Genomic DNA, 72,089 nt, shown 5'->3' with positions numbered 1-72,089 from the left:
GAGAGAGTGGTGCTCAACAAGAACAGAACACAAGCCCCAAAGGCAGGCCCCAATGACCCACTTCTTCCAGCCACACCCTATCTAACCACAGCCACCACACAGTTGACCCATTCAAGGGGATTAATGCACTGACTAGGTTAAGACTGGCATGACTCAATTGTTACCCCTCTGAATGTTCTCTTACCCATGAGCTTGTGGTGGACACCTCATATCCAAACCATAACATTCTGCCCCTGGCCCCCCAAAATTCTTGCCCATCTTAGGATGCAAAATATATTTAGTCTATTTTTAAGAGTCCTCATGTCCTAACAGTTTCAGCATTGCCCGAAAGTCCAAGACCAAATCTCAGCTGAGACTCAAGTCAGAACCTCAGCGTGAGCCACTGTAAAAAAAAAAAAAAATCAAAAGCAAGTTCATATATCCAACATACAAAGGCACATAGTAAACATTTCCATTTCAAAAGGAAGAAATGGGGGCATAAAAAGTGAGGATAGAACCAAAGCAAGGCTGAAATCCAACTGGGCAAACAATTCCTCTAGTTCCAATCCAGCTTCTGGGGCACACGAAATTGTGGTGTTCTCCCCCAGAAGGCTCATGTAACTCCCCTCCTGTGGATTTGCTGGTTGAAGCCCCCCATGGCCTCTCTCAGCTTGTCTCTGCTGGATTCCTGCAGCTTTCCTTGGCAGACCTTCTATAGTAAAGGCAACTCTTAATCTCTGCAGTTTGGGCTTCTTTCTCACATCTTCACACATTACCCTCAAAGGGGAAGCATAACAAGAGCCTCCAACCCTAGGGCATCTTCCTTTGAAATCTTGATGGAAGCCATAACGTCCTAACTCCAGCGTCCCAATATCCTGCCCAACCAGCCCTACATTGTTGATGCCAAGGTCTGCCACCATCTGGACCAATAGCCCATCCTCCAGGGACAAGGGCTGCAGTAACCTCAGAGTTCCTCCACAGCTTAGCAGGGTGAAACAATTCGTAGGCCCCACTGTGTAAACAGGGTTCCCCATATGTTCCCCAAAGAATTTTTAGTTTTATACCTTAAGCCTGAGATAGGTGTGGTCCTGACAATTTCTGAGATGTCCTTAAACTGTTAGTTCTATTGATTCTGAGTAAAGTATTTAGCATTTCTTTAGTGGCTATTATCCCTTTAATAACCACACTTTCCTTAGCCTCAGTTTTACTCACAGTTTTCTGGCCAAACTGCAAGATTTTCAAACCTTCCCACTTTTCTTTCTTCCCCTGATTATCACAGTAAACTTGGCTAAAAGCTGCCGAGAATAGCTATGCCACTTTTGGAAGGCTATGCTGCTATGAAATTTCCTCCACCACATTAATTAATCCAGTACCTTTAAATTCAGCCTCAAAGAAAGTTTCAGGACACGGGCAAAATATAGACAACTTCTTGCCTATAACATAACACAAATAACCTCTAGTCCAATTTCCAATAGAAATTTTCCTTTTCCTCTGAAAACTTACGAGCATAGTCTTTACTTTACTCCACGGTCCTATTAGCATTCTGGTCTTCTCAGCTCCCTCCAGAATCACCCATTAAGCTGTGTTTACAACAACCTAAAGCTTTCCAGCTTGTATCTCTAAACATCTCAAAATTCCTCCTACAAATTCCAAAAATCTCCAAAAGCTTCTGAACCACATGGTCTGATTAGTCACAGCAAAGATCCCACTTCTGATACCACTTTGTGTCTTAGCTTTTTCATCACTGTGACCTTTAAGGTGCTTTATAATGTCAACACAGTTGGCCAGTCACTGATAAACAGAGTAGAGGAACAGTTGAGGGAGCCAGTTCCATCCTCAGAGAGACCCAGGTAAATCTGGGACTCTGAAGGTCAATGTTATTTTTGTTGGACAAGTCACTGGCCCTCTCTGTGGCTTGTTTCTTAACTGTAAACCAAGCATCTTATACCTGAGAGGTTCAAAACAGGGCCCTTTGGTTCCCACCCCAATACTTGTGTTGCAGTCCTGTCCTGTAAACACATTTCCCTGTGCCCAGCTAAAATGAGTGCATAGCATTGATCTGTGATCTCCCTCCCCACATTTCCCCTGAATACCCCAACATCGCCGAGTCTGGAACTTCTTTTTCCAAAGTAAACTTCATTTCTAAATACTTTTCTCCACCTGCTTTGCCATAACCCTGGCACTGAGGGCCTCCCTGATTGTGGATCCCAACCATCTCAGTCCTTCCTAGAAATTGTCTGTAATCATCGTGTTTAAATGTTTGATAATCTTCTCACTCACTGCAAGTAACTTGTATGAGATCCAGAGACCTAGTCATCACGTTGTTGCCAGCCTGAGACACATGGAAGGCATTTGATCATTGCCTTCACCAAAGGAGTCGTGGAGGAGAGAGCCAACTAGATGGTTTGCACTTGTAGAAAGAGGATTCTCAGGGATCACTTTGACTCTACACAATTTTTCCCCAATATATTTAAAACCCAGTTTCTAAATAAGAGATAATTCCACTACAATAATTCCACTGCACAATGTCATTTAGGCTCAAGTAGAGAGCTAATGACATTAAAATATATAAAAGGCTTTTTCCCCTTTTTTCTGTACTGGGATTGAACCCAGGGATGCCCCACCACTGATCCATATCCCCAGATCTCTTTTCTTTTCTTTTTTTTTTTGAGACAGGGTCTGGCTAAGTTGCCCAGGCTTGCCTTGAACTTGTGATTCTTTCTTTAGCCTCCAGAGTAGATGAGATTACAGGAGTGCACCACCATACCTGGCTGGCACTTTTGAAAGAATAGAGCACTATGTATATTACTTTTCTATTTTGCTGGCTGGTAAATCTGCTTCCATTAAATCTGCTATATAACAGAAATCGGAATCCAGTGAGAGTCTAATGGTTCTGGAGGCACAGAACAGAAAACACATCTCAACCCAACTTAGACACAAGTCCAGTGACTTGTGTATATGAAAAGTTCTAGGGACAGGCTGAACTAACGAAGACGCAGACTCTGTTTCTCTCCGTGTCTCCACCTTCGGCTGACAGTGAGGCTGCGGTTGCCCCTCTAGACAATGCCCTTAGATAAGAGAGGCCATCCTGCCACAAGCCCCAGCCAGCAGCCTCCCTGCCTGAGTGACCAGCTCTTTTGTCCAGACTGTCCCAAGCCTGGGTGCTGACACCTGTTACTACCAAGGAGAAAGGCAGTAAATCAGATCCACCTCCTAATGGGGGACAGGCTTCCTTTCCTGAAGCATCCATTGCCAAAGGGAGTGGGGGGGTAAATACCCCGGGGAAAACCAGGAGGAAAGGAGCAAGTGCTTTCTGGGAGGAAACAAACTATCTGCATGTTGGTGAATTGAAGGCTCAGGACAGGTGGGGCACCAGACAACCCACGGGGTAAGAAAAAAAACTCAAAACCATTGACTGCTATTTTCTTGAGGATAACATTACACACAAATCTAACAATAAATAAAATTCTAGAAATGTGGACAAAGAAGAATCAAACCAAGGGAAAATAGGGTCTTATCTGAACTACTCTATAGATTTTTTTTTACTTAATATTAGGTATTACATATTTTCTAGTTGGATTCTTGACAACCCGTATATTTAAGTATTGACACCAAGACAGACACAATTAGAAATACTGAACAAGGCACTAAGTCTAAATTTAGCTTCCTCTAGGAGTTTGGAAGCTAACCCATAGCATATGTGCTGTATCAATGCACAGCACCAGCCTTCATGAATATCATCACTCAATAAGTCAAACACCGATACTTAAATGTAATGAAAATATGTAAACATAACCCATTTGTACAACAGAAGTTCTGAGCAACTGGTGAAGCGCAGCAGTATTTAAGAGATTAGTCATTAGCACCCTGAAAAATGTGGTTGGAATCCTTGCTCGGGGACCGCTAATGGGGTGACCTGGACAGTCTGCCAATCCTCCCCTAGTTCCACCTCCTCACCTGTAAAAGGTACCTATCACGCTGGGCAGTTGTTAGGGTTAAATTAAATGAGCTGATGCCCTTAGCTGTGGTCGCTGTGTCTGTGCACTACAAGCCAAGCAGTCTCCCCCTTATCCATGGGGGACATGTTCCAAACCCCCCCATCGTGGATACCTGAAAGGCAGGCCAAGCTGAGCCCTACACTACATTTCTTGCCTCATACCTATATCTATGATAAACTTTACATACTAAGCTTCTGAGAGATTAACATCAGCAATAACAAACACCATATAACAAAGATCAAAATACTCTGTGATGTTATGTGAATGCCCGCTCTGCTCGCTCTCTCTCTCTCTCTCTCTCTCTCTCTCTCTCTCTCTCTCAAAATATCTCATTGTACTTTACCCAGCCTTTGCTTGTGGTGATGTGAGATGGCAGGGTGCCTACGGGGGAGGGAGTGGGACAGTGTGAGTTTTCATTGCATTACTCAGAACCGGGCACGATATAAAATTAGCCCGTTGCTTATTTCTGGCATTTTCCAGTTCATATTTTCAGACCATAGCTGGCCATGGGTAACTGAGGTGACAGGGCACAGTGACAAGGGAGCACTGTCCTCCAGGCAGACTACTGCAAGAGTCCCCATCGTCACCACAACTTGGCACTGCATAAATCTGATCTGGGTCCTGAGGAAGTTAGGGTACAGAGGGTGGGAAAGAGAGATGTAGTCATGCCACCCTCAGGAACTCAGCAAACAAGCCAACCGGGTCGGGGAGATGGCCAGAGACGCCAGATGGCACCGGCACAGTGTCGCACACCCAGCAGCCATTATCTCCCCTCACTCCCACCCCAGCCCACCTCACATGTGTCTCCCTTTTAACAAACAGGGAGACCAGGGCTCTGGAAATCAGTACTCAGATCCTTCAGAAGTGAGAACCCTGTTCTCATTTGCTCCTGAAAATTAAGGAAAGGGTGCATGCTTAACACATTAAAGATGCCCCGTGGACAGTGCTGAAGGGGAATGGTGGAGGGAAAAATAAATGCACTAATAAAGTGACCACTGCAAGGTCACCTAGTAAACAGCAGGGATAGGACTGGAGGAGGACTCGGGTATCCTAATTCCTCATAGTTTGGGGATGTTTCCAATGGTGTCCATGTTATTTAGTGAAGGAACTGTGAACAAGAAGACGGGCAAGGAGCATCTCTGAGTCCAGCAGTCAGAAGCTCAGAGGACCCCAAAGAATTGATCCAGTGTGCCCTACAAGCTGATAGCACAGTGTGGAAGGCAGGTCTGTGTAGCCTCATTTCTCCTCCAATTTCTCTATGACTTGGGTGAGTAACTCGGCCTCCCTGGGCCTCACTGCCTGCATCTACCACAAGGGCATAAACACCATCTTCATCTCAGAGAGTCACAAAGATCAGACGCAACAGTGAACGAGGACCTGTCTCTTGGAATGCTGCCACCTTTCCTGGGAACCTGGCTCTGCTCCTCCTCTGCCAAACACCTGGATGTCTGCTTTTCCGGCTCTGGGAGCCATGCTCTCATGAGAAAGGGGCAGTGGGGATCACTGTTCTGCTGAAAACCCTGCCAGGGAGCAGCCACCTGCCACGTCCCACCATGCTGCGGACCCAGGGAAACCTCTGGGATTCCACACCCTTGAGTCTGGCACTCAGAACTGGCCTAGGTATCAACACTCATAGTTTGTAGGGTCCAGTAAAAAAGTTAAAGTCTGGGCCTTTATGCCCATGTATTAGAATTCTAAGACATTAACAACAGAGCAGTTAGCCACTGTGGAGTATGCATGTGCTGACTGTAACCCTGAAGCCATCCTGCGGATCCTTTAAGCATCCTGCTTCCCAATTTCTCATAACCCTTCAGCATGGGTCTGTGCATACCTAATACTACACACATACACACAACATAATGGGGACTACGGTGCTATAAATTTACTGCCTATATAATCATCTTTCTGCTATTTTTGCCCCAAATTCATGGCAGGAGATGTTTCTCTTCCTCTGATCTTTGCATTAAATTTGTTTCACATTCTGGAATACAGCTACCTGGATTAGAATTTCGATTTCACCCCTTTAGAGCCTGTATTGAAAATAAGCAGGATGTTTAACTTCTCTTTACCTCTATTTTCTCAACTGAAAATTGAGGATAACGATAATAGCAACATTACAGGCCTGTGGATTAAATGAGCCGATCATTTAGCAGTTTAAGAATAGCATCTCGTACAGTGGTTCTCAAACCCCGCTGCACGTTAGAATTGCCTGGGGAACTAGTAAAACTTCCACTGCCTGAGCCCCGCCATCACTAGTTGAATCAGTCTTCAGGGGTAAGGCCAGGACACAAGCAGTTTTTAAAGCTGGTCTGGGGATTCTAATGAGCCGGAGGGTTGGGGAGCACGAGCGTTGTGTACGTAAGTGTTCAACAAGTGTGGGCTGGTCACGGTAACGCAGCTTAGCCAATAAGCAGAGTAAGATGCCTGGCGTTTCTGTTCTGCCCCTAGATCTTCTTTGCATCTGGCTTCCTCCTCCCCCTCCCGTGGACTTTGATCCAGTATGTACCTGCAACCAATATGAATCAAAACCCAACATGTCTCAAGTTGCTCCCACGGAGACAAAGGTGCCTTTGAATGCAGGTCTCCTGGTTGACCCGGAGATGAGAGAGGACATGTCAACTTCTCCAGCAGGGGTCCTTCCTTTGATATCAGGCTGGAGTGTATTCCACAAGCTCTGCACCCTGCAGATTTGGGGAGCAGGAAGGATGCCAGTCAAGTCACCAGAGATCCCTAAATAATGCAAGGCAGAGAGAAGGCAGGGAGCAGGGAAATGTTAATTTCTTGAGCTTGTATTTCTCTCTCAGTGTGGATAATCATCTTTTTGCAAATGTCCTTTTGTCATATTTATGATGGTGACACATCCATTATGAATACAGGAACTCATTTGCAACCTGACCTGACAAATATTGAATGTTCTAGGCTCCATTTAATTCCACAGTAACTGAAATCTTTTGTGTTTCTTAGTAACCAGAAAGGGTTTGGATCACACAGAGCTTAAAATAGTAAAGCCTTTATGATTCGCCCTTCATAGTCAATTCTCCGACCGAGAGCTGGACTGTGTGGAGGAGCAGACAGAGGACAGTTGAGCCGATTTGGTCTCAGGGTCAAGAGTACATGACTGAGATTCGAGGATCCATTGTTGGAGGGAAGGTGAGTGAGGCAGTTAGTGACAAGTGGCTTCCTCCCTGAAGGCTCAGCCTCTTCTGAAGCTCAGGGACAGTCACAAGCCAAGACTCCTGGGACTCGAATATAGACTCTGACACGTGGGGGCTCTCAAAGCCCATGTCCAGCACCCCCCTGTTGGAGGCCCGCTGCCTGTTCTGGGACTGTGGTTTAGGACAAAGAGGAGACCTCAGAAGCCATTTACATCCCCGTGGGCATTCTAAGTCCTAAATACTGGAGAAGGGACCTCCCAGAGGATCCTACAGGATAACAGCCACAGAAGACAAAAGCAGCATCTGGTCAGGACAGAGTTGCTAACGAGCAGTGCTTCCTTTTCAGTTAGATAAATTGTTAGGATTGTTGTTTTCTACAAGTTTTATTTGATTTATTTGAGTGTGTACAAACTAAATTGAAATGTAAAATGGAATGTTTTTGCAATGGTTCGAGATCCCACCAAAAAAATGGAATTCATATTCCTAAAGACAAGAGTCTCTTTGGGGCTGAATTTACAAATTCAAGTCTCAGAGGCTACTTACAGCCCACAGCGAGGGGTCAATTGGGGGGTTTTGTTACTGTTGTTTCAATGTTCACAAAATGATACTTTGAAAAGAAATGACTTGAAGACCTGTTAAAAATCAGGAAGTTCCATATGGGATGTGGGGGCAACACTTATGATTTCAGTGGCTCAGGAGGCTGAGACAGGAGGACTGTGAGTTCAAAGCCAGATTCAGCAATTCAGTGAAACTCTGTCTCTAAAAATAAAATACAAAAGAAGGGCAGAGGATATGGCTCAGTGGTTAAGCTCCCCGGGGTTCATCCCCAGTACAAAAAAAAAAAAAAATCAGGAAGTTCCATATTTTAACAATGCACATTTTTAGCTTCTCTCCAAATAGTAGAACATTTGGAAATGATGAGTCGGCTTTCCCATGGGCCCGGATAATCTGGGCAAACTTTCTTCTGTAAAAGGAAACCGTTGGAGAGGTAAAGGAGTGGATGTGTTCCTACACCGGTCTGCCCATGGATCCCTTTTGGCATAACATGGACCTGCGAAGAGTTCTTACATGGCTGGCCAGGCCACGCGTGCACTTTCTGTTCCATCCACCTAAGTCGGCCGAGAACACTTTCCCCAGTCCTGGCTCAGACCCCGATAGCTGACTCTCCTCCAGGTCAGGCGCACCTGTGTGGACCTTCAGAATGCTTTCCTGCTCCTCTGACTGCCTCCAGGCAGCGCCCACCCCTGATTCTGCAGCATTGTGTGCCCCTCTCCCAGCCCTGGCAATGATTGCAGTTCTCTGAACTCTAAGATCTTCGTTTGTCATCCTCGGTCTCCTTCACAGACGATGGAGGTCGGGAGCTTCCGGAGCGCCGGACCCTTGTCCTACTTGTCTCTGTTTTACCACTCCATTGTCCAGGCCAGTGACATACCCGGAGCAGGCACTCGATAATTGTTTGACAAATTGAATTACAAACGACTTCAGTGTAAGGTCATTCATGATTGTTTGAAATGACAAAAAAAAAAATTGCAGACAATACAACTGTCCATCAGCCGAGTTTGAATGGATCATCACGGTACCATACAATGGGATACTCGGACACTATTAAAAATGATTCAGATCTATATTTGGTGATGCAGAAAGATGTTCAGGGCATAAAAGAGAGCAATTGTCGAAACCACAGACAAAAGATTATTCAAATATTTTAATAGATATTTCCATTATAGAACAGATCTTAAAAGATATTAATTTTACTCACTGCATAAATATTTGCTGAATGCCCACTCAGAGCCTGGCACCATTCTAAGCGCTAGATCTGTGAGATGAAGCAAAGTTTATATGAATAGGGAGTCAACATTCCAGTGGTGGGTGAAGAGGAACCACAGGTAGGACAACAGTAAGCACCAATGGGGAATGAAGCAGAAAACGGAGTGAGGAGGGACAGGGCCAGGGAGGGAGCCTGCCATATTAAATACGGTGGTCAGGAATCAACAGCACGATGAGGGTTACTTCCCCCTCGGAAGCCAAAATGAAGCCGAGGAAAGAGCAGAGGCATGTGGGGAGAGGACTTCAGGCAGCAAGATCAGGTGCAAAGGCACTGGGCTACAAGCATTCCCATGAGTAGCGGGAGAGCAGGTAAGGGTTGGAATCAGAGGCTCTGTGTGAGGTCACTTTATTTAATGCCCTCTAGGAAGCTGGATTTTTATTCTGAATAGAGAGAGAGAGGATTGGCCCTTCAGAAAACCAGTAAGAATTTGGTAACAGACCTCCATCGGAGAAACCTACCAGACCTCCCCATGGGAGGTAAACAGCTAGACACATCATCCAGCGTTCAGGAGTGAGGCCTGAGAGGCATCCAGATCTGGGGTCACACATAAGCGGTAACTAGATCCATTTCCCAGGTGGGTGGACTATTTTGTAAATGAATGGAGCAGTCAGAGAGTTCAAGAGTGAAACGTGTGACACTGTGCCTCCTGGAGTCTGGAAGAGTGGGAAAGATAGGCCAGGGAAACTGAGGAGGACCCTGTGCAAGGAGAATAAAGGGGAGAGACAGAAAAATGTACGCTGGTCTCAGAGTGCCAGCAGGGACGGGCCACCCAACTCTGTGCAGAGTCTGAGCCCTGGGGGACACTGAGCCTCATGGCATGAAAGTGACCAGGAACCTGAGGAGAAGCACTCTTGGAAGAACCCACGGACAAAAGTCGGAGCAGATTAGGCTCTCAAGAGAGCAAGAAGGCAGGCTCAGAGTGCTTCCTCAAGTCTCTCAAAACCTGTTCAGAAAGAAATGTAAGACGAGTTGAAAGCCATTCTAGAAACAGCTGGCCAGCTAGCACATCAAGATGATGATGTGTGAGATAAAGGTGTCCAAGAAGACCAGGAAGATGGGCCCACTCAGCTTCATGCTTGACTCATAATGGACCCAGGGTTCGGGGAACTGAGGGTTCAGGAAATAAGAGTCAGCACACCCACACCTGCAGGCACAAGGCATACGTGAGACACAGGCAGATCACACCCAATACAGACCAGGCACAGACTGGATCTGAGCAAGGATTTAGAAATCCTTGGCCTGACTCTTACAACCTTTCTGTACATTTGAGTTTACCTTACATTAAAATGTTTTTAAAAATATGAATAAGCGGGCTGGGGATGTGGCTCAAGCGGTAGCGCGCTCGCCTGGCATGCGTGCGGCCCGGGTTCGATCCTCAGCACCACATACCAACAAAGATGTTGTGTCCGCTGAGAACTAAAAAATAAATAAATAAATATTAAAAATTCTCTCTCTCTCTCTCTCTCTCCTCTCTCTCTCTCTCTTTAAAAAAAATATGAATAAGCATTTGTTTCTAAGTAATGAAATAAGGAATATTTTTTAACTTTCTTCTTATCTCTATTTTATTCCTTTTTTTCCCCCAAAACATACAGGGACTAATTGTGTAAAAAACGATAACCAATTTAAATGATGAAAAAAATATATACGTTAACATTTTCAATCACTCCAAAGGGAAATGATATAATGATTTGGGTAAATACTAATTTCACCAAGAATTCTTTTCAAATTGTTTTGAAATTAGAGAACAAGATTCAAAATAGATCTTTAATGGTGAGATAATACACAACATATACTTTGTGGGCCAATGTTCTTATATCAAGAAAAAGGAAATTAGTAAGTTGGGATATTGCTTTCGGTATTTTCATATTAACTGTCATGACAAAACACCAGATGAAATGTTAAGTTGAATTTCCCCTGCTTCCTGTGGCACGGCTTCCTGGAGGGCTCATTGCTCTCCCTATGTTTTATGGGTTGGCCTAACCATTACACAGAAGAGAAAACTTAGTAGTTCCCTAGGCCCTTTGTTCTCCCTGGAAATGCCTCCAGGGAATCTTGAGCAAGAAGCAGGAACCAAAGGACTCATCGAAGATCCTGTCCTCAGATTCTCCACCCAGGAAAGCCTGGCCTCACACCCTCAGCAGAACAGAGTGCCATTAGCACACTAGAGTCTTTGCAGAGCTTCAATAGCCACTTGTTGATTAACTGGCAAGAAAGGGAGGAGAGTTTATATCCGAGACCAACTTGACCTTGCAAGATGTAGCAGGGTGAGCATCAACTCTGGGATCCCAGAAGGCAGAGGATAAAGACCACACTGTTAGGAGAAGGAGTGGAATTTTTTAAATGTTAATCTATCCAACAAAAAGAGTAAGCTGACACTGCTGACCACAAGCCTCAGAGTACTCTATTAACTTAACGGCCAAATAAAAAGAAAAATGAGGCAGGGGATAAGAAGGTCAGATGACAACAGTTTTTCTACCAAGACTTGCCATTCAACTGAACCAAGTCATTTAAACTCAACCTTTAAAAATAATCAGAGGTATTTTCTGGAACTATTTTAAATACTGTGTACATATACATGTACATATATATACAAACACACACTTGTTAATACATATATCTCAATTTCAGTTCCCAGGAGCATGGCCGACTTACTAACCTAATTGACCCTCTTGACTAAAATTAAATAAAAATAAATATAAATACAGAAGCAATGTTAATATAAGTTAGTAATAAAATTTCTGCAGGGACCCAAATCAAGGGAAATTAAGAGCCTAGCATGGCAAGCAAAGCTCCACGGCTCACTCTGACTCTGAGGGTATCTTCTGAGCCCAGACCACTTGGGCAGCAGAGGGAGTGAAGAAAAGACCATCGTTCAGAGTGGCAAATCTAGTAAGAAATTCTACACACAGACCTGGGGCCAAAACATTGCACTCACAGCAGACCCACTAGAAACAAAACGGCATCTCTTAGGAGTAAGAAACAAATTTAGTATTTATACCTTATTAGTGCATAGAAATAAGGGAGAAATACTTAAGGAAAGATCCCACAATGAAAGAAAAAAACCCATTTGACAGCTGAAATACATAATTGTAAAAAGGGAATATTTGCAAAAGAGCTAACAAGTCAATCTAACCAATGATAGAAACGCCTTAATAAATGCCTTAAATGCAGCAATGACACAGGAAACTTTATAGAAAGATAAGTAAAATTTAAATAAAAGTACATATAGACAGTTATTGTACTACACATATGCTACGGATAAGAAGACTCAGTATTGAAAAGATGACACTTCTTCCCAAATTGATGTGTGTATTCTACCCACACATGTTTTACTTTAAAACTTGGCAGGAAGACTGCAATATCTAAGTAAGAGGATGAAAACCAGGAAAAGTCCAAAGAGCCCCCAAAGAGGATGTATGCAATAGGACATTGATTTGCAGGTATGATGAGAACTTACCATATCAGATATTGTAGTAAGGGCCCAGGAACAGATGAGAAAAGTAGTGGAACAGCATGCAGCACCCAGATGTGTCCACAAGCACAGGAAGCGCGACTGACATACTAGCAGGAAACATGGATGTTTTTATGGTGCTATAACAATATAATTGCCCCCTTAATTAAGTGAATATGAGTTAAAGACCTAAATACAAAAAGCATAGGTTCAGTCCTTTAGAGGCAGTGAAGAAAAACATCACTGTTCAAGTCAAGGAATTCTCCATTCTTTCTCCTGAGGTGAACTTAACCTTCTAGTGGAAAGATCTATTTTCAAAACTTAGAAGTAAAAACTATAAAGAAACAGAGCCGAATTCTACACTAAAATTAAGAGCAAGGGCTTATTTAATGGTGCCAGAGGGCAGAAACTGAGCCTTTTTAAATATGCATGTTCTTTTCATGTACTCTGTCCAGCCTCCCCAGGACTAGGCTCAGGACAAGCTGTGACTTGCACAGTGGTGATATAAGCCACTTCCTGAATCAGCATTTAAAAATACCCCCTGCAGTCCTCCAGCTCTTCTCTCCAATCTGGAGGCCATGAGTTTTCTAAGACACAGCGACTAACATCAGACTCAACCTGCTGAGATGGAGGTTTCTGTCACCCCAGCATAGCCTATCCTATGCTGATAAATAAACACTCTAGAAAAAAAAATGGCAGCCCTGTAGGACAGGAGACATTCGTGGGCAAAAAAGGATCCAATATACTTTAAAAACTCCTATGAATTAATAAGAACAAAATAAACATCCCACTAGAAAAGTGGGTCAATAAGAACATTTGAAGATATTAAAGTCTCCTTAGTACACAGGACAATGGTACCTTGTCATTCTCACGCACGCCAATATGGCAAGATGTTAGAAGGCAGGCTACGACCCAGGGTTGGCACAGCACGTGGCAGAGAGACTCCTCACCCACTGCTAATGGAAGTAGGCACACACCACACCCAGGAAGCATCCGCATTGCCCACTCACTTTACCCAGTGAGACACTGCCGGGCACCAGCCCCCTGAACGGGGGAGTATTCCGTGACCCAGGGTGCCATGTCGTGGTGTCGGCCACAAGTGGCCACTAGCCCTGAAATAGGACTGTTGTAACAAAGGTTTACTCAGCTTTTTAATTTTAGCTTATACATCCACATGTGCCAGTGGCTATGCATCGTGTCGCACAGACCTGGAAGGTTCCTTAATCGTGTGATTGTCCACAGCGTATCATTAGTAAATAGATCTTAAAAGAACTTCTGAGAAGATGGAGAAGACATGTTCATATTTACGAAGTCAAACCATGGAATAAATACAGGCATATTCACCCTGGATCACAGAAAGGAGAAGGAAAACTGGCTAGGACCCAGGGGCCTGGAAAATGGCCCCGTGGTAAGTTCCCTAGTTGTTTTTTTTGCTTTGTAGAATTCTGCAATCCCAAAATGCTAATAAAAACAAACTACAGAGGCTGGGGTTGTGGCTCCGAGGAAGAGCACTCACCTGGCATGCGTGAACTGGGTTCAATCCTCAGCACCACATAAAATAAAATAAAGGCATTGTGTCCACCTACAACTAAAAGAATAAATGTTTAAAAAAATAAAATAAAATCCATACTCCCCTCCACCAGCCCTGTTCTCTCTGCCAAAGGAGTGGAACAGGGCAGCCTAAAACTTTTATACAACATCCTTACAATACTAGGGGAAAAATGTAGCTCCAATCCACCTACACTATCAAAAGCCAGAGGGAGACCCTAGATTTCCACCCTGCAGATGCACAGGGTCTCTGGCTGCATGGTCTCAGAGAAGGTCAGGCACAGAGCCTGGACATCCCCCTCTACCCAGCCTAATGAGGGGCCTCTCCACCTCCCCACTGGGGTGACATCAGGAAGGCCTCATGGAGTCGGGATGCTGTCACCCAGCATTGACGCAGTCAAGCCCTCCACAGTATCACTGGATGCACATACAGAGTCAAAACTTCCACTCCCACCCATCAAGAATGAGGATCCTGCAGGTGCCAACTGAGGCCACATTAACAGGGCCATGCCCCCAACCTCCCCACTGGGTCGTGTTGAAGAAGCAGGCTAAAGAAGAAGGCTTAGACAACACTCAGCCATGACATGAACAAGACTGCCCAGGTTTCAGATGAAAGTCATAAGCTCACCAGCAAAACCCAGGAAGGTTTCCAACAGAAAACAGACAATAGATGCCAACGGCAGGGTGACAGAGGTGAGGATCCTGCAATCCCAACTTAAGGCCCACATTCCAGAATGCCTCCGTGAGCAGCGCAGACACGGGCAAAGCAGACGGAAAGCACTCTCAGGACCCAAAGGTGAGAAGAACTAGAAGGAAAACTGAGAACTCAAAAGCTACCATCAACCAGAAGTTCGTGGCCAGGATCGACTTCAGAACAGAGGGGACAGAGGAAAGAAACCCTGAAGTTAAAGACAAAGCCACATGAAGGACGTAGAGCAAAGTGAACCTTCCTCATGGACTTCGGGGCCTGGGACAGAAGGTCCAACCTTCATTTCATTGGGAAAAAGGAGGAGAAAAGGGTAAGAAAAAATAAACAATGGCTTCAACTTTGACAGATTTATCAAGACATGAAAACCCATAGATTCAAGAAGCTGAGCCAACCTTAAATAGGACAAAATAAAATAAAATAAAATAAAAATTAACTCCAGAACACACATAACCAAATATGTCAAAATTAAAGAAAAGTGATCTTAAATCAACTAAAGAATGCTTTCCTTAGGCAAAAACAATCAGAAGGACAGCAGATTTCTTCTCAGAAACCATGAGGAATCGACACCACACCTTTTATCTATTCAAAGGAAAAGGATCAATATATCTCCCTCAAGTAAAGGAGCAAGTAAGAATTCCTTAAATGAAGGAGAACTGAGTCTTTAGAAACGACACCTACTCTCAGAATGGCTAGAATGAAATAAATTCAGGAAACCTGGGATATCAAAGTGGAAGAGAAAATGTAATAAGAAAAATATGGATAAATGCAACAGGCTTTCAATTTCCTGCTGAATTTTCTAAATTACATTTGATGGTTGAAGAAAAAATTATAAACGTGTCTGATATAGTTTGTAATATATGAATAGGAAACATTCAGAAAATATTTATAAAGGGGTATACATGGAGGTCAGGTTTCCATATATCACTTGAACTGATAAAACGATGACATCATTGATAGATATATCCTCAAGATCTTAATCAAATGGATATTAGGGTGGTTACAGCAGTAATAATAACAATGATGATAATAACAACAACAACAACCCCTGAAGAGAAATAAAGGGACATTTTATAATGACAAGAAGTAAACCAACAAGATGGCACAGCAACCCCAAATGTGTACAAGCTATAAAACATTGGTGTAACTGAAATGAAAAATAACTAGCCACTACCTTCACTGAGGCTTCGGTATCCCTCCCTCAAACAACCGACCGAACAATGAGACAATGTATAATTGTAGAGACGAGCTCCAGGGTACACCAAGCCAGAGGACCCTCTCAGCACGGCGGCAGAACACTCATCATTTAGCAGAGCATCAACATCAGCCTGGCATTGGTCTCCCCTGCCAGAAATTCCAGCTGCAGGAGTGTTTCATCTCTATGCAGAGTCCACGGCTGGAATCCTGACTCTATGCTCAATGCTCATTCACACCTGTCTATGGAATACTGTGCATTGCCGATGGAGAAAAACAGAACACACATTCTGTTTTCATTCTGTTTCAGTGCAACGCTGAGCAAATCGGCAGGGGAAAAGCACCATCAGGAACTCTGAAAGGGTCACATTGACACTTTTGCTGACTTTGAGGAAGACCCGAGGTGAGGAAGAGAGGCTAGTTCTGGGGCCGTCAGAGGGGAGGGGAGGCATTAAGCACTTCAGGTATGCACCATCTCCACTAAGCACCCCGAAGGAGGGCAAGAAATAAATTTTGAAATTGAGGGCGTAGCTCATGTGGCAGAGTACATGTTTAGCCTGTGCAAGGTCCCGGGTTCAGTCCCCAGCATCAAATCAAACAAAACACTTTCTCTGTTTGTTCGAAAAAATGAAAAACCATTTATCTGGTAACAGGAACGTGCTAGAAGAGCGTTTCTGCGGTCCCCAAGGTGGGATTCTGAGAGCAGAGACCCAGCTGGCTGGCACTTGGCGTCATTCGGCAGAGCCTCCACCCATCAGCAGAAATAGCAGCGTGTTTCCTGCAGTGCAGATTTGCAGCTTCTCAGGGAAAATATCTTGGGTTTTGTGTATGCATATTCATAAAATGAAAATAACTTAATTCACAGGCACACTCCAGGCCTCAAAGCAAAGAACCTGGGAGAGACACGTTTCTAGGGGTACCAGAAACAAAGATCCAGAAGGTGAAAACGTGGGCCAGGTCTCCAGGAAGAGCCGCAAGGTACAGATGTTGGCAGGGCAGGCGTGTCAGGGAGGAAGGTGGCATCTCCACCAGGATCCCGCAGCACGAACTTGAAAGTGCCGTTTCCTGATCCAGATGGTGAAGCTCGCGTCAGCCAGGGCAGAGCTGAGGGGTGCCTGGCTGCTCTCTGGCTGGGACTCCAGCCAGGGAGACAGCAGTGGGGCTGGGGACAAGAAGAGGCATCTGATCTTTGCTAACAGAGGTGCCCTTCAGAGCAGAGTCCCGTCTGCTAGGCTGCAGTGGTACGTAGAAAAGTCGGGGGGCAACTGGGCTGCTCTTGGCTCCTCCAGTTCCACCTGTGACCTTTCTCTGCCTCTTGTTTTGATGGATGGGGGAGAGGCCACTGTCTCCTTCCCGGCTCCTTCCCTCCAGGCTGAGGCAGCGGTAACTGCATTCTTCTTCCAAGGCCACAGCTGTGACTGGGCGGCAGGAGCTGCTCCCTGCCAGCGCCAGCCGTGGGGTGCTTCCCGTTTCTGCAGGTTTTCTTGATGCTGCCATAGCCAGGTGACGTTCCCCTCACGGAACAACTCCCTAATTCCCTTGGAGGGCTTGGTCTGCCTCCTTCCAGAACCCCAACCTAGTGGGTTTGTACAAGCTGGTGAATTGGTTCCAGAAAGGCAATTTGGAAAGGAAGGAAAAAGCAGAACCACCATGGGAGAGAGACCTCCAAGACGCCGTGCTGCTGCGGTCCTTGGCTGTCCTCTAGGACAGCAGGGCTGCTGTCTTCGCCATCTGGCTGAGGTTGTGGTACTGCTGAAACCAAGAAGATGACATTGGGTGTCATTGGGAGCTTGGAGACGGGAGGCGGAGGGAAGTTATGGAAAGAAGACAGGCTTCGTGGGTCATTCAGCCTGGTCTCTCAGTCAGCCCCGGCGTGGCCCAGACAGAGTGGCTTTGATCTCTAAGCCTCGGTGCTTCACCCAGGCACAAAGAGCACCGTGTCCAGCTCTGGGGATTATGTGTGACGGCAGTTAGAAAGGTAACAGGTGACGGCATCCAGGTTAGGGTCCACTGCACCGAGCGTCTTCCCTATCTGCTCCCAAGCAATGGTGCACGTCACAGGAGACCAAGGCCCGGGGAAGCAGAGGTTTCTGGAGCGGAGAGGTATGCTGTGGCACGATGCCCCCACACTACTCCTCTGCCAGCCAGGGCTGAGGGTCGCCATGGAAGGTGCACTGACATCAGACCCGATTCCAGGTGAGGCCTTCTGCACAGGTGACTTCATGTCACAGCCTGGTCCTCTTGGAGCCCCGGCACCCCATGGGTACACAGAAACACTTGGGCCAGACGAGCTCCTCCTGAGGTGCTGGTCACACTTGGGAAGCGAGAGAGACTGGGAATAGTACAGGAGCACGTGGCCCTCAGCGTTGAGAAGGAAAAGCAGAAAGCGGCAGAAATGAGACGGGTGCCCTCGGCCTCCTGAAGCAGGGGTGCCAAGTGGGCCGGCCACAGATGGGCATGCTGGCAGGGGTGCTTGTTGGCCCATGCAGGGGCGTTTTAAAACCTCGCCTTAGATGACAGACTTTAACGTCGGGAGACACCATGTGAAAGTTTGGAGATGAGCTTCTTCTGAAAGTCCACCCACTCCCTCATCTACCCCGCAATTCCCACAGTGGTGGGGGCCAGAGCCGAGCAGCTGCTGCCCCCCAGAAAGCCTAAGTGCGTGGCCACGGGCTCGCTCTGCCCCCTTCACCCACCTGGGTCACACAGCAGGCTTGTGAGGACACCTGGGCTTCACATCCGCAGGTAGGAAGCGCAGGCCACATCCCTCACCCCTGCAACAGCTAAAATCTGCTCTCTGTATTTTCACTAGGTAAAAATAAAACCAAGAACCTAGAGCTCATTAGCTTACTCCAACTCACTCCAGGCAAGCAACAGGTCAGAGCACCATTTCTGCCTCTGGAATCCGACTGGGTGGTCTCTTATGTGGTGATCCCCTTCGCCAGGAGGGTAGCACTGTTTTTTCCTTTTTAATTAGTAAATGTGTGGAGGCATTCAGACGTGTACCTTCTTGTGTAAATTAAGTCTAATTATTAGCAACCAGTAGTGGATGAGGGGACGTTCCCCTTGACACCACCATTTCAGTGAATAAACCCAGGAGGCTGACAGAGTTTGGATATCATAATTGTGGAACCCGATGAAACGATGAGTCCGGTGAGCGTCAGTAGGCCTTAACCTCACAAAATCAGAAGGAGAGGCTATTATAGATTCCCAATGGGAATACTACCCGTTGCTGAGTATTCTTAGAAAAACAACACAAAACTGAAATTAACCCAATCTCTTTCTAACCACCTCTCTGTCCCCTCTAAAACATGAGAGAAAGGAATGGCTGTCACCATGACATGAGGATGCAAACATCCACACCTAGACGGAGGAACTGTTCCTTAATTTAGTAAATAGACACATGATTCAAGTCAACAAAAGCCCATTATGACCTTTATTTAGAACTTGATTCACATGAACTATTCAAGTCCAAAATAAACTCATGAGGTATGCAGGGGCTCTTGAATACCAAGCGAATATTTTATGGCCACTTGGGAATTAACTTGTATTTCTGTGTAAGAGTCGCACTAGTGCTGTTTTCATCAGCAGTATTAATAAGCTTGGTCTTAGATAAACAGCAAAGGCAAGCAGAAGTCCGAGGCCCCCCCCCACACACACACACACAAGCTCAACATCCCTACCGTACCCATCAGCACTGGAATCGACCCATCAGTCCATGGTAACCTGTGATTATCATGCAAAGTCCACAGTTTACACTAGGAATCACCTTGTGCTGTACTTTCTGTGTTTGGACACACACATAAAGATGCGCATCATCACAGTATCTTGCAGAACAGTTCTGCTGCCCTAAAAATCCTCCATTCTTCGTATGTACCCCTCCCTGTCCCCTAGCCTCTGGCAACTACTGAGTGTCCCCCTCATTCTGTCTTCCCAGAGAGTCAGAGTTGGAATCATACAGGACACAGCCTTTCAGATTGGTTCCTCTTACTTAGTCACGTGCATTCGCATTTCCTCCATGTCTTTTCATGGTTCAACAGCTTGTTTCTCTTGACTTATTTCCCTCCACCCCTGGAGAAGACATTGGTTGCTTCCAAGTTACTTCAAGAAATAGGAGCAGAGCTGCTGTAAACATCTAGGTGCGGTTATTTGAGTGGGTGTGTGCTTTTCACTCAATAAATACCAAGAAGTATGGCTTGCAGGATTGTATGGTAAGAGTGTTTGATTTTATAAGAAACTACTCTGCTGTCTTCCAAAGGAGTTACACCACGTTTCATTCCCACGATCGATGAATGAGAGTTCCAGTTGCTCCCCATACTCATCAACATATAGTGTTATCAGCATTTTAGATCTTGGGCATTCTAATAGATGTGTCATGTTACAATTCTATGTTTATAAAAAAATCTTTATTGGTGTACTATGATTATGCCACATTAGTACATACATATAATTTGATAAATCTCATGCTGGGTACCCTCCTTTTCCCTCCCTGTCACTGACTTCCTCTAATCTATTGATATCATGTCTATTGTTATGATCATCATCATCATTTTGATTATGCACTACAATTATTTATATATAAGCAGGATTCATTGTGGTATATTCATACACGGACATAACATAATTTGGTAGATTTTATTCCCCAGTACTTCTCCTTCCCTCCGAAAACCCTCCCTCTTCATCCTCTTCCTCTGTTGGCTATCCTATTTTTTTTTAAGATCTCCTTTTTTCATTCCTTTATTCTCTCCTTGTAGCACCCACACACGAGGAAAAAAAAAAGTTCAACCCTTGATTTTTGAGTCTGCCTTATTTTACTTAGCATGATGTTCTCTAGTTCTATCCATTTACCAACAACACCATAATTTCAGTCTTCTTAATGGCTGAGTAATACTCAACTGTGAATGTATACCTTTTTTTAAAATCCATTGATCTGTTGATAGGAAGCACCTGGCTGGTTCCATAACTTGGCTAATGTGATTCATGCTGCTATAAGCATTGATGGACTCATATCCCTATAGTAGGCTGGTTTCAGTTCTTTTGAATAAATACCAAGGAGTGGGATGTCTGGGTCGTATTGTGATTCCATTCATAGTCTTTTGAGGAGTCTCCACACTGCTTTTCCAGAGTGTTTGCACTAACTTGCACTCCTACGAGCAGTGTATAAATGTACCTTTCCCCACATTCTCACCAGCAGTGCAATTTGTATATTGATGATTTCCCTATTAACTGGAGTGAGATGAAATCTCAATGTAGTTCCAATTTACATTTCCCTGACTATAAGGATGTTGAGCATTTTTTAGTATATTTGTTGGCCATTTGTATTTCTTCTTTTGAGAAATGCCTGCTTAAGTCATTTCTGCATTTATTGATTGGGTGACTTGGTTTTTTGATGTTGTCTGAATTCTTTAGAAACTCTGGATATTGATCTCCTGTCAGAAGAGTAGCTGGCAAAGATTTACTCCCGTGCTGTAGGGTCTCTCATCATCTTTACTTTGCTACGCAGCAGCTGGTTAATTTGATGCCATTCCACAGGTTGACTCTTGGTTTTATTTCTTGAGCTTTACGAGTCTTGTCAAGGAAGCTGGTGCTCGCACCAACACGTGGGGATGCCTTGTGTTTTCTTCTAGCAGCTTCGTATTTCTGATCAAATTGCTGGGTTTTTCATCAACTCTGAATTGATTTTTGGGTAAGGTGAAAGGGATCTAGTTTCATTCTTCTACATATAAATATCCAGTTTTCCCAGCACCATTTGTTTACAAACTTTTCTTTTCTCCAATGTATGTTTCTGGCACTTTGGTTGACCATCAGACGACTATCTATACAGAATGGTTTCTGTGTCTTTCATTCTATTCTACGGTCTTCATGTCTCTTTTCATGCCAACACCATGCTGTTGTATTACTGTAGCTCTGTCAAATAATTTGAGATCAGGCATTATGTGCCTCCAGCATTGCTCTTATTGCTCAGTATTGCTTTGGCTATTCGGAGTCTTTCATTACTCCGTATGGATTTTAGGGCATTTGTTTTCCAGTTCTGTGAAGAATGTCATTGGTATATTTATGGGGATCACACTAAATCTGTAGGTAAATATGGTCATTTTGACAATGTTGATTCTGCTATCCAAGAACATGGGAGTTCTTTCCATCTTCTAAGATCTTCAATTTCTTCAGTGTTCTATAATTTTTTTTAGAGAGAGAGTGAGAGAGGGAGAGAGAATTTTTTTAAAGAGAGAGAGAAAGAGAGAGAGAGGGAGAGTTATTTTTTGGTGGACACAACATCTTTATTTTATTAGGATCGAACCCAGAGCTGTGTGCATGCCAGGCGAGCACGCGACCGCTTGAGCCACATCCCCAACCCATGTTCTATAATTTTTAATGTAAAATTCTTTCACCTCCTTGGTTAGATTTTTCTCCCCAGGTGTTTTGTTTCATTCTGATTTTGAGGCTATTGTGAATGGGACTGTTTTCCTGATTTCTTTCTAAGCAAACTCATTATTGGAGTACAGGAAAGCTATTGGATTCTTATGTTGATCTTGTGGCCTGCTACTTTGCTGAATGCATTAAATCCAGCAGTCTTCTGGCGGAGCCTTTTGGATCTCCAAGTATAGGATTATAGCATCCACAGCGATGATCTGACTGCTTGCTTTCCTATTTGTATCCCTTTCTACTTCCTTCCCTTGCCCAATTCCTAGCACTACGTTGAACAGGAGTGGTAAGAGCAGACAGCCTTTGCCATGTTCCAGATTTTAACAGAAATACTTTCATTTTTTCCTCCTTCTCCATGAGGCTGATTTGGGGTCTGTCAGATATAGCCTTTGTGATGTTGAGGGACGTTCCGTCCATTCATAGTTTCTTCTGTGTTTTTTAACATCATTGAGTGCAGGATTTGTTGAAGGCTTTCTTCCCATCTCTTGAGGTGATTTTTGTGATGAATTACATTTATTACTTTACACATGTAGAGCAAAACTTGCATTCCTGGGATGAAACCAAGTTGACCGTGGTGACCAATCTCCTTCATGTGTTTTTTATACAGACTACTAATAGTTCACTAAAGATCTTTGCATGTGTGTGCATTAGGGACATTGGTCTGTAGTTTTCATTCCTTGATGCGTCTTTACCTGGTATTGGAGAGACACGGGTTTCACAGAATGAATGTAGGAGTGTTCCCTTTCTGTTTCATGGAATAATTTGAGAAGGATTTGACATTTGATTGTCCTTTGAAGGTCTGGTAGAACTCAGCGGAGAATCCATCTGCTCTTGAGTTCTTCTTAGAAGATTTTTTCTTTTTTTACAGCTTTAATCTCTTCATCTTCTACTGGCCGCATTAGGTTTACTATATTATCTTAATTCAGTTTGGGTACTACATATGTGTTCCAATTAGTCAATATAGTCTATATTTTCCTATTTACTGGAATGTAAGATTTCATAATATTCCTTAATGATTCTCTAGAGGTTGGAAATGTCTGTGATGATATCCCTTTTTTCATATTTAATTTTGTTGATTTGTGTCTTCTTTCTTGTGGTTAGTTTGGGTGAGGGTTTATCACTCTCGTTTACCTTTTAAAAGAACAAATTCTTTGTTGTTATGTTTTTTATTCATTCCTTCATTAATTTCAGCTTTGACCTTGATTATCTCCAGTCTTCTACTGCTTTGGGAAATAATCTGTTCCTTTCTAGGGTTTGAGATGGAATATTACATTTCTTTGGAGTCTTTCTCTTGTCCTAGGGAGGCACCCAGTCCTGTAAACTTTCCTCTTAGAATCACCTTTGTAGTGTCCGAGACTGAGGTGTGTTCTGTAATCACTCACATTTGATTCTAGGAATTTTGTTTTTCCTCCCATTTTGTTTATTATCCATTCATTGTTCAAAAAAGTACTGTTCAACTTCCATGTGTTTATGTGGTTTCTATAATATTTCTTGCTGTTGGTTTCAAAGTCCATTCCGTTATGATTGGATAAAATGCAAGGGATTATATTGATTTTTTCTTTTATTTTTGTTGAGACTTTCTTTTTGGCCTAAAATATGTTCTATTTTGGAGAAAGTTCCATGATCTCTTAAAAAGAAAGTGAATTCAGATGTCGTTGGATGAATTTTCTATAGGAATCTGTTAGGTCCAATTGACTTATAGTATTATTTAGGTCAAAAAATGGACCCTAAAGGCCCATGGGCAGGTAAATTTCAGTGAATCCCCTTCATCATTCCCCAAGTTGAGCACTCCTGGAATCCCCAGCTGTAGAGAAACTGGGAAATGCGTCTTTTCTCTGACATTTTTCTCTCTTCAGTTCTTTGCAGTCCCCTAGTGATTGTGATGCTTCCTTGCTATCAGTATATTCTTGTTTGAGTGTCTGTTCAGGTATTTTTTTTACCATTTTTAATAGGGATGGTAAGGTTATTGTTTTCATACTTCTCAGTATTAAGGATTTTTAAAAATAATACTCCTTTATCCAACTGTGGCCTGTCTTTTAATTCTCTTAACAGTATCTTTCACATAGACGTTTGTGAATGAAGTTCCGACTCCCAAATCTTTCTTTCATGCCTCTGGGGTTGCACCTGAAATTTCACCAGCGGACTCAAAATCCCTGAGATTGTCTCCTCTCTTATCTCTTGGAAGTTTTGTAGCTGTCTGTCGTATATTTAGGTCTCCAGTTCACCGTGAGTTAAGTTTTGTGGACATTGTATGGCCTTTGTCTAGATTCTGGTTTGGTTTGGTTTGGGTTTGGGTTTTTTTGACCTATAGATAGATACTCGGTGGTTTGGCACGACTGTCAAAAAGACTATCTTTGTTCCATTATATTTCCTTTGCCACTTTGTGGCCTATATTCACGTGAATCTGAGTTCTATTCCATTTTGTGGATCTACTTGTATATTTTTTTCACCAATACTACACTGTATTGATTAGTGCAGTATTACAGTAAGTTTTGAACTTAATTCCTATCAGTCTTACAAAATTTGTTCTCTTTCTGTAATACTGAATTGGCTCTTTCGAATCTTTTACCTGCCCGTGTGACTTTAGGATTCATTTTTTTTTAAGAGAGAGAGAGAGAGAGAGAGAGAGAGAGAATTTTTAATATTTATTTTTTAGTTTTCAGCGGACACAACATCTTTGTTTGTATGTGGTGCTGAGGATTGAACCCGGGCCACATGCATGCCAGGCGAGCACGCTACCGCTTGAGCCACATCCCCAGCCCTAGGATCCATTTTTTGATATCCACAATTGGTTGTGGTATATTATTCTTTCTGATATTAAGAACTTTTGTGCCCAAGTTCAGGAGAGATTATCGGTTTGTAGTTTTCTTATGTCTTTGTCTAAATATATTTTTTAATTTTTTTTTTAGTTGTTGACAGACCTTTATTTTTATGTGGTGCTGAGATTTGAACCCAGTGCCTCACACATGCCTGGCAAGTGCACATCCACTGAGCCCCAGCCCCAGCCGCTGGATATAATATTATGGTGATACTAGTCTCACAGAATGAGTTAGGAAGTGTTCCTTCCACCTCAGTCTTTTGGAAGTGCTTCTAGAGAGTTTATATCATTTTTTCCCTAAATCTTGGGTGGAATTCACATGGGGACCTAACTGGGTTTGGAGATTTCTAATTTGAAGAGTTAGTAGCCTTAATTCAATTTCTTTTATAGCTATTAACCCATCACTGTCTTTTTCTTCATGGGTTTCGGTAAACTATGTCTTTTAAAGAACTGGTCCATTTCATGCAGATCATCAAATTTGGGGGCGAGGAGTTATTCACAATATTATCATATTATTCTTTGAATGTTCATTGGCTCTGTATCATCACCCTTATGCTCACTGCTGAAACTAGTAATTTGTGTCTTTTCTCTCTTAACCTGGTATTGGTTAACCAATTTGATTCATCTTTTCAAAAAAATAGCTTTCCACTGATTGCCTGATGTTTAATTTCAGTGATCTCTATTATTTCTTTACTCCTATCTATTTTGGATTTAATTTGCTTTCCTTTTGCCTGTTTCCTAATGTGGAAGCTCAGATTACGAATTTTCGGTCTTTATTCTTTTCTAATGTGTGTGCCCCTTGGCAGAAAACACCTTGTAACCTCTGCTTTCATTGCCTCCTATAAATTTTATTGCTTGCACTTTCATTTTCATTTAGTTCAAAATATTCTAAATTTCTCATTAAGTTTATTCTTTGACCATGTTATTGAGAAGTAAGTTCTTTATTCTCTAAATATTTGGGAATTTTCCTGTTATTATGCTGTCAGAGATTTCTGGTTTAATTCCACAGGGGTCTAAGAGAAGACATTGTATTTATATTTTTTAAATTTTGTTAGGGTATATCTTACGGCCCAAAATGAGGTTTCTCTTGGGGAATGGTCCCTGTGAACTTGACAAAAATGTGCAATCTTCTGTCATTGAATGAAATAGTTTTTAGATGTCAATTATATTGATTTATGGTGCTATTGAGTTCAACTTTGTCCCTACTGATATTCTGTTTGCTGGATCTATCTGTTTCTAATAGTGGAATTGCCTATTTCTCCTTAAAGTTCTATCAGTTTCTGCTTCATGGATTCAGACATTCTGTGGATAGGCCTGTTGTCTATTAAAAACTAGTATTGTCTTCTTGGAGTGCTGACCCTGCTGTCACTCTACAATGCCTCGCCGGATCCCTGACAACTTCCTTACTATGAAATCTGCTCTGTGTGAAATTAGAATAATCATTTCCATTTCTTTTTGATCAGTGATAGCATGGTATATCTTTCTCCTCCAGTTTACTTTTAATTTATATGTCTTTATACCTAAAGTGGGCATCTTGTAGATACCACCTAGTTAGGTCTTATTTCTGAACCACTCTGACGATACCTGCTATATAGCCAGCATATTGAGACCCCTGAGAGTTAATGTGATTGTTGACACACCTGGATAGTCTTAGAGCATAGTTGTTAAATTTTTCTGTTCGTTGCCATTGTTCTTTACTCCCATTTTTGTCTTCTACTCTTCTTCTGCCATTTGTGGTTTTAATTGAACGTTTTATATGATTTCCTTTCCTCTTCCTTCTTACCACATCAATTACACAATTACTTTGTTTCCCTAGAGTTTGCAATATACATTTTCAACTGCTCCACGTTCACATACAAACAGCGCTATACTGATGCACAGTAGCACACGTACCTTCTAAAAACCAAGTATTCCTAACGGTTCCATTCGGTGCCTTCTAACACTGCTGTTACCAGGGAGGACAGCAAGGCCAGAGTGGAGTTGGTATTTATAGCCCCCCTAGGGAAGTCTAAAGGGAGCTGGAATTGGATATTCCCTGCCCACAGGCATGTGCACAAAAGTCCCCCCAGTCCCCCCTCTGGTAAGTCTCTCCCACGGGGAGGCCTTGTTAAGAAGAACAGTGCTCACCTGCTTTCAAGGTGGTTATTTTTTTCCTTCCCCTTGCTGGAAGAACAGGGGAATTTTCTCTGATATTCACTCCGAGAACCTGGGAGAGCCCCTGAAGATAAGTCACTGGAGTGCAGGATCCCCTGTGAGGTGCTCTGCCGGCGCTTCAGCTCTCCGAGACTCTTGACTTGATGAGCCTCCAGCACGGCGTCAACCACAGACTGCAGAGCTGGTTCCATAGAGGTTTCCGCTGGTGAGCACGTGCCCCAGTGAGCTGGGATTTTCTGAATTCACCTCTCTCTCCAGGTTTGAGGGCAGCAATCTGCCTGTTACCTCAACAGACTGAAGGGCCTAAGAAGAGTTGTTGATTTTTCAATTTGGTGACATTCTTATTTGTTGTCAGGAGAGTGTGGCAACTTATAAGCTTCTCACACGGCAGACTAGAGATTAGATAGGACCTTGGTTTTCAAAAAGTGTCCTCATCTTTTAAAGATGCATATCAAAACATTAATAGAGGACATAGTATCTGAGATTTGCTTCCTGGGAGGGCAATGGGAATTAGTGAGGACTGAGCTGAAACCATACTGGACGTGACATGGTCACTATGTAACCAGGGTGAGGGGCACCCTGTTCACTGTGTCTTTGCAATTGCAATTGCTTTTTCCAAATAGTTTTTGAGGTGTCCCTTTTCCTTCCAGATGAACTTTCAATAACCATCACTGCCTAACAGGTCAAGCCCATTTTTCTTTCTCTCCTGTCTCTCCAAATACCTTGAGAAAGTTGGACAAGGCTCACCAATGTCAAGAGAAAGGAAAACAACTGTGCTAGAAGCATTTCCCATACCACGTACTCACTTTCCTCATGTGCTTCTTGCACAACCCATTCTACTTATTTGATCTTAAAATTTGTTTAACTTTAACTCTTATTTTTCCACTTTGTGCTAAGAATTTTATGCATGAAATCAAGGACCCGAGGTTCTAGTAAAATCTAGTACATGTAAAAATTAATGCCTAACCATTAAAATAAGATAGCATTACTTCATGTACCTTTTTAAATCAACCTGCAATTCATCAGCAGATATGTGTGCCATGCTTTGGGAAATCATGCACGGGCTTGAGTGGTGGTCACAAACATGGACAGAGGCACAGATTCCCAGCACCCTGGGCATGATGGTGCACATCTATAATCCCAGCAGCACGGGAGGCTGAGGCATGAGGATCAGGAGTTCAAAACCAGCCTCAGCAACTTAGTGAGGCCCTAAGCAAATCAGGGAGACCCTGTCTCTAAATAAAATATAAAATTAAAAAGGTCTGGGGATGCAATTCAGTGTTTGAGCACCCCTGGGTTCAATCCCAGGTACCAAAAAAAAAAAAAAAATCTCAAGGCATGTATACCAGAAGTCCAGCTGAAGGGAAGAGCTTCTTCTTGGGGTGCACTTTGTTTTTAATTTATTTGAGAAGGAAACTCGGCATGAATTGACCACACAGGATGGTGTTTCACTTCGGAATGTGGCCATGTAAAAATCAATGTACATATAAATGCAGTAATCCATTTCAGCCGTACCTGAGAGCCTGCGTTTCTCTTTTACCTCCTAGATTGAGTTTTCTTTCATTGGATCAGTGCTTTAGAGACCTTGAGTTAAAAAGAAAAGAACTAGAATGGAGTGAAAGTCTGGACTCTGATGAAATCTCACAGAACTTGAAAAATGACACTTTGCTGTTTCTTTGGCCACTGCAGTGCAGCAGGTGGAGCAGCCGGCGATCATAAGAAAATAAATGTGTCGATGTATTGGCCAAGTCCTACGGCCATTGTTCAAACCAGACTGTTCAGTTCTGAAGACCCAACAAGACCATAAAACCCATGCATGGAAATGCTTCTGGAAATTGAATACTAATCAACACTAGACCCTCGTGAAAGCAACCAGGAAGACTTCTATAAACACATCAGGCTTTTAAATTGGCCCTAAAATAATGAACATCAATTTTCAACCTTTTTAGGCAATTTTATATCCAAAAGAATGCAATGGATATTGCAATGTCACTTTTTACTTGGGCACAAAAAAATGATTCTCTGTAGACGTTGCAACATAAAACAAAAATGCTTTTATTACCAGTAGCAATGATGTGACATGCCTGATAAATGCAAGTTTAAGATTCCTTTGGGTTTTGGCATCCCTTCACACTTATTTTCAAGTTACTAATAGATTCTGCCCGTTTGACTAGCCATCATTTAAGAGTGTCATTTAGTCTGAAATGACAAAACAGTAAAATGTTCTTAAATGTCCAATTTTTCTCTTTTCCCTGACTGAGTTGCTAATGACTAGGAGTAGTGTCTTTTATTCATGTTTTCTGAGTGATGAAATGGTCATGGCCAGAAGATGAATCTCAAGCAGAGACATTTTCATTTAACACTCTCAAAAAAAAACCTGTATGCAGACCCTGTGGCTGTGGGTTTTTTTTTTTTTTTAATATAAAGAGACTTGGATTGACAGGTAAATTCTTCCGACTGGATGGACCTTGAATATTCCCTCCGTAAAACCTCATGTGCTGGATGGAGCCTGCTGCAAATGGCCAAGGCTGCAGGCTGATTAGTGCTTCACTACTGTCTAGGCAACCAGGGGGGTTTCAGAAATGGTGACATTGGGGACCTAGGTATAGATGATGGATGAAAAGGAACCCATGACGGCCAAAGAAGTATCTTCTCTGAAAGCTATGTGATAATGTTGGAAACACCATGGAACAGCCACAGTAGGGCTTTCTGGACTGGTCACCATGAATTCTGACATGTAAATAACCGGCTCAGAGCCCCAGAATGTCTAGGAGATTGAAATTTAACCCTATTTTGACTTGTATTTGGTAAAACATGGCACTTTTTTTTCTCAATAAGTAATCTCAAGGAAACAATAGCCGCCTCAAAGCTGGTGCAAAGGGAGGCATGTTGTCAGAGCTTTTCATTCGCCCACTCACCTGTTAATTCACTAGCCCCCAAATATAGTTTTAGTTCCAACTGTATGCCAAGGACCATGCCGTATAAAGGGGACAGCGCTGAACAAGATGGACAGGTCTCCTTTTCTCAAAATCAATGCCTATCATGATTTAATTATATAATGGGGTGCGGGGAGAGAAGCAGGTGTATACAGGGGACAGCGCTGAACAAGATGGACAGGTCTCCTTTTCTACAAAGTCAGTGCCTATCATGATTTAAATAATGGGGTGGGGGGAGAGAAGTAGGTGCACATGGTGAAAGAGTGGGAAGAGGGTCAGTAGGGTGGGAGTGACTCAGATAGAAGGGTTAGGAAAGGAAGCCTTGGCCATGAGCAGTGGTTCCCAAAGGGTGTTCCTGGTGGCTCAGCACCTCTAGGGCCCATAGCACCCACTGACTCAGAAACTGAAGGTGCATGACGCAATCTCCCAGGGGACCCAGATGCAGCCCGTGTGTGGCTGGGGCAGCAGTCACACTGGAGAGGCCCTCCAGGGGAGTCGGACGCACTTTGCCCCCTGAGGCTCCAACGCGTCAGCAGCAGCGTGCCCTCGTCCACACATTCTACACTCCCCTGCGTTGTCAGTTTCTTAGCTCATCATTCCTACAAAACTCGGAGTCTAATTCCTTTTCTCAGAACCTCTCTTCACCTGCTCCAGACAAGTTTACCTCTGTACAGCTATTCAAACTACTCATGATGAAGTCACCAATGACCTCACGTGGCTAAACCCAAGAGTTTGGTCCTCATTGTTGCGGTTTGGATGTGAGGTGTCCCCCCAAAAGTTCATTATGAGACGATGCAACAAGATTCACAGGAGAAATTATTGGGTTATCAGGGTCACAACCCCATCAGTGAATTAACCCCACTGATGCGATTAACCTAGTGGCAACTATAGGCGGGTAGTGCATTGCTGGAGGAGGTATGTCACTGGGGTGTGGCTTTGGGGTACACGTTTTGTGTCTGGCAGTGGACTCTCTTTTGGCTTTCTGAACATCATGTGAGCCGCTTCCCTCTGCTACATTCTTCCACTCTGAGGTTCAGCCTCACCTGGAGCCCCAAGAATGGAGCCCGCTATCTATAGACCGAGACCACTATGAGACCCCACAAAACTTTTCCTTCTGTGCAATTGTGCCGACTGGATCTGTTACTCACAACAGTGAAAAAGCTGACTACAATGTTCATGTTACTTGGATCGGTCAAACAGAGCCAAAGGCTAACTTTCTTCCAGGAGGGCCTCCTGCCCTGGACTGTCCCCTTACAGATAGCTCCGCTATCCCTCTTTATTTGCCACCCCTGGCCACACTACCCTGGCCCAGAGCTCAGGCCTGGGACCTCTCACACTCCCCATGCACAGTCACCTCTGCAGGTATCACACTTAAGCCCCTGGCATTATATTCTATCTGTATGCCTTCAGCCCCAAACTTAGACCTCTGTCTCTTTCCATGTGGCTGCCTAATAAGCATCCGAATCTCAATGGTATTGTCCTACAATGTGTAATGCTCTCTCTGCAACCTGCTTCCCCACTTGGCAAATGACAGCTCCGTGTTCTGAGCTGCTTTGGCTCCAGACCCTTGAGTCACCCCTGACGCTTCCTTCTTCCTTCCTTTTCACCCCACAGACAATTCTTCATCACATCTTGAAGGCAAAGCCGACGGATGAGATGTATCTAGAATCCAATCATTCAGCATCGCCGTCTCCAACACTCTGGTCCCAAAGGGCTACTGTGTCTCAGGCATCCTCGGCGGTGGCTGCCCTCGCCCGCTCCCCACCTCCCACCAGCAGTTACCCATCTCACTCAAAGGAAGAGCTGAGACTTGAACCCCAGCCCCACATGACGCAGACTCCTGCTGCCCCCCTGCCTTCTCCTCGTTCTCCTCCCTTCATCTGCAGTGCCCACCTGCCTGTCTTAACAGGCCTGCCCCAGCCGCAGGGCCGACTGCTTGTTCTTCCAACCCCTTATCTCCTACTTCACTCATCTCCTCAGAAGACAGCATGCTGAGACATATGCTGTACTTTGTTGTATGTCTGTCTGTTTATCTGCATCCCTCCCTAGAACTTAGAGGAGAGATGGTCCATTTTGCTCGCTGCTTTACCTTCCCTTCCTAGAACAGCGCTTGGCATAAGACAGACTTCCCAGTAAATATTCATGAAAAAATAATTTAATGCTTCAGGCCTCAGATGAAACATCCACCTCCTCAGGGTAGACTGCAAACACCTCCTACATCCCACTCTAGCTCTCACCCCTTCCGTCTTTATTGCAATTGTGAGAACCTGTGCTACCTTGCTCACTCTTATTCATTCGCACACATCTCCCTCTCGATGACACGAGATGATACGTCCCAAGGAGACCAGAACCTCATCATTCTATTAGCGCTCAACGTAACAGCTAACACATCTAAGAGGTGCACCTCAGATATTTCTAGTGCAAACACGGAAAGAAACAAGGTGCTTCTGTGTGCTCTCTTGATGTTATCCTATTCCATCTTCCTATCAAGTCTCTGAGGGGAAGGTGTAATCCCCGTGCTATTTATTAGCATATCAGAGAGACAGGGAGAGCTAATGCCTTGCCCAAAGTCTCTTGGAAACAAAATCACAAGCCGGAGTCTAAATTCCAGTTCACTCTTTCCATGACCCAGAGGGCAGCCAATCGGATCCTTTGATAACACCCTAATATGTTGAAAAAGATACTTGAACTTACATGTTGATAATCAAGAATATCCTCATAGCGACTCCTGTTACTTTGCTGTTATTTTAAAAGAGAAATTCAAAGTTTAACCCAAATGAATAAGAAGACATTTAGACTCCTGGGAGGAAGGTGCTCCTTTTAGCGCACTGGGGCGCGCACTCGATGTGGAGTCCAGGTCTGCCACAAATGAGACGCTGAGAAGAATCACGTCACCTCTCTGAATGGCAACTTTCTCGTCTGAAAGTTAAGACCCTGCTCACTCAAACAGCTGAGGCCACAGTAACAGCACCCAGTGCCCCCGGACGGCTGCTGTCACCATGACTCCACTACCCCCTTCCACGGTGTCCTGTACACTGCACAAAGGAGTCAGAGCCCCAATTCCAGAATCCCCCATCACGGAATGTCTCCAGGCTGGATTCCCAGGGGGAGTTCTTGTAACCCACCTGGGGGGGGGGGGGGACCACAGGGAGAAGCAGGCACTAGTGCAGGGAGGTGAGGGAGCAGGGAAACTCCAGCACCCTCTGCTTTAGTGGGTTTCTGAGGGACATTCCCCACAGAGGGCAGGCTGTGCTTGGGTGTCACACAGCTACGGGGCAGCCAGAAGCTGCTAGTACCAGCTGCAGGCTGAGAGGATTACCAATGGCTTACCCAACCTTTGCTGTCCCATACCTCGAAACATTGCATAAGCTTCTAATTCCCCCAAATGAAATCTCTTTATACCTGGACGTAGAATAACCCTGCCGATTTAATTTGGTTTAATGAAATTTAACCAAATCACAAGTGACTGTGGTTACTTACACATACCGAGCACTATCTGTGGGCTGGGCATAGTGCAGCAACTCACTGAATACCTACAATACACTGTGAGGCAGACTCCACTATTAAGTCCATTTAACTCAGAAGGAAACTGAGGCTTAGCAGGGTAACTTGTCCTGAGTCACAGAATTTATAAGCACCAAGTAGGGATTAACTAAGAATGTACACTATAACCTGGAAAGCACTGTACAGATGAAAGAGGTATGGCTACATGTTCTTTCCCGGAAAATTTTCTTAAGAGTTACAATAAATCCTCTTTGTCCCAGGATCGAGCCCTCAGTGTTCCTCTATCCCTGGCTCTCTCAATCTGGCACTGTTGACATTTGGGGCTGGAACATCCCTTGCTAGGGAGAGGGTGACTCAGGCGCGTTCTAGGATACTCCGCAGGATACCTGGCCTCTACCTGCTTCATGCTAGAAGCCCTAACCATAGGCACTGCAAGGTCCCCTGCGTTGGAGTCCCCCATTCAGGGTTGGAGCTGTAACTGCCGTAGGTTTAGCCCCCGTTTGATCCCTGACTATTTCTACATCTTCCAACAGCTGACAGGTCTGCTGGGAAATACAGCCTTTTATAGACCCTAAAGAGAAGGTGCATATTATTGCGTGTAGTGGGATGCCATTTGGCTTAAAAGCATTAAAACCTGTCCAAAGAAAAAGACCTGAGAAGATCTGCACCCAACCTGCTCACAGGCAGTACATCAGCCCGTGGGCCGGGGCAGCAGGAGGAGAGATGAAGTGTTTCTGCTATGATATGATTTTCTTTCAAATATTTCATCCCTCAGAATTAAACAGTTGCAATATTAGAGCATCTAGTAGGTGCAGACCCTAAGCTAGACATGGTGAGGGACACCCTGCCCAAAGCCACCAATCCTTTATACAAAGATCAGGAGGACTGAAAATGCAAAGCAGCCCCTAGATGTTCTAGGAATGGGGCCCCTCATGAGGGCAGGGGGCTTAAAGCAAGGACCAAGACAGAGAGCAACTCTGCACACGTCTCTGCCCTGCACCCCACAATCCTGCCAGCAGCTCTTAGGCCAGTCGCTGAGGCCCCAATCGGAGGCCACAGGACCTTTACTCCCCAAACCTGGAAAGCCCACCATTCCCCTCCCCTCCCTACTGCGGCAATCTCCACTCCTGCACACACAGAAAGAAACACAAACTGTCGGCTGTCTGTGCTCCTCCTTGAGTTAGCAACACCAGCCACAGGGTGGTCAGCTCCTTGAAGAAGCACTGTACTGCTGACGCTGGAAGTCGGTAACACCCAGTGCAATGTCGTTAAGACTGGTGGAGTAAAAATCACCTGGGATACACACAGACCCACTGGCTCTGAATAGGAAGGTGGGGCTGTGGAGGCCTACAAATCTGATTTTTTACACATGATCAAGGAGAGGTTTTTGCACAGCGTAATAATATCATCTACACCCTACACATTCAGAGCATATTTCTTAGTCATTTTAAATTACTCCAGATAAAAGTGAATCTTTCCTCCAATGCTCAAGTATAAAGAGAGGTGGAACAGAAAGCCTGCCAGTGGCTCAAGCTTGCCTTCCCCTCCCTGAGCCTCTGTGATCTGGGTAAAAGCAGAAGAGCTTTCCAATGAGAGCCATAAAGGGCTTTAGAAATGTAGGGCACAAAGGGCCCCACACTCCAGCTCTGGGAAGGCAGCTAATGTCAGACTGACGGTTGTCTACCAGGCTCCTCGGAGAGGGACTGGATAGCAATGACACTGAACACAGCCCAGAGACCACGTCACTTCCTCTAAGTTCATTTTAGAGGCTCCACATTCCCTTCTACCTGGATTTGTGCCCGGAGCAGGCAGAGCGTGGCCGCATCGCCAGGTGAGGGGCTGATGGGTGAACCTGCTCCCAGAAGCACCTGGCTTTCAGTGCTCAGCTCAGGCCCCATTCACAGGAGGTGCTGCAGGACGTGCAGGGGAGAGGGGTCTGGGAGGATCACCAGAACAGCTGCCAGGAGATTTAGCACATAACAAACAAGAAGATCAGTTTAAAACAGTAAACAAACATTAGTCTTTGTAAGAAGGTCGTTTAATCTACACTTAAAAGATGAAATTTTAGGAAGAGGGTATACCAAAAGCCTCACTCGAAATTATAAATTTTCCTCTAAAGAGCAAATTGTCTTAAAGGCTCCATTTTATTACTCGACACTGTTTTTCACTTTATGGAATATTCTGCATTATATTTTAATTAAAGTTATAATTACAGAACTAAATATAATTAGCTTCTTTCTTCAAAAGAAATTGGAAGTGAACTTACTTTATTAAATTTCCAATTTGTTCCCTGCAGTGTTACATAGTTTATTCTAATTAATTGAGGGAGAGCTCATAAATATTTTATCAACATGGGGATGTGATTAAAAACTCAAGAATTCTCCCCTTATTTCCAAGTTTTACACCCCCTAAGTTTTGGCTTGTGCTCAGATGTGTGCGGATGAAGCAGAAGCCCTCGCCATGTTCCCTCGTCCGGGTTGGCTGGCGCACTTGTTTCTCCGTTTTCTTTTCCTTTGGGGCAAGATTTTTAAGTGTTTCCACCTCGATGAGATGTATGAAAGAAATATGTGAGCCTTTATTTGTCTTTCCTGAGTGGAGGTGGCAGTAGACCCCAGGACATGGGCCTCCTCACCCCTCACAGCTGGCGGGGAGGGCGGGTGCAGAACTTCCACGAGGTCCGGGGTTTGGGTTTCCAGCACAGCACTAAGAACAGCATCTGCTCGAAGATGTGTTCAAACAGCATTTGCTGAGTCAACCAAGGGACTCAACCGTCCCCAAACCTGTCCCCAGGAAGACGAGTTCCAAATGACATTTACAGTGAATGTTCTTTCAAAGAACACCACATCAAATGAGGGAGTTTAGTTTCTTGACAGAAAGACGTCTGAGAAGAGGATCAAATACATCACTTGAATATTCTTCCCCGACTCATCTCATGAGATTTGTGTTCTGCAGAACACACTGGAAAATGCCACTGTGTCCTCACGGCTTCGAAGATATTTTAAATCATCAAGAACTTGAGAATGCGATGAGCTGCGCCCTCAGCCCACTGTGCCTCGTTCATCACTGACCCCGGGCAAGGCCCGGTCCAGCCTGACACTGGGTTCCTCCATACGTCCACGCCTTCCAGGTGCTCTGCAGGTGTCCATGTCCCTGTTGGGCTAGGGAAGAGGCTGAGGGGACAGGAAGGAGGTGACACCCCTGAACACTCCCTCTGTACATACTTTTGACTTTGAGTCCTTAGATCTTCTCTGTGATAAACAGTAAATAAATAAGGATGGGGAAGAGGGGGCTAAAGCCAAAGGTAAAATGAACCCAGGCATTCAGTGATGCTTCAGATGCATGTTACCACCCCTGTGAGTGGGCAGGAAGAAAGAGAGAGGGGGAGAGGGAGGGGAGAAAACAAGAGATGAGATGGGAAAAAGGGGGGCAGAGTGGGACGGGGCGAAGGCAACGATTGTACACAAATCCTGAACTGTGTTTAGCAAGCCTGTTTTCTGTCAGGCATGAGCAGAGTTGTAGAACTATTTTGAATGTGTTACAGAATGGATAAAATGAGTAAATTTGGGTGCCAGCATTCTCAGTGACAGTAAATGTGCATACATATACGGAGAGTCCCATAAGGACAGTTTGGAAACTGGGGGTGCTGGTGTGAACTCCTGATTTCCAAGACATGTGTGTATCTGCCTATGTATGTGCTAAAGCATACATGTATTCAGGGAGTTGTATATAAACCTATGTCTGTAAATATGCACGGATCGCCCAGCTCCATGTCCTGACAGGGCCTGAATACCACCCCGAGAGCCCTGAGAACACCCGTGCCTTCAGCGTGGTATCCAGGGCTACACCCACTGAAGGACAGAACTCGGGGCTCAGATCCACAGGACAAGACAAGCCTGGAAATCTTGATAAGTAGCAAAGCAAGTGCTCAAAATATGAATGGGGGCATGCCCCGAGATTCAGAAGCCAGCTTACAGGCACTCCCACCCATCAAATATGGGACAATATCTGCATCGAAATACATAATCACAGAACCATTGTGGGGAAAGGGAATCCACTATTCCATGATGATGATGTAGGTAGGCAGGGAGGGAGGCAGGCAGGCAGATAGGTAGGTATGTAAGTATGTAAGTAGGTATGTATGTATGTAGGTAGGTAGGTAGATAAGTAGTGGGTAAGTAGGTAAGTGGTTGGGTAGTAGGTAGGTAGGCAGTAGGATGGGTAGATATGTAGGTAGGGAGGTAGGCAGGCAGATAGGTAGGTACATAAGTATGTAAGTAGGTATGTATGTAGATAGGTATGTAGGTAGTGGGTAAGTAGGTAAGTGATTGGGTAGGTAGGTGGGTAGGTAGGTAGGCAGATAGGATGGGTAGGGAGGCAGGCAGGCAGATACGTAGGTAGGTATGTAGGTAGGTAGATAGATAGTGGGCAAGTAGGTAGGTGGGTAGATAGGTAAGTGGACAGATAGGTAAGTAGGCAGGTATGTAGGTAGGTAAGTAGCTAGATAAATAAGTAGGTAGGTGGGTAAGAAAGTAGGTGGGTAGGTAGGTGAATAGGTTATTACATAAGTGGATGGGTAGGTAGGTGTGGCAGATACGTAGGTAGGTAGGTGAGTAGGTAGATAAGTAGGTAGGTGGGTAGGAAGCAGGTGGGTAGGTAGGTAGATATGTAAATAGGTAATTACGTGTATGGGTAGGTAGGTAGGCAGGTACATAGGTAGGTAGGTGAGTAGGTAGACAAGTAGGTGGGTAGGTGGGTAGACAAGTAAATAAGTAATGACGTAAATGGATGGGTAGGTAGGTAGGTAGTCAGGCAGGAAGAAAGGAATCTTGCTCACAGCCCAATGCCATGTGCTGGCTAATAAATGTGGAAGTTAGAAAATCAGCAAATTTTCAGTCAGTGGTGTAAATATTGGATCCTGCAGATTTATGAATGAATGCTAAAATCTAAAGGGAAACCAGACGAAGAACTGAATATGTGCATTCTCTGAATGTCTTTCTCCAGACTGTTTATATCTTTCAAGGAGATGGCATTAATTATACAGGGAGAAATTAGACTGCCTCCTTAGTGATCAACATTCACAATGCCAAATGGACAGATGGGCATCCTCCCCCAAGACGCAACCTCAGAGAGGGACAGGCCGTCACCTATGCAGTGCTCCGTCATGAGTCACGTTAGACAACGCCCAAGGAGGATTCTGTCCCGACAAATGGGTGTGGAGGGGACTGTGTCTTTTAAAGTGTCAATGTGGTGAAGGAAGCAGAGGCTGTGGCAACCGAGAGAGGTGACCACCAAATGCAGCACCCCACTGTCTTGATCCTGCAGTGGAGGAGGGCAGACGCCCTAAGACTCCCGAGTCCACTGGTAAGTGTGAAAGGGGCACACCTGTGTTGATTTAGAGCAGGGAGCTGACAGCTGCACTGTGTCATGTGAGTGGACCCCTACTCCAAGGAAACGCACAGTCAACCATCAAGTGGCTAAGCTGGGTGTGAACTGTTCATCAAATGACTCAGACAAAGGAAATGTTAGAGAGAAGTGGAGGGCAGAGACACCAGAAACCTCAGCAAGAGGTGGCTGGATGAAGGGTCTTTGGGTGTGCTTTAATCTTAATTGAAGTTATTCTACTTAAAATACAACTTTCCATATTGCTTTATGCTTTTCCTGTGTGAAATTATTTCCAAATATAAGTTTTTTGAAAGGAGAATCTTTGGGGCTGGGGTTGTAGCTCAGTGGTAAAGTGCTTGCCTCACGTGTGTGAGGCCCTGGGTTCTATCCTCAGCACCACATCAAAATAAAAATAAAGATTTAAAAAAAAAGGGGGGGGGGGAAGGAAGATCTTTGAAGGACTGGTCTTTCCAGAATGCTGGTGATACTGGAACTGGGTGATGGGTTTAGAGAGGCTCTATGGCTCACTCTGTTTTATTTACACATTGAAATGTTCCATGATGAAGAGCTCTTCTGATTTTCAGAAACGGTGTGACTTGTGGCTGGATTTGACTTAAATGGCTGATTTTACCTGTTGACCACAGGCTACCTGGAAAGGTACACAGGTGGGACATGTCATCCTCGGCTCTGGGGATGTGTCAACATGTGTCTTTGAAGCTGCAGCCTGCACAGCCCCCAGGGTCATCCAGACCACAGCCGAGTCCCCAGCTTCAAGGAGACCTGCAGTACATCCCCCAACCTCTCAGGTTCCTTCCCCTCCCCTCCTCTTCTCTCCCCGCCCCCTTCTCTATGAAGCATTTGCTCCTTTTGGACAAAATTTTGGATGAAATTAGACACCTTCTGGCTTCTTTTGTCAGGACTGTTTTTCATTTTCTTCAAGAATTTTCCACCCTTTCTCCTAAACCCTTGTTCAACATTACGTCATGCCTCTACACACTTTGCTTTCCAACACACTTCTGCATGCACGACTCCATATAAACTGTCACCAACCCGAGGATACATGTACGCATCTCCGTATCACCTTTACCACCCAAGAGCTGGAGGGAGGAGGTGAGCTAGTGTCAGAAGACAGGGCCTCTGCCTCCAGATTGCGTCTGGTCCTTGGCAACAGACTGCCTCAGAAGCCATCCCTGGCCCACGCCTGTTCACAGCCTCAGGAAGCCTCTAAATCTCAAGGTGGGGCTGTGCACAGCTTGGTTTCCGCCCGGCACCCGCAATACTGGGGGCGTGACTGCACACAGCCTGGCTTCCGGGCCTTGGAACTGGGTCCTTTGAGCTTGCCCATGTTGACTCCGCTTCCATATGAAATATTTACATACATTTATCACTTTGTCATCATTCTGCATGGCATCTGCTTCCCGAAAATGAGTCAGGCCCCAGCCTCAGCAGCTGTGTGATGGCTAGAGCGCTGAGGGAAGGGGGAAGCGAATGTCGGCAGGATCCTGGGGAGCAGGCCACACCGCGCACTGGCATCTCAGTAGCCAGCACTTCCAAACGTGTTTTCATGCTTCTCTTCACTTTGATGTCCAGCAACATGGACACGGTGACAGCAGAGAGCAGCGAGTCTTTGAAGGCAGGAAAAACGGTCATTGAGCAGCGACCACGATGACCCAGGTCCCTGACTCAACCTGTTGTCTTTTCACTAACCACACGAAATCACACCATTAAAGTAATGCCAGAGACTAGTTTCATAATTAAATTATAGCTAACATTTTAATAGCTGTTTAAGTATTCATTTAGATATGTAACAGAATATTAAATACAATGTTTTCTATGCCAGAACATGGGTCTGTAATCCCAGCCACTCAGGAGGCTGAGGCAGGAGGATCCCACGTTCAAGGTCAGCCTGGACAACGTATCCAGCCTCTGACTCAGAGTAAAAAATAAAAAGGGCTGAGGACATAGCTCAGGGGTTGAGTGCTTGCCTAGTGTGTGTGAGGCATGAGTTAAGAGAGTGGGTCAGGATGACCGTGGGCCCAGCTGCTGCTCATGAGATCCGGCCTGGCACAGGGAAATGAGATTCTCACTATCTGACTGACTGCTGGAGTCCCTGAAGACCCAATGCAGCCCTCAGCAGCATGACTCCCACCAGAGCACTGCGGCCACTGCTGGCGTTGCAGACGTGTACGAAACAAAAGGCTGAGAGTCACTCCCTGCCTGAAACCTTCCAAAGACGGGCAACGGCTGGTGCCACCCCAAGAAAGGGAGAGAATCCGACACCCCAGCAGCCTCCTGCCCACCTGGCCTGGCGAACTCCCCACTACTGAGTCACTTCCTCAGCTGCTGAGACCACCCTGCAGGATTATTCCAGGAAGTGGGCAGAAAAGCCCATCAGAAAGAAGCCGAGGTGTGGGCCAGAGAAGATGGGGGGTGGGGGGCGAGGCAGGGCCCCCAAACCCTGAAGTAATAAGAGACCACACTGTTGAATAATCGCCCCTATCTTACATCAAGTTCCCTAAAAATAGGTTGAGACAAGGATTTAGAAGCGTGAGATATAGTAAGAAGTCTCAGAATTCATGCAAGAGGAATGGAATACAACAGGCAAGGTAAAAAGAGCAAACTCGGGTAAGCCTACCCTTGGCCTGCTCCATGGTACAGGACTGGGTGGGGTCCCAGGTAAGCCTACCCTTGGCCTGCTCCATGGTACAGGACTGGGTGGGGTCCCAGGTAAGCCTACCCTTGGCCTGCTCCATGGTACAGGACTGGGTGGGGTCCCAGGTAAGTCTACCCTTGGCCTGCTCCATGGTACAGGACTGGGTGGGGTCCCAGGTAAGTCTACCCTTGGCCTGCTCCATGGTACAGGACTGGGTGGGTCCCAGGTAAGTCTACCCTTGACCTGCTCCATGGAACAGGACTGGGTGGGGTCCCAGGTAAGTCTACCCTTGGCCTGCTCCATGGTACAGGACTGGGTGGGGTCCCAGGTAAGTCTACCCTTGGCCTGCTCCATGGTACAGGACTGGGTGGGGTCCCAGGTAAGTCTACCCTTGGCCTGCTCCATGGTACAGGACTCGGTGGGGTCCCAGGTAAGTCTACCCTTGGCCTGCTCCATGGAACAGGACTGGGTGGGGTCCCAGATAAATCTACCCTTGGCCTGCTCCATGGTACAGGACTGGGTGGGGTCCCAGGTAAGCCTACCCTTGGCCTGCTCCATGGTACAGGACTGGGTGGGGTCACAGGTAAATCTGGCCTTGGCCTGGCTCGTTGTGGAAAGGGCCCTGCAGTGCAGTTCATCCACGGGAATTTTCCACTGCATAGCAAAGGGCAACCCTCTGCACACCTTGTACAGTCATTGACTGCTTACTGGGAACAGGAGGGGCGTTAACCAAAGACAATGCTCAGGGTAGGGAACAGGGGGCCTTTGTGAGCCATCAAATGCTCAGAGCCAGGGGCAGGGGTGCTAAAGAGGGTCAATATGGGGAACCACCAGCAGCTACTGCTAGCCAAGGTATGTGTCACAGGCCACTTCAGTTACCATGGTAACGACCTGCTGGTAACATGGCCCTCTTCAGTTTTTATTTTACTTCGTCTTCTCCTCTTCCTCACTTGTACTTACCAAAACCACTTCCCACTCGGAGTGCACCCACATGCTTCCCTCTGGGTCATCTTTGGAGGGAAACCAAACCAAGGGGATTATGAGAATGAAGTTGTTCTAACCACTAAAGTTACCAACAGCTACAGACTCCAGTGATAGCCCTAAGGAGCCAAGACTGGGCATGGAAAGCAGGTGCGCCCTGCTGAATTACTCTTTTAGGTACATAACAGCGGTTCTCAGGCTGTGCCTGCCCTGAGTGACTCCATCTCATAAAGCAGTGGCTTCCCATGAGCTACATGCACCTTTTTTTTTGGGGGGGGGGGGTACTGGGCACTCTATTACTGTGCCACCTCCCCAGCCCTATTTTGTACTTTATTTAGAGACAGGGTCTCACTGAGTTGCTTAGCGCCTTGACAATACTGAGGCTGGCTTTGAACTCACCATCCTCCTGCCTCAGCCTCCTGAGTTGCTGGGATTACAGGTGTGCACCACAGTGCCCAGCTGAGCTACTCCATTTTGAATGCCAAAGCAGAATCACTCCTTACTTTGCTCATACAAGTAAACAACCATCTCCCCAGCCACACCATAAGGCACAAATTGATAAATAACTTATATGTTCCAACCCAAACTAAATCAGTAGCACCTGGACCCATGGACCTCCCAAATCATATCAGGAACAGTAGACAGGGGACCTTATCACCCTCACCAGATGAGAACCCCCACTCGAGATCCATGAGAGGAGGAGCCCTTGGAGGCTGGACACAGAGGCACCTTGACCCCATTACTGGGTCACTCATCACAAGCCTTGCCCAGAAAAATCACTGCAGCTATAAACCTCCAATTTCTTGTCCCCAGAGGCTTTAGCAAAGCACAGTGTCTCCTTCCTGTGATGACCACACACGATCTGCTCCAAGCTGACACCTCAATCCAACACTGAAATGAAAGCTGCAGTCCGTCTGGACCCCTGCTTTGACGACTCTGCAGCACTGGTTTGTTGGAATCCCTCTCTGACCACCTGCGTGACTCTTTGACGTTGCATTCCTCTCTGTCTCCCTGATGTGCTCTTGGCGTGGCATCCTGTAACCCCGCAGCCACTTAAGCCTTTTCTCAGTCTTCCTGTGACCTATTTAGACGGCATTGTGTGACGTGTGGCCTGAGTGTTTAGATAGTAAAGACTGGAATAAAGAACCTGTGATTGCCCGCTCATGACTACCAGGGGACCCACCAGTATGCAGTGAACTGCCCCTGATGAAGGTGGTGTCACCTGTGGATTTAGTGTTAATAAATTCTGACCTGGTGGGAGGACAGAAACGTGTTTTGTCCATGTGGATGACGTAGCTCAGTCATGACAATGGAGGAAAAAAGAACGAAGCTCTTTCCTGCTTAGACCTCCATGGAACCTCAACACCCACGGGCTATCTCACTCTACCCTCAGGGCCACTCTCTGAAGTGGGTGCAGTGAATCCAGAACACACACGGGCTCCGAGAACTGCCCCAGCCTCGTGGCTGAGAGTCGAGTCCCTACAGCTGCTGTCCATCAGAGGCCTTCGTAGGGCCTCAGGAGCAGGCCAGGGACATGGAAAAGGCAGGGCTCCCAGGACATCGTGGGCCTGCCCACAGGGGTGCCTGGAGGGTGAGAACGCAGGGAGCATGTTCTGCTGTTAAACTGACAACGTTATTGATATTTCCCAAATTATCACCAGGAAGACCCAGCGCTCCCATGTTTTATTTAAGGCAGTTCCTACATTGTTTGGACATTACATTATTTATGTCAAAAACGGTATATTGGGTGAGCATTTATTCACCCAGTAACATTTATTAGTTACAACCAAGCAGTTTTAAGACCAGAATAAAGGATTGCGAAAGGGAGGGTGGGGGACAAGCCGCATCACTTCTCCGGCACTCTCCCCGACACGCAGAGGGTTTGTTCAAGTTATAAATTAGATCCCAGCATTTGCTCCGCAGGTTGGACACAACTCCCCAGGTGCCCGGCCACAGGAATGACTATTCATCAGCCAGGTAAACAGGAAGGTGTCCACCACAGAGAGCCCTGCTGAACAGTGGGCAGGGCGGAGGGCGGCATAAAGGTGTCACAGCCTTCAACTTGTTAGCTACATCTGCTCCTCAAGACCCAATTCCCCCAGAGAAAACTGGAGGCAGTGACAGCAGCCGCCTGCCCAGGTCGGGTTAAAAAAAAAAGAAAAAAAAAGGGATTAAATGTGATCAGGAATCAGAGTTCCCAGCCACAGAGCTCCACTTTATTTACACACAGCAAAATGTTTTGTGATTCAAATCAAGAATAAGGGGATTATCTTGAGGAAAGCAGAGACAGTTCATCCTGCAGAGCCAAAGCCTGTGTAGTTCTCCTCTAAAGCACATCCTCTTTTCCTGGGGCCACAGCAAAACGCCCAAGAAGGCCCAACGGGCACCCTGGCAAGGCACGCTGGCAGGCCTGAGCCGCTGACATGGAGGCTGTGGAACCAGGCCCCTCCAGCGCTCTCCTGTGTGGTCCTCTGGGGTCGACTCTCCCAGAGAAAGCCACAGGAGCACAGAGAGCTTGCCAGCCCGGTGCGAGAACACAGGTTGACGAGGAGTGCCGTAAACAGAGGTCACCAAGGACATGGGCGGCTGCCTCCAAGGTACCACTCAGGCCTTCTCCACTCTTGGCCACCCAGCGTCCCCTGCATGCCCATGAATGCCACCCAGAGCCCTGTCTCAATTCCTCCACTGTCTGCCTCCTTCCTCTTCTTGCCAAAGGACTCAGAATCATTCCTTCAGGCAGCACACACTGAGCGCTTTCTGCTTTGCACAGAAGTCTCTCTGGGGCACTGTCAAGTTGAGTGTGTGCTGACACCCATAGAAACCTCACCAAATTAAATTGTTTTCCTGTCATAAAGGATGGCTAATAGAGAGCCAGGTAAAAAATACATCATTATTTTATGTAAATTAAGGCTGAATCTCAGCTGATTTCACGGCAATCTTGTGAAAATGTTAATGTCACCACAAGGGAGGACTCCAGGAAGTCATCTTCTATTAATCTGCTGAAAACACGATTTTGAGTCCTGGTAGGGCTGGGTGGGGAGGGGCATGCGGTTTCTTTGAATCATTATGACCCAGTTTCCAAGGCCTTCTGACCCAGGGAGGGTAGACCGCAAGGCCAGCTCAGCACCCAAACACAGCTCCTGTACCGACAGGCAAACTCAGTGCTTTCTCACACACACTGCCAACACCACCTCTGAGTCCTCCTCAACACAGCACCCAGGAATCGTCCTTGGCATGAGTGCAGGCACACCGACCCACAGCTGCCCAAGACAATACACTGTTAGAACTGGTGGGGTTTTACACTGCGATATGTGGAATCCTTCACACTCTGAATCCTATGCACTGTAGATACACTCTACCCACAGGAACAAAACAACCCAGTGCTGGGAGGTGTGCACTAGCTCTCGTGGTTTCAAGTAATATTCAAGACAGCTCTATTTGTGTATTCCTCAAGGATCCCCACTCTGACTTCCAGGTTCATCAAGGAACTGGAAAAATAGTGGGGAGCCATTATTTATAAAAGGGGTTGTTTGTATCAACCCATCCTCACCTGGGTGTCCTGTGAAAGTGAACTCACGGAACGATACACAGAGACCCAGGTTCTGGTCCCAAGCCCACATCCTCTAAATCCACATCCCGTTTCCAACAATTCCAGAATGAGGTCAACAAAAGAAGCTTCCTATTTAAGACAGACTCGGCTCACTTACACAAAAGGAAAACTTACTGATCCTTCAAAACCCAGGTCGGACATCATCCTTGGAGGGAGCCGCCTTTGCCCACCTCCTGTGACAGTCTGCTCTGATGGCTTTTCTCCATTCCTGCACAGCTCTGCCCTCTTGCCCTCTTCGCCCCATACAGTGTTCCCTACCCAACAGGGACTCCTCAAAAGCTGGGTGATGTGTGAGCCTCCTCCTCGCCCAGGTACCTATCAGAGCTCCCAGCTTCGAGGCTGAACTTGCTAAATGACGCTGGCCTAAACTTAACAGGCTGCTCAATTACAAACCCAGGAGACCACTTGTTCACCAGCTGTTCCTGAGAGCTGCCTTGGAGCTGGTGGAGACGGTCAAGAGAAGAGATCACAGCAATGTCAACAGTGAGTCTGGCTTTCCTTCATTCATCATTCAACCTGAGTTTTGTGTCTGTTATGAAGAAAAAACAGGGAGAGAGCATGGAGCTCCTACAGGACAGATGTGGGGGATTATGTGCCGCTGGCCACAGCAAATGAGTTTAACCAGCAGCCACCGAGAGAGTTTAGAGATAAACAGAGGGAAGAGCTGGCCCAGGAGGGCTTGATGACAGAGGAGACCACACAGCGATTAACTGCTAAGACAGCTTCCCAGCTTTGCTTCAAGGGTCGAAGTTACACACACACACACACACACACACACACACACACACACACTCACACTCACAATGGCTGCAGGGGCTGGGGTGGTGGCTCAGTGGTAGAGCGCTTGCCTAGCATGTGTGAGGCACTGGGTTCGATTCTCAGCACTGCATATAAATCAATTTTAAAAAAATAAAGGTCCATTGACAACTAAAGTATTTTTTTAAATGGCTTTAGAACTGTTGCTGCAGGAAGATAATCAGGTGAGGTTCATCTTCACACCCTCAGGAAAAGCTGATTTTTTTGTGTGTGTTGCTAAATGTGCCTGAAAACAAGCTTAGAGCCAGTTCACTGCATCACTGATACAGATATACTACACATTAATTTTTACTGTATCATGCTTGTAAGATTTGCACAGTCACCTGAGCCATGTTTCAAACTCATTAAGACAACCAGATCCCAAGGACCTTGAATGTTTCCCGTTATTTGGAAACATACACACAAACGTGTGCATGTGTGTGTTTCACACTGACAGATGCATGGAGGAGTCAACAGGCAGACAGCAGAGTGAGGATTTTGCAGCCAGAGAGACCACTCTGAGTCCTACCGTGGTCCCTTTTGTGGGTGTGGGACCTCATGGAAAGTGCTTCACCTCCCTAAGCCCATCTCCTCATCCACTTGGTTGTTTGTTGGTTTATTTATTTATTTATTTTTAAGCCACAAGAATGACATAGATCCTATTGGGCTGCTGTTTGGAATCACAACCTTCGATGTCAAACTCATAGCAAGAACCTGGCACGTGGTGGAAATCAGCCCTATATTATTATACCCTGAGCCACCGTCCTCTCCGTCCATCCCTGCTACAGTCTGGGATGAATCATGGTGGATAGAGAAGTCATCAAGAATAGGCAAAGATGGGGACTGAGGGTCCCACAGAGCAACGGCAGCAGGGAAGTTGGTATATCTTATGGAACTAGTCTATGCACTAGTCTAGTTAATGCATTTAGTTAATCTCGGATGACCTGTCCCACATTTACCCATCAGAGTAAGAACACTCAAACATGGTGGCCACAGCGATGAATGTTAGACTTAATCACATGTTTATCTGTCCCAGGATGAAAACAAATGGTTAAGGTTCATCTTCGGTTCCCAAGTGTCCATCTGATGGGACATAATGAAGGTGTGGGGCTTTTGCTCTGGGTGCCTCCCCAACCCTTGCAGCCATAGAGATCTCAGGACATCAAAGCAGGTGTGGGAATACCAAGACCCTCAGCACCTGCAGGCAGAGCTCGCTACAGCAGCTGCTTGAGTACACAGGAATCCAGGCCCACAGTGGGCTGTTCCACCCAGAGCAAATTCCACCCTTGATTCTTCAGATTTCTCCCTTAATCCCCACGGCTTTGATTTTAAGTAGCACTGGTTCATGTGGAATTTCAACAAAGATTTCTCTGAAAATCCAAAAGAACCCCGCACCTTCTGTGTTATTATGTGGGCTCCTTTATGACCTTATTATATAGAGAGGTTTCGTCAAACAGATTTTTCTTTTCTCCAAATTAGTACAGAACATACTTTATTTTTTGTGTGTGTCTCAGCAAGGTTTCTAAAATCCTTCCCACTCTGTGGTTCATTTAGTCCAATTAGAATTACATGAACAGAAGATAAACTATGCTATTAAAAAAAGAGGCTGAGAATGAAAATGGTACAGACACTCTGGGCAAGAGTTTGCCAGTTTCTTCAGGAAACTAAACATGTAACTACTGGATGACCCAAAGAGTTGCATGGCTGGAGAAGCCTCCCAGAAATGAAAATCTATGTTCACAGGGAATCTCATCTCGTATCAGCTTTATTTGTAAGCTAAGAACAGGAATCAGGGCAGGGGGTACCCACGTGGAACACACATGCCGTGGAACCTGTGGCACTGGACGGGACCAGCAAGAAATGAAACAGACGACGGACATGAGGCACCCGGAGCCACCGAGCTGAATCCAGGGCATTACATGGGGGAATCCTAAGGGGCACAGTGTGCATTCCATGTACGAAACATGACTGCAGTGAAGAACAGAGATGAGTAGCCGCCATCTGAGGTTAGAGAGGGGGAGCAGGAAGACAGGGCCGGCACAGGGAGTGGGGTCATCACACATCAGAGACTCGAGGTGTTGGAGCCCCTGGGACCTTGACTGTGATGATGAGCACAAGAGCCCAGCTGCCTGGCAAGAGTGAGGGAGCTCATTCTTACTCTCAGTACCCACCAGCACACACACAGCAGAGACGAATAACACTCAGAAAACCTGGATAGCAGTATTTTAATGTATACCATAGTCAAGATCTTAGCTCTTCTAGATTTGCATAACGTCACCTTTGGGCAAAAGAAACAGGGCAAAATGTACGTGGGACCTCTTATAACTACATCTCAGTCTACAAAATCACACACGAAAGAAACAGTCGGCAATGAAACGCACTGAAAGAAGCCATTAAGAACAGGAAAAATAAATTTACCTACCATCAGTTGAAAGGAAAGTATCAAGTCCAAATGCCTACAGAATTCGTGAACTGCTGCTAGTGTGGCTTAATTTCTGTGCATGTGAACCAGGAGACCTCACCAGTAACGTGTCTCCTGATCTGAAGATTTCCTAGGATTGAAATGGACTCCTTCTAAATGTCCCCTTCTGTAGGACACCCATTGGTCCCACAGAAAACCACCTGCCCTGGGGCCTGGTAGCTCTTCAAAACCTTAGCTGCATCCAAGTTTTTACTTTCTCAGTTTTATCTTACTTATGATACATATGCTCGTGTATATTTTTCCTCATTTATCATGTTTTTCACTTTTTCCCATCCTAAATAGTTCCCTAAACACATCACCGGCCATCGATTCTTTCCTAAAGTGATTGTCGGGCTCTCCATATGCTATAAACAATAGAGATAAGAGTGGCTATGTCTGTGGCTCCAAGGGTTAGGACAAGGACGAGAGGAGGGAAGAGGCTACAGTTGCAAAGGGTCCCTTTGCAACTGGAAACCAGGAAACCAGGGATTCCTCCACAGCTGGACCATGTAGATGTCAGCGTCCTGGGTAGGATGCTGTGCTCCAGTTTTATAAGATGTTACCATTGGGAGAAATAAAGTGAAGGATGCACAGAACCTCTCTGTATTGTTTCTTAAAATCGCATGAGGCTCTATAATTTCCTAAAAAGAAAGAGTTTAATTAAGATGAGAGTGAGGCAGAGCCTGCCCCAACTTCCAAGCTGTCACAATGGCTGAGTCCACGTAAGAACAAAAGACATTGAGCCCCGTACACACCCTCCAGTTCCTGAGTGGGGCATGGCCGGATGGTAAATAAGCTGAGGTGTGACACCTGGGTTCAACCTACAGACCAAAGGAATCTCAGCCTGAGAACCCTGCCTCTGAGAACCATGGAAAGCAGGCGTGCGGACTTACTGCACTGCCCTTAACTGTGACTCTCCAAAATCATGGCCAGAACCTAACCACCCTGGAGTCGGCTTAGTTGTTCCCTTTTACACTTCATGCCAATCCACCTGCAAAGTCTGTGGTGTCTGCTTCCAGAACTTACCCAGAGCACACCACTTCCCCACGGAGGACACCGCCATCTCCCACCTGGACTGCTCTGAGAGCCCCACCCGGTCTCCACCGTGGCCCTGCTCCTCTGAGGGCCATTGTCAACACCCAGACAGGGCGATCCTGCAAAGCACCTCAGCTCAGGGCACACCCCTTTTAAAAACTCGTGAATAGCTTCCAAGCACAAAGAAACCCCCCGGGCGGCAAAAGTAGGAGCACTGACCAGCTTTCCAGGGCACCTGACCCCCACACTGCTCTCTGACCCTGTGTCTTCGACTCCTCCCTGATCGTCAGCACTCAGGCTTCAGTGCTGCTCACTCAGGTTCACCAGACTCCTGCCTCAGGGCCTTGGTGCCGGTGCCCGCTCTGCTCAGGACGTCCAGAGCCTGACTCCCACACGACCCCGTGTCTGCTCACAGGCCACCTTGATGACTTTCTCGTCCCTTTCCCTGTTTTTCTGTGGAACCTGCCACAGAACACACAACACTTGTCTTATTCTCAGTCTCTCCATTAAACACGTGTTTTGTTCACCAGGACCAAGACTGTTATCCAGCATCTAGAAGGTTCTCTATAACTACTTATTAAGAGCACTAAGTGAAGAGATCATTGAAAGAATGAGGCAGATCAACAATAGGGAGCCCTGGCTGGAAATCTTGATGACATTCCCTCCCTTCAAGGCTAAGCTACAGACCCCTCCATCCTGCCTGCTGCGTGCCACAGTGCGCAACTTCTACACAAAGTCTCACTCCCACCCAAACCCATGCTCCCTGCTGTACCATTCCCACTTGGGACTTTTTATAATGTATCGCAATCTTGTGGTGAGGTGTCTCTTTGTCAGATGGAACCAAGTGTCTATCCCTGGAGGTGATGGCATAGGACCTATCACCACCCACCCCACAGTGCCCCAAGGAAAAACCTGTCTAGTTTCCAGGTGACGGCTGACACTCTAAAACTCAGTAAAGTTCACGAGAAAGCTCGTCATTAGGAAGAGGGAGAGCATTCTGTCGCTCCCAGACACAAGCAAAGGTTTGTGTGAAATGCTCCTGGCTGTGGGGCTTCGTCTTCCACGCAGAATAACTGAAGCAAGTGCCTTCTGCTAGACTTTAGAAATGCAGATTCGAAGAATTCATTTTAGAACACATCAGAAACTTACCTTTTCATCTGTTTCTATCCTTAAAAATTGCTCCGAGTTTAAAGCTCTTGAATACTGTTTTATGCAGAGCCCTTAGAGACGACTTTGTATATTGCAAATTTGGTGTGTCTAGCACTGAGTTTAAAAAAAAAAAAAAGACTGAATCAGTAAGAAAAAAACTACAGGGAATGAAAATTCATAAAGGAGATTCTAGGCCTAAAAGTGAGGCAGGCAGAAGAAAACAAACCACATCTTTGTGAAAAATAATAAACTACAATAAGTGCTTGAGGGGAAAACCCCAAAAAAAAAATCAGGTATTTCAGCCTCATCTGGCTACACAGGCAAGAACTCCTTCCCAGAATGTGACATCAATTGCTCAGGGTCACAGAGGCAAGGACAGGGCCACACAGCGGCACACCATCATGGTCTCTCACACTCACTGGAAACAGCTTTTCTACCTTCCACTACCAGGTCCTTCACATCCGTCATACACTGCTGCTTAGGCTGGAGGCACATTTAAGCCAGACAAAAGTTCACACCTCCAGTGCCCGATTTCTTCGCACACTGCTTGACCCTTTTGTTTTTAACTGCGGTAAGGACACTGAAGGTGAGATTTTGGTCTAGACAAAATCTGAAGCGTACAGTACGATACTGTTAATTACAGGCACGGTTCTGTACAGCAGGTCTCTGGAACTCATTTTTAATCACTAAAATTTCATGCCTGTTGACTGGCAACTCCCTACCCACCCTACCTACCCATCCAGCAACACATCTCACTTGGCACAGTTCCTCAGGGTTTGCCCAAGGTCCCACACACAGCAGGATTTCCTTCTCCTCCAGGCTGCATAGTATTTCATCATACCTACCCATGTTTTCTTTGTCCATTCATCGGCCAGTGGACAGTGATGCTGTTTCTTCAAAAATGCTCCCAGGGACATGGGAGTACAGATGTCTCCTCTGCATGTTCATTTCATTTTGAGAGCACTCAGAGGTGGTATATAAAGACTCACCCAGAGTGAGGTTGCTGGGTCATTCCACGGTGCTCACCGTACATATTTATTACAGCAGTAGTCATATTAGCCAAGGTCTGGAATTATCCCAGGTGTCCATTGGTGAATGAATGGATAAAGAACCCATGGTATGTAGACAGGATGGGATGTTATTCACCATAAGGAAGACGGAATGCTGTGTTTGCAACAATGTGAACGGAATCACTGGACATGTAGTGAAATAAGTCAGCAAAGACAGACAGACTGCATGTTCTCATGTGAAGTCTAAAAAGTCGACCTCACAGAAGTAGGAAACAGAATGGTGGTTACCAGGGCCTGGGGCAGGGTGCTGGGGAGAGGCACAGGTCCGGGGCACAGTAACCTCTGATAACTATGGTTGAAACAATCAATTGAGTATTTCAGAGTAGCTAGTAGAAAGGATTTTCAATGTTTCCAACACAAAAAAGTGATAAATGTCTGAGATGATAAATATGCCAATTATTCTAATCTGATCATTACACATAGTATACATGTACTGAAATGTCACATTGTGACAGTGTCCAATTGCTATGTGTCAACTAAAATTGTGTTTTAAAAAACTGTTAGAATAGGGACTGGGGCTGGGGCTCAGAGGTAGAGTGCTCACCTAGCATGTGCAAGGCCCTGGGTTCGATCCTCAGCACCACATAAAAATATAAAATAAAGGTATTATGTCCAACTACAACTAAAAAATGAAATATTTTTTAAAAAAACTGTTAGAATAAGCCAGTGCAGTGGTGTAGGCCTGTGATCCCAGCAGCTCAGGAAGAGGAAGCGAGAGGATCACAAGTTCAAAGCCAGCCTCAGCACTTTAGCAAGGTCCCAAGCAACTTAGCAAGATCCTTTCTGAAAACAATAAAATAAATAAAAAGGGCTGGGGATGTGGCTCAGTGGTTAATTAAGTGCCCCTTGGTTCAATCCCTAGTACCCCCCCACACCAAACAAAATTGTTAGAATAAACTAATTCAATAAAGGTGCAGAATATAAAATGAATACACAAAATCATTTGCATTTCTATACAATAAAAATAAACTAGTCATAAAGAAAACTTCAAAAATCTCATTTATAAGAGTACCAATAACAAAAGAACACTTAGAAATAAAGTTAAAGAGGTGAAAAACATGAACTTTCAAAATTGCAAACCATCAATGAAATTAATGAAGACATAAATAAATGTAAAGACCACGTTTATAAATTAGAAAACTTAATTTTGTTAAAATATCCTTTATCAAAACCTATATACAAATTTGAAACAATTCTTATCAAAATCCCAGCAGCATTTCCTACAGAAACAGGAAAATCCTAACATCAGTTTAGACTGAGCATGGTCGCTGTTACCCGAGCCGTCCCAGCACTGGCAGAAGAGGATCACACTAGAGGTCCACAGACCATGTACCTAGGTCCTTAAATCCCACACAGGACACTCCTCCTCCACACTGAGATGCATCCTATGAAGACCTGGCTTATGCTCACAGCCCCACAGTCCCCGAGTTCTACAGTGACCGTGCAGCATGGGGTGTGGGCCTGAGCGTGCACCTGGCAGAGGGCAGCTCCACTTCCTTACACTCAGTGCTGTGTCACACTGTGAAGGGCTGGCGCATCCAGGAGCCGCCCCCCAACACCTGCCCTCCAACAGGCTTCAGGCCTGGAGGTTTCCTACTGGCCGCCAGTGAGTCCTTGTTAGGAGAGTCTCCCACACAGACGCTGTAGGAGAGTCAGGAACACTGAGGCCGGAAACTCTAGGTTAGGATTTCAAATGCATGTTCTAGAAAGGTACACAGAGTCCATATGGACATAGCCCCCAGCCCCATGCACTCTTCACCCTGCGAAGCATGGAGCCCAGGGCCGCTCTGGCCGAGGTCAAAGGCACAATGTGTGTATTCTGGAAAACTCCCTTTTTCTGCAAATAGCACATTAAAAGAGCAGCATTTGGGTGGAAGAATGGCATTTCTTGGGAAAAAAAACATTTATTAAGGGTATTCCAAGTTTACTCAGCTTCATAACCAGTCCATTTTTTTTAAATGAAGGAAACACACACACACACACACACACACACACAATCCACCAGCAATTGGGACTTTGGAAGAGAGCTTGCATAGCTCAGAAGGCAGCTCAGAGTGACTGCCTTACAGGTATCAGAAATAAAGGAAGATACACCAAACACCAAGTGCCTTTCCATGGGCACTACAGATGGCAAGGGGCCAGTGCAATGCTGTCCAGAAAGGGCAGCGCCTGCAAGAGCAGAGCTTCCCAGCCGGACACACATCTCCAGAGAGGAAGGTCAGTGCCCAGAGAGGAAGGTCAGTGCCCAGAGAGGAAGGTCAGTGCCTGCATTTGTTCTTTAATTGTTCAAAGGTGGAGGTGAGCTGTTTGCAGTGCAATGCTCTGTAACTCCAGCAACTCAAGAGACTGAGCAGGAAAATCACAAGAAAGGGAACACAATGCTGCTGGAAAGACCAACCAAAGGGTCTTCCTTTCTCACACATGGTCACAGTTCTACTCCCATCACTCCATCTCCCTTCGCCTCACAAAACGGACAAAGGATTCCAAGTTCCCTCTTCTGTTCAAGGCACACCCCTCCTGTCCAGGGAGCAGCCCCGGTGGCAGCGCAGGTGAGGAAGGCTCACTCACCTTGTCATTAAGGGGACCTTCTGCTGACAACTACTGAGAGGATGGGATACACTCTTTCACCCAACGGGAACGTGAGGCTTTTCATTGCCGCCACAAGTCTAAAGTGATATTAAATTTTAAAGACTGCTGCTCCTGCAAACTTTTTTTTCTTTTTCTTTTTTTTTTTTTTTGGTACCAGGGATTGAACCCAGGGGCACTTAACCATTGAACTGTATCCACAGCACACACACACCTTTTTTTTTTTTTTTTTTTTTTTTTTTGTATTTTGAGATAGGGTCTTGATAAGTTGCTTAGAGCCTTGCTAAGGTGCTGAAGCTGGCTTTGAACTCGTGATCCTCCTGCCTCAGCCTCCCCAGTCACTGGGATTACCCAGCCGCAGCAGTCTTCTTTCATAATCTCGCTACCTGGTCACCCATGTAGTTAGATCTTCTCCTTCAGGGCAATGCTTAGTTTGAATTCATCTTCCACCAGCCACTGCACCTCATCCAAGAGTTTACGGGGGCGGGGGGGGGGGTAGTTAACAAAATCTGGGATCTGGATGCCCTGATTGTCTGTTCAAACTCAGTCTTGAATGACGAAAATTAAATGGTGACCTTGTTTTTAATTATCCACCAACTCTATACCTGTCCCAAGAGGCTGAACAAGAATAAAGAAAAGTAGACAATAGTACAACCTGATAATAGTCATGACAGCATTCCTAGAAAATCAGGCACAAAACTAAGTGTGTAATGTACACTAGCTCATTCAATAAGTTCCCTGAGAGTAAATGGAAGTGCCTCGTTTTATAAATAAAGAAGCCGATGCCCAGAGAGGCTAAATTATTTGTCCAGGATGACATGGACTGGAAGGACCATATCGGTGCCCCCCAAATTGCCATTCCCTCACCTGTAAAATCTTATCCAATATCTTCTGTGAAGACCTCACAGAACCATCATGAAGTGGCAGGGACTTTCAAAAAATCCCAAGCAAACAAGAATTTCTGACACTTGCAAAGAATATTAGAGTTTTTTCAGTGGTTTCACATGCATCAAGCATTTAAAAAGCCCTAGGGCTCTATGCAAATTTCCAGTATTACTAATCTCTTATGCAGTTTCTAATCCCTTACATGTTTTAGACACTATGAGGTTACAATAGCAGCAATAGCTAATAATAAAAGCAGCTAAGCTCCATGCCAAAAGCAGTGTGCTGATTGTCTTAGCTTATACTAAGAAGAAAAAAAGGACTTGGTGTTCTTAATAGCACACTTTCAAGCTAAAAATAAACATATGTAAATTAAGCAATTTGCATACTTCAATTTTAGTACACTAACAGGTCAGGATTTAAATCTATATCACCAACTTACAAAATAATTACTTATTTCATAACAAAAAGACATTTAAGATCCCATAATTGCAACACTGTAGAATTCGATGTGTGTGACTGTCACCAACTATATAACCCACAAGCATGGAAGGCTGGAAAAGATGCCGAGATGCTCACACATGGAACAAACTGTGTCCTACAAAACATCACACATCTAAAGGGCTTAGCTGGGTTCTCTTCAAAGGTTCTACATGTGTCAATAGTTTATATTCGGGAACCTCTTTGGCCCAACAGTCATGACACTATATAAGCATACATTTCCAAATCAAGTACTTGAAAATAAAATCACACTGTGTCCACCTTTTAAGGAGTACTAAAATTGGTAGTTTCATATGACAACTACCAAAACATAAACTGTCCTTCTCAACTGTAATATAAATTAATATTTTTATGTATCAACTGCTTTCAATGATGATACACTGTGTTTTTACTAGTAGAGTGTTTTTTTCTTTTTAATTTCAGTCTCAGGGGCTGGTATCATAGCTCAGTGGTAGAGCACTTACCTAGCACAAGTGAGGCACAGGGTTCAAACCTCAGCATCAAATAAATACAAATAAATAAAGATTAAAAGTTTTTCATATTTATAGAACAACTGAGTAGGTGATACAGACAGAGCCAATATACCCTCTCTCCTCATTTTCTGCACACAGTCACTCGTATGATTCCCATCTTTTACTGGAATGGCACATTCTTCATAGTTAACAAATGAGTATTGATGGATTATTCACAAAACTGCATCGACTGCATACTTTACTCAGATTTCCTTCATTTTCCCCTAATATCCTTTTTCCATTACAGGACACCATGTCACATCTGCTTGTCACGCCTCCTTGGGCTCCTCTTTGCATGGAGACTTCTCGGGCCTTGCTCTGATGACCTGGACAGTTTTGAAGCAGACAGGAAGGTATTTGATACAAGGTCTCTCCACGGAGCTTCTTCGGACGCTTCTCTCATGATTATAATGAGGTAATGGGTTAGGGGAAGAAAGACCAGAGGTGAAGGGCCGTTTCATGACATCCCCTCAAGCGTGCACACTACCCAGGACTGCTGGCTGAGGGTCTGCAGGCTTCTCCACTGACACGTGATCCTCCTTACCACACATCTGTTCTGTACTTTGTGGGAGAGTCACTAAGCACAGACCACACGTAAGAATGAAGACTCATGGTCCTACAGGATGGACCACTACAGCATTTATTTGGGGGTTTTCCTATGGAAGACATTTATTGTCCCTGCCCTCCCTTGACTGAGTAATCTATGTCAGGCTTCTTCATATCAGGAGGAGCTCATGATACATGATATTCCAAGCCTCTTTCTTGCTCAAATTGTTCCATCTGCACCCACGAGAGGGTCTTTCAGGAAGCTCTGTGTTCAGGGACATACCACCCGTGTGGCCTTCATCATGCACTTGCTCACTTTCCCCACCACGCAGTGTCCCAGGGTCATCAAGGACAGTTACACCTCGGTCTTTTAGTGGGCCTGAGTCCCTGGTGGTAGGGTATGCAGAAGTGCTTCTCAGCCTCCACCTCCCGCCTTCTCTTCTCCAAGGAGAAAGACAGCTGGGTCAGGGGGTTGCATTCCAAGTTTTCTAAGCAAGTTCACATGGTAAAATTTATAGAGGACTCACTTTTTATACTTTTTGAATCATTTTTGTGCATTTCTGATATTCACAAAATTCTTGATTCTTAGTAAGGCTGATTGGCCCTGGAATAATAGGGTCCTTTTAACTCCATTATGCTAATGAGTCTATTCAATCATTAGAATAAGTCTATATAAAAGTGAAACACATGAGGATTTTGAAGTTCAAGAAGCAGAGTAACTCACCTCTGTCACACACATAGCCCACCCTAGAGAAGAGACCAAAGGCCTCCAGGTCTTGGCGCTGTCTACGGGTCTCTTCTCGGTTCACAACCATTTTCTGCTTTCCTTTCTAACAATGTAAGATGGTCAGACTGTGAACCTAGTGCACTTTTTAATACTTTAACTTGTTGCAAAAAAAAATCATTGTAAATCGATATGATCCAATATCATGCGTTTTATTTGGCTTCCTTTCTATGGACTCTAGACTATCAACTTAAAATTCATGGAAAAAAATCATTTTCAAGGTACTAAAAATGTTTGGTTGGTTTTTTTTTTCCCCAGTACCGGATTGAACCCAGAGCTGCTCCACTGCTGAACTACACCCCATAGCAGGTTCTATTTTGAGAAAGGGTCTCACTAATCTTCCCAGGCCGGCTTTGAACTAGAGACCCTCCTGCTTCTGCTTGCCAAGTAGCTGGAGTCACAGGGATTGAGTGTCCTGCTTAGCTACAACGCATGTTTTTTACAGTACAAGTGTGGATTAATGATAGAATATCCCTTTTTCGGCCAAATAATCTTTATTCACTTTGAATTGTCACACTGGTTTCACTGCCTTTTAAATGACAGATGAATTCCTAAAATCCAAGTATTTATTTAGTCTGCCATTAAAGGAAATAGCTGAAACAGTAAGAACTTGAAAATCAGGAGTGCCCAGAGACAACATTTTTTTAAGGTACCTAGAAAAATGTGAATTAAGCCAGCAGCTCGACTTTTAAAAGGAGATTGTTTATGGGGGGGGCCTCTGAACTGTGTTTTACTCCTTCTCTGTACTAATAGTAAGGATGTTCATTTTAAGGCACCTAAAAGTCTGAACTAGTAAGAAGCTCTGCTCCAAAAATCAATGTTGGTTTTGTCTCCCACCCCTCCTCAGACTGTCTTTCTCTGTAATCAATTCCTCTTCGGGGATAATTGTTTAAAAGCTATGACTTCATTTTCAGGTTACATTCATGTCTGTACCATTCTGAGAATTAAAAGGAAAAAAAAAGAGAGAATCAGTCTTTGAGTACTATGTTCCATTTGTTAAAAAAAATGTCGAGAATATTGAAATATTTCCAGAGGCAACTTTTTGGCGTGACAGGTACATAATAACGTTCATGGGCTGAAGGGTCTTTCTTAGAAAAGCATCCTGTTGCTACTTTAACAGGAGTACTGGGTGTCATTTATAATTCATGCAAGTATATTGAAGCTTTCTGCTGCCACCAGAGAAAGATGGTTTTCAAAGCTACAGAGTGCAACAATCCAATATTCCTTGTGCAGAGACCCATCTATCTCACAGATTTTACACTGGAGATCATTTCCATGCTGATGTCCTCGGGAACATAATGTGATATTTTCAGAAAACACAGATTTATGCCGTGTTTTATTTCTGCAGGCTTGGGGGATGGCCACTACATCACAGGCTGAGGGTGTATTTCCAGTCTTGCACACTGCAGTGGTCACCACAAAGGAATGGAAAACCACATGGTTCACGAGCTTCATTTTTTTGTGTGTACGTTGAATAGATCTTACACTGGAAAACAAGTTTAATGATAGGAAAGCACTCTTGGTAGGAAGCAAAATGACCCAAGGAATAATTAAGTCACTTCTTCTGAACTATATAAGGCTTAAGACATGAGATCGATTTTGGTTGAATAATGTTGCAGGCCAGAGTAGGTGAGCTTCTGGAAGTAGCCATCAGCTGCCACTATCCGATGTGGGAATGTCACAGTCAACCAACAGCAAGTAGCCTTAGCAAGCTCTGAGGACTATCAGAGAACCCTGGAGAAGCACAGGCCAACAGATATAAAGCCATCAGAGCCATTCTTAGTGGAACAGTCTATACAGTATAACCCAAATTCAGAATCAAATTAGGAGAAACTCTCCATCCTCAGGAATGTCTGAATGGCCATCTTCCCTTCAATCTCTCTCTTCTGAATTCCACCAAATGACACGTGTCTACTGTCCTGCGCTAGAATTTTTAACTACCCCTCATAGTATATAACAACCCCCTCAGGGGTACACCAGCCACGGCACAGAAAAGACACCCATTTTAAAGCGAGCAGTAGAGTCCTCATGCAGGGCACAATACTGCACAATAGACACACAAGAATATCTATCCGCTGCACAATTAAAGGTCTCCATTAACGAACAATTAATGAACAGATAAAATTATTAACTAGTGAATAAATTTACCTCGGATCGATTTGCTTTCCTAAATGGAAAAAAAAATTAACATCAAAGCTTTTTAAAAATAAACTTTCACTTTAGAGCAACTTGAGATTTATAGAAAAGTTATAAAAATAGTCCCAGAGTTCAGATGGAAGACATGAGGAACCACTCTCTTCATGTCACATCAATAACAAGGTATGCCGCCAGTGTGCCTTTACACCGACGATGGCAGCCCCATCACCTAGCTGAGGAACAGCCCATCGGGTTTCTAGGGTAAAACTGCCTCTTCCCACTTTCCCGTCTGCACAGAAGACACTATTCCCTAAGGAACAGAGTAACACTCCAGTCCCTGAGGGCAGCGTCACCACACAAATCTGGAATTTTTCTGCCGAGGTTTGCCTGTCCTCTCCCATTCACTTCTATCAGTACGGGCTCAGGGATGTTTGTTTTGGACTTTCCATACACCATATTTTTTCCAATATTACATTTTTTGTTTATTATTCCAATTTTGGTCGTTGGGAACTCTTTGGTTTGGCTCCTGAGTCCTTTGGGTGCACCCCTATCATTGTGGAGCTTTTCTCCTTTGGGGATGGGGGAGGGAGTACTTCTTTACTGTCACTACCAGAAGCTTCAGGCTCACCTTTCGCCCACCCAGCCCTACAATCAGTCATTTCCCAAGAGTGCTGGTCCCTTCTACTGGAGAATGGTATCAGAAACCACGTGATTGGCACCAGGTTCTTTTTAGATTTTTTTTTTATTGTAGGTGGACACAATACCTTTTTTTGTTTTTAATGTGGTGCTGACAATCAAACCCAGAGCCTCACACATGCTAGGCAAGCACTCCCCCCCTGAGCCACAACCCCAGCCCCTGGCACCAGGTTCTCTGGGGACACTGCTATCCGTTTATGTGCTTTCTCACAGGATACCGACAGTTCCCTCTAGCATCTCCAGAGTTAACTTTTTTGGCAAATTACATGGAAAATAGTGATAACTATTCCTACCTCAAACCATTGTTCAACATTTTGAATGGAATCCTCGCATAACACACAGAACAAAAGCAAAACAATAATTTTAAATGATATCACTACAGATATACTGAAAATAAAGCCAACAACTTTGTCTTCCAAAGACAATCTCAGTTCTCTGGCAGTTTTGTTTTTGACTTGACATGTTTTCATTGCCATTTAAATAGTCAAAGAAGCCAGAGACACTGACTCTAATCAGCTCTATTGTTTAAAAGAATTTAGATCATCGTTTTCTATAATGGTCAATCAAATCCTGCAAGGCTAGTTTGCAGGTATAACTGACACAAAGATTATGCAGATGTGAGTGGAAATGTGACTGTCACTTGTCAGCATCATTAATCCCTGACTGTTTCAGTGCCCTTTTGCAACCTCACTTTTTTCTCATTTCCACAAAAATTATTGGTTATAGTATCGTGAATCCACCCCTGGATCATAAATTTGAGTGATGACAGGTTTTTAAAAGCTGATATTCAACCTTAGCCTGATGTTGCTTCCAACTCTATTACAGTGAATCCACATTTCAAAGATGCGTACAATTTAGTCTACATTTTTCTAATTTGTCCAGACAGTGCTGTAAGCTGGCGAACTCTCCTGGTTCTTGCTCTTGAGAAACTTTAATTAAACCAAGCATAACTAAGCTTATTGAGTTTCCAGGTCATAATGAAAGTAGAAATATAGATGTTTGGCATTGGGAGGGACGGCAAGGGAGTGCCTATCTTCAAAACCCTCATGTCAAATTATTGATGCACTGCAGGGTACTGTCCTTAAGAGTAAGGGCCATCAGCTGCCTAGACATGACCAGGTATCAAAGTGGACAGTTTGCAATCCTTTAGTTTCCCTCATCCCTTGCCATGCCTACAGGACCATATATGGCCTTGAGCAAACCCCTGGGCAGTGCTGGACTCCACAGGATGTGCCAGCCTCAAAGCCTCTGAGGAGGCTGACACAGTGGCTTGCTGGTCTGTTTGTTTTGGGGAATGGTTAAAGAAGGGTGAACTGCTGCCTCCAAACCTTCTGAGCCTCACTTCCCCCAAGATACCAGCCTGATGACTTGTGAAGTCATTCCAGGGGACCTTAAGACTTAATGGCAGGCTGGGCTTGGTGGCACACACTTCTAATCCCAGCAGCTCAGGAGGCTGAGGCAGGAGGATCACAACTTCAAAGCCAGGCTCAGCAAAAGCAAGGTACTAAGCAAGTCAGTGAGACCCTGTCTCTACGTAAAATACAAAATACAGCTGGGGATGTGACTCAGTGGTCAAGTGCCCCTGAGTTCAATCCCCAGTACCCAAAAAGGAAAAATAAAAAAGATTAATGGCAATGTATTGAGAAGGCGAACTGGCTGAGGTTCCCAGGCTTGGTGTTAAAAGTCATCCCTCTCCCCCCGATGCGTGGAAAACAAATTCAAACTTAACACTATGCATGCACTATTTTAATTATTGGTATTAAGTCTGTTTGCAAGTCAGAATAGTGGAAAATAAGTTATTTCCTATGCATTATCTGATCTCTTACCCTTTAAGTGTATCTGATATACAGAGAGTCAAATACACTAACGGTCTTGAGATGAATGTGGCTCTATATATTGATGCATGTCTTAGAATTGCCATTATAACTTGTTTTGCAATTCTGACTTCTTTCCGGTCTCCTAGCTACCCATTCTTTAAACTGATCATGGACTCCCCCGCTAGTGGGAGGGTGAACGTACATCCAGGCTGTGTAGTCAGAAAGGCTCCGAAGGTCCACATGTACTGCTTTACCTAGAAGTGGGGTAGATTTCAGAGGAGAAAGAAAAAGACGTTCTCCCCCACTGATTCTAAGTGTCGTGTCTGATTACAGCTCGATGATGATGGCGTTAGGAAAGGAAGAAGGTGAGAGCTTCTGGGGAGACAGAGCGATTCCCTGAAGAACCTGAGTTCTGCGGCTTTCCACAAGTGAATCAGGGATGCACTCTTCCTTTGTGCAGACGTTTGAAGATCATCAAGAACCAACCCAGGATGGTAGAGATGCTGTAGCACACGAGACCAATGAGTAACCTTGCACTGTCCTGTAGTGTGAGCTACTCCACAAGGCAAGTGGAGAAAAGAGGAGATGCAGCTAATTCAGCCATACAGTCCTTTTCAGATTAAGTGTCCCCTCCTGTTAATGTCCCTGCTTCAGCAGGGGAAAGAACAGGAGCCGAATCCAAGGCCAAATAGAGGTGTGGCCTGCTCTGGAGAGCAGGGTGAACTCCAGCCATGTCCAACCAAGCCAGACTGCTGGGTCTTCATCTCAGTGCGGCACGTAGATAACCACCCTGGTGCCAAGGGTTTCAAACCAGGACTTCAAGTAACAGAGTCCTAAATTCACACCCACATTAGCAAATGTACTGGCATGCCTATATTTCACCCCCAAATGATAAACATCTGTAGTATTTAAGAAACCTTTGATTTCAACGAGAAAAAAAAAAGTCAGCCCAATAGGAAAATGGGCAAAAAGACTTGGACACTTCACAAAGGAGAATACTGAACGGGTCAATCAAAATAAATAAAAGGAGCTTGGCTTCCTGAGTTACCTGGGAAATGCAAGCTAAAACCACAATGTGATAAAATCCCAACCCTACCAGAATGATTAAAATGGAAACTACTAAGGGTTGGTGGGTCAAGGAAGTGACTGGAACTCATATATCATTGCAAGAGCATCCTCTTATGAAAACCATTTGGCAGTGTTTAATAAATCCCCACCAACACATTCCCTGTGACCCAGGAACTTCACTCGGGAATGCCCAGTAGGAACAGATACATCCACTCACCAAAAAGCAGGCTCAAGAATACTCATGACATCACTAATCACAACAGGCAAAGAAAAAAAAAAACACTGTCCATCAGAATCTAAGTCTGCATGCAACATGGAGAAATCTCTTAAGTCGAATGATAGATGAACAAATTGGACCCAAAAGGAAACACGTGGTAGGAGCCATTGGAATGATGCACAGTAAGAACTCAAACTGATGTTTGCCGGTGCTGGTCAGTTTATGTCACTGACAAAAGGGCTGAGATAACGCACTTAAAAGGAAGAAAGGTTTATTTTGGCTCATGCTTTCAGAGATGCCAGTCCATGGTGCCTTGGCCCTGTTGTGCATTATGGTGGGAACTCACAGTGGAGGAGGCTTCTCACCTCACAGGGGCCAGGAAGCAAAGAGAAGAGAGTGGGAGGGTCCCAACAGCACCTTGAAGGGTGCATCCCAAGAGACCTAACTCCCTTCCCCTAGGCCCCACCTCCTAAAGCTTCTACCATACCTCCCAATATGCCCGGGTTAGGGACCAAGCCCTTAAAACATGACTTTCAGGGGACACTCCGGATCCAAACCATAGCAATGCTGTCAAAACTCAAGACAGTGTTAACCTTTGGGAACAGCTGAAAGGGGGCAAGAGCAGGAGTCGGGGAGATGTGAACTTTGGTTTGTAGACATACTGACTGTCTGGCTACCTGGTTGTGTTCAGTTTGTGAAAATCTATCAACATGAGCTCTATGATCTATGAATTTACAAATGTCTAAGCCACCACTCAGGAGCAGGGCCGTACCAGTATCCAAGTGAGGTCATCAGTGATCTCTCTGCTGTGCCACCTCTCCTCCTCACTGGGTACTCTCTGAAACACGGTCTCCAGCAGCCCCAGGCTCCTGTGCTGTCCAGCAAGAAACCGGAAAGCAGAGCTCCTCCCTGCCCCTACTGTTGCAATCCGGAGTAGAGTCTCATGGGATGTACCCACATCCCAGGTCCACCAATAGGCCAAGGTACGCTGATAAGTCAGGACAAGGCCATGCGACCTCCCAGAGCCATTTTATCCTCACTGTCACCATGATCATTGTCCCCATCCCCCTCAGTCCCAGGTGCTGGAGGGTGACTGTGCTCAGCTAAGCTATTCTCCCTGGAAGCCTCCTGATGCAGCTGCCGTCAGATAGAAACCCAGCCACATTCACCTTGAAGGCTCCCCCCTCACATATCTGTGCCAAGCAGACTTGGCCAACTGGGGCTCCCTGGGCATCTCCTCTGTCTCAATGACGTCTTTCCCGTGGCATCAGGTGGCCTCAAGTGTGGCTAGACATGGAGGCCCCAAGACAAAGCAGGCACCCGCAGAAGCCGCGTCATCTATTACAGCACAGCCCAGCGACTGGCAAACCATGGCCTTGTGCTCAGGTCTGCCTCCCACTGTCTTACAAACAGGTTTCACTGCAACCCCACCAGGTCCCATGTCACCACTGGCTGCCAGGTGCTACGAATGTACAGTTGCATAGCTGACAGGGACCATCAGGGTGTGGCCTGCAGAGCTACAGAAATTTTACCAGCTCTCTGACCATTTCCAGAGAAACCCTGCTGACCTCCGACAGAGCCCCAGATGTCACGCAGTGCCATTTCTGCTGTGATCTATCCACTATATGTCACCAAGGCCAGTCTAGACCCAAGGGGGGAAGAATTGTGGGCATGTGCTTATCCAGTGTAGAGATGCAGTCACCTAACACATGTGCACTGAGAGGAGCTGAAGGCCAGAGGGTGCCCACAGGCCCAGCAGACCCAGAAAACCTCCCAAGTGAGAGGGCATGATTTTTAATTCCCTCAGCAGGTTAAGCGAGGTGAAGGCACAGACGGCATATTCTTTTTCCAAGTTAGTTAATACCATTGTCCACACCAGGGTGGTAAGAAAGGAACTTGTTTCCCTCCAAAATTATACCTATTGCTCAGGGGCACTATGCTGAAGTCATTCTGACAACATTTACAATGCCCTAATTGAACTGCTTGGGCACAGAAGAATTGCTTCTTGCTAAAGGAAAATAGCTGGGAGAATTACAAAACTGGCACATCAGAAAAAAAAATGCAACATATTCTCCAGCTTTTGAAATGTCAGACTCCTGGGCACCAATTTATCTGACTTACACTACAGGGCTACAAACAGTCAGCAACTCTTATTTGGCCATTTTTCACAATAAAAATGCATTTCTAAATGCTATTTTAGCTCCGTAATGATCGTACAGATCTATTTATTTTTCATTTGTGTGTGTGCACTTGGGGGAGGGGTGGCTTCCTAAGTAATACCTTGCCTTTGGCAATGTTTGGCAACAGAGGAGAATGTATTATATTAATCAGGTTGGACCACTTGCTTAGTGAGAAGAATACAATCTTGATTTTAACAAAATACAAGGCATTCAAAATCCACATGGAAAATTAAGCAGTTGCAGAGTTCTTCTTATAGGAATATGTCACTGACATCAACTCCCAGCCGCAGGCCAGCAGAGGAGGCTGAAGGCCATTATTATCATCAAGAAGAGATCGCATGACCCTGTAATGCCTGCGGGGGCAATGTAAAGGTGGGCCAGGAATGCTACCGCTCTCTGGCTGGCTGGCCATGCTTCTCACACCTGCAGGTGCACAACATCTTTGGAGAGAAATATTGATCAGCCCAGGCCAGATGTTGGCAGAAATGACAGCTTGGTGCTTACATTTATCTCCATTTTGAACACTGGGGTGGAGAAATTTTTTAAAAAGCTCTTTTCCTCAACAAGGCCTGTCACCTACCTAGGGAGAGCATTAGGTCCACCCAGAGCCCATTATAATGCAAGTATAAAATAAAGGAGTGCCCATCACAAAGAAGTACTGAACAAATACAGGTTGTGTGAGAGCTAACACTTGGGGGGTTTCTGTGTAGCAGGCAATGTGGAAGATTGGTTGGTTCTATTAGTACCATCCTAATCATGTATCTAAGTCTGGCAGAATACTCAAAGAATTTTCTAATTCTATTTTGCAAGTAGTTTAGTAGAAGATACCCTTTCTTTCTTTCTTTTTTTTTTAAAGAGAGAGAGAATTTTTTAATATTTCTTTTTCAGTTTTCGGCGAACACAACATCTTTGTTTGTATGTGGTGCTGAGGATCAAACCCGGGCCGCACGCATGCCAGGCGAGCACGCTACCGCTTGAGCCACATCCACAGCCCGATACCCTTGCTTTCTTGCTTGAGGGTTTCCATTTCAAAATTCCTTGCCACTCTGTGCATTCAGGAAAATTTAAAATAACATTTATTTTTCTGAGCTTCCACAGACCCATGAAAACAATAATTTGAGCCCCAAGAAAATTCTCCCACAGTCTCACTGCAAGTTTAAGTAAGGTGCACACACCCACAGTAGACTCATACTAACAAGGGGACCCTGACACAAAGCTGTCATTCCCAGAGTCATCCCATAATACTACCCTCACCATCACTTTATTAATTCCATAGTGGTATTCTACTTATTTCAGAAGCAAGGATTAATGCTTTGCAAAGCCAAGGAACTTGAGGATTACAAGAATTTATTTGGGAACCTGATTTTAAACTAGAAAATCTGGTTTTATAGCTTATACTCTGAATTATAAAGTGAATAGAAGGAAGGAAGGAAGGAGGGAGGGAGGGAGGGAGACAGAGGGAAGGCAGGAAAAAGGATGAATGGATGGATTGATGTGCAGAGCGATGGAATCAACAAAATACTGTAATAATGTACAGGAAGAAACAAGTGAACCTGACCAGCTATTAGATAAGACTAAACAGGAGATTACCTGAGTTCTGAAAAATAGCAGGTGCTTCTGTGTGTGGGAGATGGTCTTCTCAGGCTGGCAGAGTAGTGTTGGCAGACATGATATTCCCAAGTCTCTGTGAACCCAGAGGGTGGCCAGGAGTCCTGCAGGAATGGACAAAGGACAGCCACGGCAGTCAGAAGCAAGGCAGCTGACAGAGGGTGAAAGTTCTAGAATGTTGTGCTAACAAGTTTGGGCCTTCTGCAAGGAGTAGAAAGGTTACAAATATTTTTTAATGATTGATAAAATGTATGAAGGACCTAACTGTGCTGGCATGAAACATGAAAACCCTCACACAACCTTTATTAAGGCAGATGCCATGACCATTCCCTTATCTTATAGGCAGTAAAGTTAAGGTATGTGAGGGGAAATCGCTTGCCCCACGTCAGGGTCTAGAATAGTTTGCACCAGGATTCGGACCCAGGCAACCCTCGAGAGCACAGAGCTACACAGAGCAAAAGGGTGGCATGATTTCATCTATGTTTAGAGATCCTTGCAGGAGCGATGTGAACGAGGATGAAACACAACAGCAGGGTGACAGCACTATTGTTTTCTGCAGTAATGATTTTTTTTAATTCCACTATTGTCATGTATGTAGGAAAAAAAGTAATTAACACTGCCTTTTCACTGCTCCCTGGTTTGCAAAGTTAGCACCAGATTGAAATTTTTTATTTTATTTTTTTGGGGGGGGCAGGATATCAGGGATTAAACTCAGGGCCACTCGACCACTGAGCCACATCCCCAACCTTATTTTGTATTATATTTAGAGACAGGGACTCAGTTGCTTAACACCTCATTTTTACTGAGGGTGGCTTTAAACTCACAATCCTCCTGCCTCAGCCTCCTGAGCTGCTGGGATTTAACAACAAAATGTGAGAACAGCTTCAATTTTTCACAGATTGAGCCAAACATCTACCTTATTTTTGGGTACAGGGATAGAAAATAAACAAAAAAATAATTCTAGGTTTTTTCATAAGACAAGTTGCAGAGACAACTGGCAGCCCAGAATTGTACAACAGAATGGAAACACTACTGGATCCAATTCCCAGTTCTTGTACTATTATCCAGATGCAAAATAATTTGGTTGCTTCAAGTAAAGACTAAATAATGGACTGGATTGATTTCCAAGGTCTTTTCCAGCTCAATTTTTTTTACACACACACACACACACACACACACACACATATATTTAGTTAGTTAGTTAGTTAGTTGTAGTTGACACAATAGCTGTATTTTATTTATTTATTTAAAATGTGGTGCTGAGGACCAGGGCCTGACACGTGCTAGGCGAGAGCTCTACCACTAAGCCACAACCCCAGCCTCGTCCAGCTTAAATTTTCTATACAGGTAGTTCTAATTTAAACACGTTAACCTGATTTGATATCAACTGTGTCACCTCAAAGATGGCTTGGATGATATCTCATTCATGCCTCTTTCCAAGATGTATTAAATAACCAATATTCCTTAGGACCACAATACCCTTTGTGTTTGCCACCAACACGTCCTCACAAGATGCATCTCAGCATACTCTTGGAAGATAGGGTTAACAAGAGCAGTAACTGCCGTACAGAAATAACTGCTCATCTCCTTGGACTTACAGGGCTCTTGACCTATTTTTTTGCCTGAATAGCCAGGAAAGAAATTCAAAAGCCTTTAACCCTCTTCCTACTTAGAAACAGAATCTAAAAATATACAGGTTGGATAGAAGTTTCTCGCCACCTCTTGTTATCTCTGAGGATGAGAGCAGGAGTGATATCAGAGGGTCACTGTATCTGCACCCTTACTTCAGACCTGCAGGACTCTTGGGCCACAGCTGACAGAGGCCGAGTCTTCTGCAGACCATGTTAGGAACTGAAGCATGTCAGAGAGAGTGGAGTTAAGCTCTCAGGCTTTTTTAATGACTTGTTTCCGCTCATGTCCTTGTGGTCAGGATGTTCATTTGAGTGTGCACCTTCTTCAGCTTTGTTTTAAATGTATTCTGCCCAGTCTGTCTTCTTGAGATGGAAATAATGCCTCATACGCCCCTCTGAACAGCCCTTCTTACCCTGGAACGTGATTACTAGGGTGCCCTTCAACTATCGTTACTGTAAGCAATGTATCCTTTGCAGTAAACACAATTAAAAACTGCTCCAGGGTCTTCTTAAAGTGATGTGAGATTTTTACATTTTTATGACCAGCTTGGGGGATGTTAAAGCCTGTGGTGCTGGGATGAGAAGGTAAGAGGGATATCAAGCGATATCCCTCATCCACAGCACTCCCTTGATGGAGATGACAGCCGTATTTGTTTTGTTAACCAGTGTATAATTAAAAGTCAATATTCAAGATCATAATAAAAATCGGTGTAACTACACATGTCGTGAGCCCGAGGTCTGGAAGGAAAATCCATTACAACACAGCCATGTGTGATCTACAAGAAATCAGTAATAGATGTTTGCTCTCAACGCTATCTGCAAAAGGGTCTGTAGATTACCAGAATAAATCCACAGGACTGCAGAGAAACATCCGTAGGCAAAGTTCACACCCAGGTCACCTGCCTCCCGCGGAGCGAGGGAGGGGACAGAAACTGCGGTCACTCCCAGCCCCCGCGCACGGTGCAGAAAAGGTGCCGCCCAGAGGGCACCCGTCATGCCCAGAGGGGAGAGTGCCACCCGAGTGTCGTGCCCACTGCACCGGGGCACAGCGGCCTCCCGCTGGGGCACAGGAGGGGGAGCGAGGCGGAGCACCTCATGCGCGGGAAACGCCGGTCAGGGCAGCGCCGAGGGCCCCTCGAGGCCACCAGCGGGCAGCGGCTGTGCGCCTCTACCTTCAACTCTGAGTCAGATAAACCTCCACACACAGGAGGGAAACCCGGGAGAACGGCCTGGGGCTCCGGAACACCGCGGTGGCCAAGTTCAGGACGGTGTCCGAGCCCAGCCGGCCGGGGGAGGACAGGGGAGGCCGGGGGAGGACAGGGGAGGCCCGGGGAGGACAGGGGAGGCCGGGGGAGGACAGGGGAGGCCGGGGGAGGACAGGGGAGGCCCGGGGAGGACAGGGGAGGCCGGGGGAGGACAGGGGAGGCCGGGGGAGGACAGGGGAGGCCGGGGGAGGACAGGGGAGGCCGGGGGAGGACAGGGGAGGCCGGGGGAGGACAGGGGAGGCCGGGGGAGGCCGGGGGAGGCCGGGGGAGGCCGGGGGAGGCCCGGGGAGGACAGGGGAGGCCCGGGGAGGCCGGCCCTTGTTGGCTGCCTAAGCCCAGCAGGCCCTCTCCCTACTCACCAGGGCCACCCACGGCCCCGGCCCGGCCCCTCCGGCAGGCAGCCTCTCACGTGACCCTCATCTGCAGGCTGGACGCACTGCAGGGCCCTCTCCGCTCCTCCCTGCTGGGCCGGGGGCGCCTGGGCCTCCGAAGCGCCTCACCCGTTCCCCTCCTCAGCGCCTTCGCGCCCTCGACGCCTGGCCCTCCTCAGCTCCCGCCTGCCCCCTGTCTGTGCGTTTCCTCAGCAACTTCGCACCTTCTCGCTTCTGCCTTCTGGGCCTCGCGCGCCTCCTGCCCCCCGCCCCTGCGCGCCTCGCGCCCCCCGCCCCTGCGCGCCTCGCGCTCCCTGCCCCCTGTGCACCCCCATGTCCCCCCTGCACGCCTCATGGTCCCTAGTGTTCACCTCTTGCCTCCCACGTGGGAGCCTCCTGTTCCCCTGGTGCTCTCCTCACGCCCCTGGTGCGCTCCTCATGCCCCCTGGTGCTCTCCCC

The sequence above is a fragment of the Spermophilus citellus genome (genome assembly GCF_964194105.1).
Source record: "Spermophilus citellus genome assembly, chromosome: 19".
Lineage (NCBI taxonomy): Eukaryota > Metazoa > Chordata > Mammalia > Rodentia > Sciuridae > Spermophilus > Spermophilus citellus.
Note: the sequence above shows the minus strand (reverse complement) of the source record.